The 60,948-nt window shown below is 33.7% G+C and overlaps 3 protein-coding genes and 1 pseudogene across 3 annotated transcripts; 2 read left to right on the plus strand and 2 right to left on the minus strand.

Moving 5' to 3' along the window:
- The window catches only part of LOC148212407 (uncharacterized), a 3,737-nt pseudogene extending 421 nt beyond the window's left edge, over window positions 1–3,316 (minus strand).
- A 17,184-nt stretch (window positions 3,317–20,500) lies between these two features.
- Window positions 20,501–24,192, plus strand: LOC148212408 (uncharacterized). Its single transcript, XM_088122218.1, has 7 exons — window positions 20,501–21,306; window positions 21,523–21,901; window positions 22,430–22,605; window positions 22,741–22,820; window positions 23,124–23,747; window positions 23,873–24,060; window positions 24,154–24,192. The coding sequence occupies exons 1-7, from the start codon at window positions 20,501–20,503 to the stop codon at window positions 24,190–24,192; spliced, it is 2,292 nt and encodes a 763-aa protein (XP_087978344.1).
- Window positions 24,193–38,115: 13,923 nt separating this feature from the next.
- On the plus strand, window positions 38,116–41,887 carry LOC111023539 (putative serine/threonine-protein kinase PBL5). The gene is made up of 5 exons (XM_022301001.2): window positions 38,116–38,427; window positions 38,925–39,190; window positions 39,475–39,664; window positions 39,751–40,142; window positions 41,283–41,887. Exons 1-5 carry the CDS (start codon window positions 38,322–38,324, stop codon window positions 41,583–41,585), a joined length of 1,257 nt encoding a protein of 418 aa, XP_022156693.1. The 5' UTR covers window positions 38,116–38,321; the 3' UTR covers window positions 41,586–41,887.
- Window positions 41,888–45,474: 3,587 nt separating this feature from the next.
- On the minus strand, window positions 45,475–58,315 carry EMB1579 (ATP/GTP-binding protein family). The gene is made up of 22 exons (XM_022301010.2): window positions 58,163–58,315; window positions 57,887–57,990; window positions 57,225–57,425; window positions 55,951–56,244; window positions 55,715–55,815; window positions 54,767–55,480; window positions 54,625–54,670; window positions 53,417–53,509; window positions 53,266–53,321; window positions 52,481–52,598; window positions 51,415–51,626; window positions 51,271–51,334; window positions 50,974–51,147; window positions 48,996–49,029; window positions 47,704–48,899; window positions 47,524–47,598; window positions 47,266–47,340; window positions 46,850–47,182; window positions 46,198–46,458; window positions 46,066–46,107; window positions 45,852–45,914; window positions 45,475–45,762 (listed from the first exon to the last, which is right to left on the minus strand). The coding sequence occupies exons 2-22, from the start codon at window positions 57,956–57,958 to the stop codon at window positions 45,673–45,675; spliced, it is 4,314 nt and encodes a 1,437-aa protein (XP_022156702.2). The 5' UTR covers window positions 57,959–57,990; window positions 58,163–58,315; the 3' UTR covers window positions 45,475–45,672.
- Window positions 58,316–60,948: the final 2,633 nt, after the last annotated feature.

The raw sequence follows: 60,948 nt of genomic DNA on the forward strand, positions 1-60,948 counted from the left end.
TCAATAGGGCGCACAAATAAGGAAGAGTCAGCATGTGAAGCCTCAAAACCAAGGGTTAACAAATGAGAGGTGAAACACTCGAACCAAGCACGAGGTGCTTGCTTAAGACCATAAAGAGACTTTAAGAGCTTGCAAACATGGGTTGGACGAGAAGAATCAACAAAACCTTGAGGTTGTTACATATAGACTTCTTCTTGTAGCTCACCGTGTAAAAAGGCGTTTTTAATGTCAAGTTGACGAAAAGGCCAATTATATTGAGCAGCCAAAGAGAAAAAAATACGAACAGTAGGCTTTTTAACAACCGGACTAAACGTTTCCTCATAATCAATACCAGATGCTTGATGATAACCTTTTGCCACTAAATGTGCCTTGTGACGGGCAATACTACCATCAGGATTATGCTTAATTCGGTACACCCATTTACAGCCAATAGCACTTTTACCAAAAGGTAAGGGAGTAAGAACCTACGTATTCTGTTTAACCAAAGCCTGATACTCATCAGCCATAGCAGATTTCCAAATTGGAAGTTTAGAGGTAGCAGTAGAAGAGGTGGGTTCAACTCAAGAATCAAAAGAATTTGTGGCCATAAAAACTTTCTTCTTAAAAATACCAAATTTGCTACGGGTTTACATAGGATTATCATTTTGTGGAATAACAGACGAAGGGGCAGAAGATACACATCCGATATTATCATTTGCAGTAGAAACAACAAGAGCAACAACAAGAACTGAGGACTGATCAGGTCGTGAGCTAGTGGTGGTAGTAGGTAAAGTATTTGTGTTGACACTGGGTAAAGTATTTGAAGGATATGCGAGGATGGTGGAACAAAGGAAGAGAACTGTGAGGGCATAGGAGAAGGAGGAAGAAAGGAAGATAGGAGAATGGGAAGAGGATTCTAATATGGAAAAGAAGAACCATGAAGAAGAGAAGTGGAAGAAACAGAGGGGATTGAAATAGGAAACAATGATTCATAAAAAATAACACGATGAAAAGTGTATAAACGACCATTGATCATGTTGTAACACAAGTACCCTTTATAGTCAGACGGATATCCTAGAAAAACACACTGTGAGGTCTTAGGTTGTAACATGTGAGACATATAGGGTTTTAAGAGAGGATAATAAGCACAACCGAAGACCTTGAGAGAAGAATAATCAGGAATTTTCTTGAAGAGAAGTTCAAATGGAGACTTCTTTGGAAGAGAAGGAGAAGGAAGCCAATTAATAAGATATGTAGCGGTTGTAAAGGCAAAAGACCAAAAGTTGAGAGGGAGAGAAGATTTAGACATAAGGGTAAGAGCCATCTCAAAAATATGTCGCTATTTTCGTTCAGCTACTCCATTTTGTTCAGGAGTATAAGCATAAGATTTCTGATGGAAAATGTCATGAGTACTAAGAAAATTACCAAGACTGTGATTAACAAATTCCCGACCCCCATCACTTCGAAGAATTTTAATACGAGCAGAGAAGATATTTTCAACAAGGGGTTTAAAACGCTGAAAAACAGTAGAAACATCAGATTTTCGAGTAATGGGAAAAAGGCATGTATATTTGGACATATCATCTATGAAAGAAACATAGTAGTTAAATCCATTTATGGAAGGTTGAGGAGTTGGCCCCCATACATTAGTGTGTATCAACTCAAGAGGAAACAATGAGATAGAAACAGAATTACGAAATTGAAGTTTATGCATTTTCCCATACAGACAATGTTTGCATACACAAGAAGAATTGCATACAGGGAAATTTATGGAATGTAAAACAAAACGAAGTGTAGAATCACAAGGGTGTCCTAACCTATCATGCCAAACCGAAGAAGACACTCGTGCACCAACATGAGCAACAGGGACAGAATAAAGCTTGGAGGAAGTAGACAGGGCAGAAGCATTAATCGGATAAAGTCCATTAATGTTGGGTCCTTGGAACAATATCTTGCCCGAAGACTTGTCCTGGATAGAGAATTTATCAAAATCAAAAGAAACAATACAATTATTATTAAGGCATAACTGATGGACCGAAAGCAGTTTCGAAGATATGTGTGGAACATAAAGCAGATTAGTAAGAGATAAAGAAGGAGTAGTGAGAACACCACAACTTGAGTGAGTAATTGGGAGAGCTTGCCCACTGCCCACAGTAACCTGATCATCACCAGTATACTCTGTCGCACTTGTAAAATTTTCCAAATCAGAAGTAACATGGATGTTGCAACCTGAATCTGTAAGCCAAGATGATGAAGGGGCAGAAAAATTTTCCAATGCTGCATTATTGTGAGCATCAACCATGGCGGCTAACTGAGCAGGCGGATGACGCCCTTGAAAATTATAATTCATGCGATTGTAGCAATCAATCGCAGTGTGACCAGTCTGAAAACAAATTTGGCATATAACTCGCTGTGATTGAGAAGCAGAACTAGAAGAATTAAACTGAATTCCAAAAGGTAAAGAAGACCGACGTGTGCCTTTGGATCCAATAGATTGACCACTGAATTGATTTTGAGAAGAGCTTCCTCGATTATTATTCAAAAATCGATTTCTGCCACAAGATCCTTTACTGCGAGGAACATTAGGGTTCTAATTTTGATTTTGATTCTTGGCCGAAGAATTTGAAGCGACAAGAACCATAGGTTGTGAAAAAATTTCATCATGTGTAGCCTGTTTGTCGATAGCACTCTCTTCAGAAACAAGAAACACATGAAGTTCCGCAAACGAGAGTGACTGAGATCTCGTACGCATTGAGGTACGGAACGTATTGAACTCAGGCGGAAGATCGTTCAAGGCATAGATTACGAGATCCTTATCATCAATAAAGACCGAAACATTGGCCAATTTGTCTTTGAGTTCTTTAATTCGTTGAATGTACAAATCAATTGACTCACCATTCTTCTTGACGATGGATTGTAAATCGGACTTTAGATACACAACATTCGTACGATTGGTAGAGGAATAGTGGCGAACCAAAGTGTTTCAGATCTGTTGTGAAGAATTGCAACCTACAACATATGCAAGTGCTGCTGGAGATAACGTCGCGTTAATCAGTGTCATTAGGGCATGGTCCTTGGCGATCTAGTCATCAAAAGCAGGATTCGATGTCAATGAGGCCGCTGAAGAAGTAGAAGCAGATTCCAAAAATTCAGCCGATTTTGGTAGAGATCAATCGATGAAGCCATAAAGTTTGTGTGCCTTGAGTATAGATGTTAATTGAAACTTCCATAACACGAAATTGGAAGAATCAAGCCGGATAGAAATCAGATTACAAATGTTTGATAGTAGAAAGATCGGGGATGAGAAATCTTTTGGAACTAAGGAAGATTCAGCCATGGCAGAAGGCAAGAATACTGGAGTCCAGTGAAAGCGGAAGAAAATGATCGAGACGCTAAGTCACCAAAAAGTCTGATACCATGTAATAATCTTTCACACACGTGAAAGAGCTCTTCTGATTGAATACAAAATGATGAGACTTACACAGTATTTATACACTTAAGAAATTATAATCACTTCTTTAAACAGTTATAACAAATAAATTTAATAAAACAGAATGAGTAAATATTACACTAATAGTTATAACAAATAAACTGACTAAAACAGAATGAGTAAAATATTCCACTAATAATCTCAAGATGTCCATACAGAAGGTATCCCGGTCAATTTGGATTCCCTTTTAAAATATGGTTTTCCATGATTCCCACATCGAGGACATCCTATATTGATATTTTTGCCCCTTCATTGTTTTTTCATATATTTTCTTTTATTAAATATCTTTAATTTTATTTGTAATTTTATAATTTAAATAAATTAATTTACTATTGACTAATAAGTAATTAAGTATATTTATGTATTACATGTTCATATTAAACAAACTTCAATTATAATATATTCGTTTACTTTTAATATTTTGAATGAATTGTATTACATGTTCATATAAAACAAACTTCGATTAAATTATATAATATGTTCATTTTTTAATATTTGGAATGAATTATTATGAATAATATATATTATCTTAAATACATAGTTTTAAAGTGAACATGGTTTTAACAATCGGCTCGCGTTTGATATTTTTTTTCTTAAAATATATAATTTGATAATATAATAAATGAGTTTCACCTTATATAACATTAATTATATAATTGTATTTTTTATAAAAATATTAAAATTGAAAATGAAATTTATATTCAATATTAACTACTTTTAAAGGAGTCTTATATTAATGTGAATTCTACCTAATAACGTACAAAGATTAATAGATATATGCAATTAATATAAAAAAAACCTAAAATATTAAATTAATTTAAAGAAAATCTATTATATAAATGCAAATTATATTATATTAATGTATAAATTTTTTGAATATTCGAAGGGCATTTTTGGAACATTATATAAATTTAGAACATTCCTATGAATAAATACGTGGCTATCCAGATATTCCCGAACATCCTTATATATTTTCCTACGAAACAAACATGGTCATCCGAAGGTATCGGACATCTAAAATTCTAAACATCTGAAATTCCAGACATTTAAATATGTCGGGCATCTACATTCCCAAAAAAACAAACGGCCCCTTATTACCCTATCAAATACCATTGTTTAATTTTTGATTCTCGTAATAAACTAAAAAAAACTACAAATTTTTTTTTAAAAAAAAGCAGTACAATAACCTTCTAGAGAAAGTATAATACATTATATTTTGTGTTACATAATGAATTTGAGACTCTAAACTTACATAATACATTGTCATACATAAACAAAAATTAAACAAAAATTAACTATTAATTCAATAATAATGATTTTAAAGTATAGTCTGTGTCGAAGGCTATCAACTACACACTTAAGATTGATTGTAGCAAGGAGAACAAGGTCGTGTTCAAAGAAACTGTTATTAACACTTCAAAGTGCACTCAAGAATACCAAAATACCAAACCACATCAATAGTTATGATTTTTGACAAAAGTAACGATTAACAAAAACAACAAGTAAAAATAACTAGAAATAAAGTGATGAAAACAAAAGATCCTAGGACAAACGATGCAGTCACAAGGGAAAGTAGAAATGAAAGGGGAACGAGGAAGGTTGGTTGTTCTTTTGCTCTCTGTTAACACCCACTGCTCTAGCATTGAGTCCTGTTGTAGCCCAAACCGATCGATGTGGTTTTCTTCCGAAACATCTAGATTATAATTTCCACAACTTCCTTTGCTTAATCAGTCAGTAAGAACAATTTCTAATAAATATTAGGTGTATTTTATTCCTAACCATTCACACGCTAACTAAAAATGTAGATCTAACATCAAATAGAGCCAAACACACATTTCATATATTCTTCCAAACACACAAGAGCGAGATGACCAACATTCCAAAAAAATAAAAAGGACAATACAACTCTATTTGACGGCAAGAATGTCAACATTGCAGCATCAAATGTTTACCGCAAAAGAGTACAGCCTCCCCCAAAATGTGTTTAGGTCACGATGGATGAGAAAGATAAAATAACAAACAAAGAGTTACAACTCATTTCAATGAAAGTTCTAAGCACAATGAAATATCCTTGAGCTTTCTTCCAAAAACTAAAGGGTCTCCCTTTATCTTCGTGCGTCACCTTCAGAAAAATTTGGTACTCTTCTCCCCTTTGGTTGAATTCGTGGTCTTTTTCTCCATGGGATCGATTCCTCTTAGGGATTGATGATGTGGGCTCCTTCATCCTATCGCTTTTATACCATCCCTCAATTTTAGGGTAGCAAACGGTAGGTGTACGGACGTTGCGTAAAAATCCGCCTGAAAATTTGTTATCGTGCTGACCTTTTCTATACTTGATGCTCCAGATCACGTGTCTTAGCTTTAGCTACACAGTTATACTACTCCGCTCTTGATGGTCCAACATTTCTTACACAAGAGATTAAAAACAGCGAGAACTAAGTTAATTCTTATAATTTTGTACACATAATAGAACTAATTACTTACTTTCATACCATTTAATTCCAAATTAAATCAACATTACCCCAAGGACCCTCGAATTATAACAATAAAATCTTAAAATAAGACTAGAATAACTCTCTTATGAAACTTTATCACTGTGTCACTCTTATTGTCGCACCACATAAAAATCATCATTGATTAGTCTAATTAAAATGTTTATTGAACATTTAAATAAGAATATTAACCTCGAAACTCGTTAAAATTTCAAAATTTTAGGGCCCGTCTGATAACAATTTCTACTTTTACTTTTTGGTTTTTGGTTTTCTTGTTTTTGGTTTATATGTTTAATAACCATTTTTTATTTTCTGTTTTTAAAAGTTAGAAAATTGGAAAACTATATATTAGAGAGAAAATTCTAGCTATAGTAGAGATGACAATAATGTGGGGTGGGATTGAAGATGCGCTCCCCCATTCTCATGCTCGGGAAAATTAAATTTTTAGTCCACCCTCTCCTCTCACTCTTCCGTTCGGGAATCCAGAACCATGTTAAAGAACCGTTATTTTGGGACGAGGATATTCACAGGAAAAATTATCGGTTTTGTGATTAATTTTAATTATTTTTAGAATTTTTTAAAATTGTAATAAATATATATTAATATTTTTAGAATTATTATTTACTGTTATAAATAATTAGTTTTAAAAAATATTTAATATTTTAGTCACAATTGAGTAAATATGTTAATAAAAAAATATATTAATTTTTGAAAACAATAGAATCAAGGACAGGTTTGCAACATACATTTCATATTCTTGGACCACGAGCCCAACTCTAGAGAATATTTGTCATCCTTATCCCTGAGACACGAAATACAAGTTTAGGCGAATGGAAATAAAATTTTTAAAGCGAAATTTTGGAGAAAAAAAGAAAATTAGTGAAAGAAAATTTATAGACCAAAAGAGACCAATTTTAAAGAAAAAAAATTAAAGTTGAGAGGAAAAGATAGGTTAAAGAAAAACAAATTAGAAAGAAAAAAGAAAACTATAGTGAGAAAAAATTTAAAGATAAAAACAAGATTCGAAATATATTTATAGAAAAAATAAATAAATAAAAAGATAAATAAAAGTTATAATGAAAGATAATTGAATGAGAAAATAATATATAATCTTGATACGAAAAATAGATTAAGAAGAAAAAAAGATTTTAAAAAACAAAATTGTAGAGAGAGAAAAACTTGAAAAAAAATATTAATTTTTTAGAGGGAGAAATGAGGGATTGTTAGAAAAATAAAGATACATAAAGATTAAAATTTTGGACAAACAGAAATAAAAATGATTATTTAAAATATAATAATTTTAATAAAAGAAAAATAAATTTTTTAAAGAGAAATTTAGGATGAAAAAAAAGAGGGTGAGAGAGAATTTTGTTATAAATAAATATGAGAAAGAAAAAAAAAAGTTGAGTATTAAGAAAAAAAAAGATTTTGAGAAACAGAAATCAATTTTTAAAACTACTTTTTATGTTTTGGAAATTCACATTGGTTTCAAAATGGTTTCTAAAAAATCAATAACAGAAAATTAAATTTACCAAACAAAATTTTAGACACTATCATCATTAAATGAACTAAATTTTTTATTTAACATTTTTTTATAAATGCTTATTTAAAAATTTATTAAAATTAAAGGATGCAAAATTAGAAACCAATAATTAAATCTCACAAGTCACCATGCTTCACTTGACGAAGACAAGGGAAAAAAAAGTGCTAATGATGAAAGTGTGGAAAGTGAAGTCAGCAATCCTCGACTTAAATATAACTTAAATATAGTTCCATTAACGAAGATTTGACACGACCTCTTCGTCGGAGATAATAGGTCGTGTCAAATCTTCACCCTACACCCCTACATATTGTTGCAACAAAAAAATATATATATATATAATTAATCGGGGTTAAAAGAATCTATAGATCTATTCTATATGGTCGGGCTAAAAAAATCCATTGGTTTTTTTCTTTTCCAACTTCACTAGTATATTTTTTAGTGGTTGTGCAACAAAAATTTTCCTCCAAAAGTAAAAAAAATCATATTTAAACTAGAATAATATTTAAGTAGCGACCAAATCAGTATCTATTTTAACACTAATCATTACTAAAAATTTGAGAGCCCGTGAATATCTTTCTCTCCTTCCATTATAAAAAATTAGTGGTAGTACTTAAAATATAAATGTGAATGGGTCAATATCTAACTTCCAAGTATTGTTGTTTAAAGGAATGGGAATATAAAGAAGCTTCATAAATGGAAGGTGCAACTTTTTTTGAGGTCATTTTCAAAGCTTTATAAAGGCATGCTTGTCAATTGAATTGGGTCCCTTTTAATTTCATCTTAATGCGCAGGCAGCTGGCTTATTGGAAATGTTCTTGGAATTGTGTGCATATGTCATTACCCCACCACTCCTAATCTTTTCATAATTGACTTCTTTCTCGTCTTTCTCGTCGGTTAAATTTTGGTGGAATGGTAGTCACTTGTTTGTGCGTTCAAATCATGGTTTTTAAATATCCAAAGACACGTCGACATTTCCATCGACATATCCATGTTTCCGTGATTCGACATCAACATGAGGGGTAAATCGACATTTCCATTATAGCACAAACAAATCAACAAAATATAAAAAGTATCGACAATATGTCACTAATATATACATAATATTAATGCTAATTATTTCTAATTAATAGAAAAATATTTATTTGTTAATTTAAATATTTTTTACGATTTTTTAATTTCTCTTACTTTTAGATAAATATCCATCGACATCAACATTTTATCGATATTTCCATAAAATTGAGATCTCGACATTTTCCATCGACATCGAAATTTAAAATCTTGGTTCAAATAAAACTAGAAATTTCTGGTAAAATAAAAAAATTTTAAAAGACGAAAATTACCTACAAGATTAAAGGTTAAATTTCCATGTTTAGCCTTTGGTTTTTGAACTTTTTAAATATTATGTTTTAATCTATAAATTTTACATAGAAGATTTTTTCATTCCTTGCAGTTAATTTTTTAAGTAAACTATTAAACATAAATTTGAGGTAGGCATGCAAGAATTGTTTTCTCCTCTCTTGGTTCATTTATCTTTGAAACACATGTAGTAGATTGAGTGATAGTTTTTTAAACAAATTTAGACTTTTGTCAAATGATTAAATGAAAATTTAACGACAACGACTAAATTAGTTTTTTTTTTTATAAAGTTGAGCAATTAAAGAGGATATTTAAAATTTAATAGACTAAAATAAATCATTTAAAGTTTACCAATAAAAAATGAAATAAGTATGAAAGTGCTGGGACGGAAATATGATTTAGACCTTTAATATATTAAATCACTATATTGTTTAATTTTTCTCAAAAATAAATTCCTTCAAGTTTAATTAATCCTTCTTAAAAAATCAAACAAAATAATGAATGTCCTCTGAACCAATTAATACAACACAAAAGTCAACCAATAAAATAACAAAAATAAGGTAACAGAAATTTCCAAGCGAACCATAAATACCCTAACTTAGACACAAAATCAAGTAGGTAAAAAAGTGACCATAAGTATGCATTAAGAGAAATTTGGGTTAGTGGCATATTTCCAATTTCACGTTAAAAAGTGGCAAAAAAGTATTTCAATTTGCATAAATGGCCAATCCTAATTTACATAAATTACCAGGATCAGAATTTCGAGTCTAGATTTGACAAGTAGATTAATAGCGATGATCAATATGAACCAGATTAAAAAAATCTTTTCAAAATACATGGACCAAAACGAATCGAAACTGAAAGTATACAGATCAAAAAGAGAATTTTAATATATATATATATATTTATTATATTTATACTCAACTACCTCAACGTTAGAGTATTTTCTATTCAATGTCAATGAGTCTAGCAAAGCAACTACTTTTCATAGTTGTTTTTCTATGGCTCAACTCTCGAAAAGTTGGGTGCCCTTGTTAGGGTTGAAATTATCGCATCAAATTCTCATGAATTGAAATTAAGAAAACGACGTGGATATAACTAACTGAATTAAATTATTTGGGTTGGACCATCCAACCAAATCACACCTGACTTGATCAAACTCGATTGAGCTGATTTAACTGAGTCAACTCGTTGAAACTCCCTCTATAAATAAGAGGAGAGACCTAGGCACGATGTATGCTCTCATAACACAACGTTTGCTTCTCTAAAAAAAATCCTTTATTAACTTAGGCATCGGAGTGTGTTGGGCTTTGAACCACACTGATGTACAGATTTCTTTGTGTGTAGGTGTTAGCCAAACGAAACTGAAAGCAATTTCCTGTATCAACATCATACATCTAATTTTTCTATTTATTACCATATTCATGTATATTATTTTATACATAAAGTATCTATTAGTTCTTTCATCCATTGTCATTGTATACGTCCACAATATATGCAACTTGTTTTATATCAACTGCCAAAGTTTCCTTACCAGTTTACCAACTTTCTTTGTATGTATATTTTTCTTTGACAACGAGGAGCATTTTCTGAGGGTCGGATCTCGGAATTAAAATCAAAGTTTGGACAAGAAAAATTTATAACACAAAAATATATATATGTTTTAACCAGTTGAGCTAAGCTCAGGTTGACATTTACTTATTGATTTTTACCCTATGTTTTAATTAGTTTGAAGAAGTAGATGACTCACTCAATTAAATGGAAACATACCAACTTCACATGATTTAACTCCTAATAACTCCACTCAGCCCAAAAATGGCGTCTTGTTATCAAAGAAAATTGGACTAACCATTGAGAATGTTGTTAAACTAACAACTAAGAACCTCATGATTTTGTTTCAAAAGACAAAACCATCAAGTCACATGTGGTTTTTGTTCTTCTCATGAGCAATATAAGCAAATTAATTGTGATATTGGGTCGCAGAAGGATAAAGGAATTGAGGCAAATCAGGAGAGTGCATCTAGGAAGAATGTTGAAGCGTAGTAGAAGAAAGCTCGTGGGGGGTGCAATATGTTTTATTCAAGGAGTTGAAAAAGAAGTCTTAAGGCACTTGATAATTATGTCTCTTTGAAAAATTTTCTTAGGAAAATTTACTCACTAATAATATTTTTCTCTTCCACAGTTCGTCAGTGAAAACTAAGTCACACACAATAATAAGAAAAATATGGAAAGCATAGAAACGACATAGAGAATTTTATACTGGTTCACCCCAACTATGGACTACGTCTAGTCTTCCGCGACAACGGGTTCTACTATGATATTGTGATAATTACAATGGACCTCACAAACGCTCTACAAAGCTCTCCCAAGATGCCACAACAATGGACATCTAGCTTCTAAGCACTACAACAATAGTTACTTAGGAATACAGAATGAAAAACGTCACTAACCTCAAGAGAAAGGGTTGCTGACGTTGCACTACAAGCCAAGTTCTCTTCCTCTCGTCTGCCAAAATAACTTCCCTGCCGCCACTGTGATATTGTGCAACTACACAACACCACCCAAAAAAAATGCACAGCTAACCACAAAGTTTTGGTTTATAAAACAAAACCTAAAGATAATTAATATAATTGGGCTTTAATGTTATTTAGGCCCAATTAACACTTATTTTATTTTGGAGTTTTGACTCCACAAATTTATCCCAACCATCTCCCACTTGGAAACAAAATGACAATCTCGCCTCCCGCTGCAACTACAGCGTTCCATCATCTTGGCAACCTCGCCAAGGCTCAGTTCTAACTGCACCAACAGCTTCTAACTGATCAATAAGTAAATGTACCGACAGTTTCCAACATCTTCTTGGCACCAACCAAGGCTCCATCTGTGATTGCTCTGAGACCAAGCAATCCTACGTGGTCTTGTTTTCCACACGTTAGAGACACAGCCACATGCTCCCACTTGAACTAAGTGGTCCATGACGCTTCCTTCTTCACTCGCACCCAACGACTCTTGAAGAAAGATTTCCCATCTGATGACTTGACACTCTCACCCAAGTCTGTTGCCACTCTAGAGACATCACCCTCGACCTTAGCACCAACTGTAGTCTTTCTCAATGTACTCTTTCGCCTATGCAACTTCATTAGCTCGCTAATCCGTCTGACAACTGGGGCTCGAAACTAACAGTTTTTGAACACCTCACAGAGTTGTTCCCCTTTCTCTTTCCTTTACTTTCCAGCTGTTGTACTTGAACTGATGGCAGATTTTCCTAATCTGTCATGACTGTCAATGTTGCTAGTTCTTTCAAGTCTCCCCCTGAACTATCTACAACCTTGTGTATAAACCGTCTCTCTGATTCTCTGGCAACATTAAACCTCAACACATACACTGAAGCTTTTATATGGCCAACAACCACTATCTCGGATCCCCTCATGAGTTTCCATCTATTCTCTGCAAACTCACTTATGTAGCCTTCGTCATCCAGCTTCCCCCCTTATATCAAATCAATCCTGAAACTAGGTATATACCTGACACCATGCAAAACTAACTCGGTCCCACTGTCAATCCTCAGACGAACATCCCAAAGTCCTTTGATCTTGGAGTGTCTCTCATTTCCCATCCTTACCACACCATGATTTCCTGCAGGAAAGGACGTGAACCAACTCCTATCTAAAGCTACATGCACCGAAGCTGCACTGTCCACTACCCACTCTGATGACCGATCTACAGGTGTTGTGTTACCTTCAATACAAGATAACACCTTCGCTGACATGTAATTTAGAGTGTCCTCATTTTCCTGATCCTCCTTAAGCTTCCTGCAGTGTTTCTTGAAGTGGCCCTTCTTATGGCAGTAAAAACATTCAACATCTCCACTAGAACTCCCACCACCCCTGTTATTCCTATGTTCTTGCTTCCCGTTGTACTTCATCTTGCCCTTGCCCTTAAACTGAGCTACCAAAGCTGATTCAACGCCATTTTCTGCCTCTGAAGTAGATGCAGACATTTTTCCTAATTTTCTCCGGGCTTCCTCAGATAAGGCGGCATCAGATATAGCTAAAAATTTCAAGCTATTTTCTCCTAGCGAATTCGACACCGCGGTCTTCATCGTCTCCCAACTGTCAGGCAAAGATGTCAACAGTCTCATAGCTTTCACCTTCTCTTCAATCTTGACACTCATCCCTTCTAACTTGTTCAAGATATCGGTGAGCTCATTAATGTGGGAATTCACCAAGGTCTCCTCCTCCATGTGGATATTAAAATACTTCATCCATAGAAATATTTTTGTATTGACAGAAGGTTTTTCATACCTGTCTTGCAAGACTTTCAACAACTCTTCTGCAGTCGTCTTTTTCGCCACGAGACTACATACCCCCATTGATAGTGCCATTCTGATATTTGCAACGGCCTGTTCATCTATCTCATTCCAAGCTTTGTCTGTCATATCCGCTGGTCTCTCCCCCAATGTCTTGTGTATCTTCTTGCATGTAAGAAGATCTTTTACTTGCATCTTCCAAAAACTGAAATTCTCTCCACTTAACTTCAGAACCCCTTCATAGTAATGGTGTGCTTGATATTTGTTTCCCATGACTTTGAAACCTATGCTCTGATACCACTTGTTGGGAAAATTTACTCACCAATAATATTTTCCCCTTCCACAGTTCGTCAGTGAAAACTAAGTCACACACAACAATAAGAAAAATAGGGAAAGCACAGAAACGACACATAGAATTTTATACTGGTTCACCCAACTATGGGCTACGTCCAGTCTTCCGTGACAACGGGTTCTACTATGATATTGGGATAATTAAAATGGACCTCACAAACACTCTACAAAGCTCTCCCAAGATGCCACAACAATGGCCACCTAGCTTCTAAGCACTACAACAATAACTACTTAGGAATACAGAATGAAAAACCTCACAATGGGCTGCTAACGTTGCACTACAAGCCAAGTTCTCTTCCTCTCGTCTGCCAAAATAACTTCACTGCGCCACTGTGATATTGTGCAACTATACAACACCACCCAAAAAAATGCACGGATAGCCACAAAGTTTTGGTTTATAAAACAAAACCTAAAGACAATTAATATAATCGGGCTTTAATGTTATTTAGGCCCAATTAACACTTATTTAATTTTGGAGTTTTTACTCCACAAATTTATCTCAACAATATTAAAACTAAACTTGTCTTTTGATGACGAAGCAATGGCTTCAAAAGATGTGTCGACAGAGGTTGTGACACGATGGAAAAAACGAAACAAATATGTTGGAATGTTTGTGGGTTGGGGAATCCATAGACGTTCGAAGTTCGACGTGACACTATTCGTCACAAGAATCCCCAAATTTTATTTCTTTGCGAAACCAAGTGTCTTTCTACATATATGGAAAGGATGAATAATAGCCTGAATTTTTATGGATGTTTCATGTGAGCAGTATGGAAAACAAAGGTGGCTTATGCTTGTTATGGTCAGAAAATGTGGAAGTTGTGATCCTTTTGTATTCTACTACCCAGGTGGACGTTTTACAGGTCTTTATGGCCATCTAGAAAAACAGCATCGTCATTATATGTGGGAACTTCTTAGGAGACTATATAACCACGATGGTTCCGCTTAGGTTATTGGAGGAGACCTAAATGAAAGTTTAAACGATAGTGAGAAATGGGGAGACAATTTACAGAACCAGTGGTTGATAAATAATTTTAGAGAGGCGTTGATGATTGTAACTTGAAGGATTTGGAATACCTTGATGAGACCTTAAATCTAGTGCAACAAATGGAACACTGGACGACAGATTCATGTCTGGCTAGATCAGTTCTTGGGAACCAAGGTGCTTGTGACATTTTCATGGACCATACAGTTCACCATTTGGATTAGGCAAAATTTGACCATTACTCAATCACTTTAAACTTGCTCAAGGAATCATGTTCAAGGCATAAGTCAAGATATAGCTTCAAATTTGATGAAAGTTGGATCTAACATCAGGGAGATCATTGCTATCAGGGGTCTATATTGGAATCAAAGATGGATTAGTAAGATCTCTTTGTAAGTACATTTAAGTAGATGCTCTAAAGGTCTGCAAATTTTAAGGTAACAAATACAAAAGCAAATGGATATCATTGCAACAGCCTATAATCAATCATGGCCTCAAATTTTTCTGTAATCCATACATAGAAATAGATTCTAGATAGACTATTGGAGGAAGAGTAAATCTACTAGAAGTGACGCTCGAGAGAAAATTGGTTAAAGTTGGGGGACACAGGAACACTCATTGGTTTCATGCCAAAGCTTGAATGTGGAAAAAGAGAAACATGATCAATGACATTATGAATAAATCTAGAATTAGTAGAGTATTCTAAACTATTTGCTCAACAGATTGGTATCAGAGCCAAGTTGAAAAGAAGAATTCTTGTTATTACGTTTGATTCTCATCAAGGTACTCTTTGTTGATTTTTCCCCAGTTGCTACGCTCAAAGTTTTATTGTCTACTACTTCTTGGATTGTGTCTTCGATCAATCTTTTTGGCTTTACTCTATTTTTCTTCTTTGCAACCCAAAATAATTCTTATTTGAAATGTCTGCCGAATTTGAATTAGGAAAGTGTAATAGTACGGGAGATTTTGGTTTATGGAGAAAGAAAATGACAGCCCTTCTTGCGCAATCGAAAGCAGAAAAAGCCCTAGAAGGTCCTTGAAGATTACCAGAATCTATGAGCAAAGAAGAAAAGGATGAAAAGTGTGAGCTGGCTTACAGCACTATTATGCTTCACCTATCTGATAATGTTCTTAGAAGGGTTAGTGAAATTGAAAATGTTGCTCAACTTTGGAGCAAATTAGAATCTATGTATATGTCAAAATCTTTGACTAATAAGATCAATCTAAAAGAAAAGCTATTTAATTACAAGATGGATTTATCAAAAGGGCTTGAAGAAAACTTAGATGAGTTCAATACGATTTGCTTGGAGCTTGCAAATATAGGAAAAAAGATGACTGGTGAGAATCAAGCAGTAATTCGTCTTTAACTCTTTACCTGATTCATATAAGGAGGTAAAATCGACTATTAATTATGGAAGGGATAATTTGACCTTGGATCTTGTGTTAGATGCTTTGTGATCTAAGGATTTGGAAATTAAGACAGAAAAGAAAGATTCTTAAGCTTTATTTGCAAGAAATAAACAGCAGAAGGATTATCAGTATCAAAAATATTAGATTAAAGGCTTTAAACAATCTAGAAAATCGTTCTTAAAAGTAGGGGTGTTCACGGGTTGGGTTGGGTCAGATTAAGAGGAGTTCTGGGACCAACCCGAATTTTCGGGTTGGCCATATATAGGAACCGTCGAGCTTGAATTGGATGGTCAACCCAACCCAGCCCAACCCAATATTTTCGGGTTGGGTCGGGTTGGGTTGTCGGTTTGTGTTTCTTTTTATTTTTTATTTTTTATTTTTAATTATCACGGCGGCGACGGGGAGTTAAAATTAAAACTTAGTGGACGGTTGAGATTAAGATAAAAAAAGGAAGAATAAAATATGAAAACCTTAAATGAATGACGAGGATTAACACTAAATGGACAGTAACATTGAAGATAAATATATTATTATATATATAATTAAGAAAAATACACATATATGCATAAATTCGGGTTGGGTTTGGTTGACCCGATTTTTTAAAGGTTGAACCCGAGACCCAATCCAACCTGATCGGGTTGGAAAAATCACAACTCAACCCAACCCAAGACTTCATCTAACCCAACCCAATCCTTACAGTTTAGGGGTTCGTCAAGTTCATCGGGTTGTCAGGTTTTTTGAACACCCCTACTTAAAAGGCAAAAGTAATGAAAAGGGGAAGATTACTTGCAATTATTGTCACAAGGAAGGTCGCACTAAGTATGAATGTCCTCAATTGAATAAAAAGAGAAAATTACCTGAAAAGAAAGAAAACAAAGTTGCTGCAAATCTGCTTGAAGGGTATGAATCGGCAGAAGTTTTTATGGTTTTCAAAGTAGATAATTCAGTTGAATGGATTATGGACTTAGGGTGTACTTTTCACATGGCTCCAAATCGATACTACTTTCTAAATTAAGATGAAATGAAAGGTGGAAAAGTAGTTATGGAAAATAACCATGAATGTGAAATAAATGGCATTGGTGATGTTAAGCTAAAATTAATTAGATGATGGCTCTACAAAAATTTTGTCCTCTATTCGTTTTGTTCCTAGTCTTAAGAGAAATTTAATTTCTCTTGGCACTCTAGATAAAGCGAGCTGTTGCTACTATTCTGAAAAGGGAACTCTGGTGATCAGAAAAGGTTCCTCAGTTAAATTGAAAGAAATTTTAAAGAATGGGTTGTATTTTAAAGAATGGTTTGTATACTCTTCTTGGAAGCATTGTGGAAGGATAATTAAATGCTGCATCTGCTGGGGATCTTAAAGACTTTGAATTGTGGCACAAACGGTCGGGACACATTAGCAATAAAGGCCTGATTTGTTTGCAAAAACAAGGATTACTTGGATACCAAAGGTTCGTCATACTTCAATTCATTTGCTTTTCATCATAGTTACACAATTTAACTTGGAGCTTGAACAAATGGACGTTACTACGACTTTCCTATATGGTTACTTGGATGAGTCCGTTTATATGAAGCAGCCGTCTGAATTTGTAGAAGGTGGAAGGGAGGATATGGTTTGCCATCTTCAAAAATCTATATATGGATTAAAACAATCTCCAAGGCAGTGTAATAAGAGGTTTGATTCTTTCCTTCTTTCACAAGGTTTTGTTAAAAGTTCCTTTGATAGTTTTGTGTATAGAAAGAATGTCACTGCTGAGATTTTTGTATTACTTCTTGTATACGTGGATGATGTCCTAATTGCATCTCAAAGTAAAAGAGAAATCAAAAGTCTAAAAGTTCAGTTGGGGTTAGAGTTTGAAATGAAAGACTTGGGTGCAACTAAGAAGATTCTTGGAATGTAAATATGTTGATATCGCACTAGAAATTTACTCTATGTTTCACAGGTGGAGTATTTTTCACAAAATATTGAAGATGTTCCACTTAGAAAATGTTCAACTAGTAAAAACACATTTTACCCAACATTTTAAGCTTTCAAACCTACAGTCACCTTCCACACCAGAAGAACAAAAGGATATGCAGTCTATACCTTATTCTAGTTTAGTTGGAAGCATCATGTATGGAATGATTTGTAGTAGACCGGATCTGGCCTATTTTATGAGTATGGTGAGTAGATTTATGAGTAATCCGAGAAGATCTCATTGGGAAGCATCTAAATGTATCTTTAGATATCTAAAAGGATCAATCCAAAAAGGCTTGGTTTATGAGAAAATTGCAGAAAATACAGAATACCTTGTAAGTTATGTTGATTCATATTATGCCTCTGTTTTGGATAAGAGACATTCGCTAACAGGGTATGTTTTTAAGTTGTTTGGGAATGTTGTCAGCTGGAGATCAAATTTGCAATCTGTAGTGGCATTATCGTCAACTGAAGCATAATATATTGCTCTTTCAGATTCTGTCAAAGATGTCATGTGGTTAAAGGGAATTATGTATCTGAGATACTTGATAAACAAACTGAGGTTAAAGTTTATTGTGACAGTCAAAGTGTTTTATCACTTTCAAAGAATCCAACTTATCACGACATGAAAAAACATATCGACGTACGGTTTCATTATGTTAGAGAAATGGTGAATAATGGCAATCTGGCTCTAACAAAGATTCACACTACTCATAATCCAGCAGATATGTTAACAAAAGCTTTACAAGGAGACAAATTGACTATCTCTATGGACTATTAAAAGTTGGAATTGACTTATATAAACATGCTTCAATATAAGCTAGAGAGTACCATCACTTTTCTGTTTATCTTCTGTATGTTGGTAATATAGACTGATATGAACCAAGGAGCTTCCTTTGTTATGCCTCATAGACCGATTACAAGATCGAAAGCTAGGAAACTTCAACAAGCTTTGCTACTTCCTGTCCAAGCATTCTTTAACTCGACAAGAGAAATAAAGGAAGATGTGCAAGAAGTTGGAACTATACACTTCAATTTGGTACAAGTTATGCATTTTTAAGTATTTTTAAGGCAAGTCAAACTCAACTTGGTCAAGGTCAAAGTCAGCTTCATCAAAACAAGTCAAAATCAACTCATTCAATTCAAAAATCAAGTCAAACACTCACATCCTTCATTATGGACGGGAATGCAATTTATTTTGTTAAACTCTCCATGTTCTTAACCTTTTCATTTGCTTGTCTTTCCATTTATTGAAGTTATATCTTTTCATTTGCAAGCCTTTTCATTTCTTGTAAGTTATGTCTTTTCATTTACAAATTTTTTCATTTCTTGTAAGTTACAAGTCTTTTCATTTGCTTAAGACTTTTCATACGGCTTGCTAGGATGGCTATATAGCCTTGAGATGTCTTGTTGTAAACACAATTTGAAGTTTAATGAAAAGTGAGTTTTCTCATTAGCTTGGTTGAAAGCTTTATCTCTCATTTCTTATACAATTTCTTGTGTCTCTAGAATTTGCATGTTAGGATCATTCAAGCGATGTTAATCATACCTCTTGTGGAGTGATTCGAATCACGAGGTTAGAAACGAGTTTTCTCTACTCTTGATATTGACCATCAAGGTAATTTGTTCTTAAACTTTTCCTTCGGTTGATTTCATACTTGTTTTTTGGGGTTTTTGGGATTTAGTTCTATGGGTCTTATTCGTTAGCAAGGTTCTTAGATCCAACTCTCAAGGGTTTCTTAACATTTTGGTATCAGAGCATTAGGCTATTTGATCGGATATATGTTTCCTTGCATTTATCTCTTTGAATTCTTTGTTCATTTGCTTATGTTTGATTATATCTAAGCATATTCGCATTCTGTCTAAAATTACAAAAAAAAAAAGTATCAATTTTGTTGATCTCCAATTTCCGTCTTCTGTATTCTTATAGATCTGAGTCTTATCTACAAATTTGTCTTCTTTGAAGTCTTCTAATTCGACTTGCTTAAGGGTGAAATTCATGCAATTTGCTGATTTATTAAAACAAATGAACGTGAAAGCATTTATTGTTAACATTATTGTGCTTTTGCTGATCCATATCTGAAAAAGAAAAAAAAAAGAAGAAGAAAAAGCATAGAAGACCTCATTTGTCATTAGTTCTTTGTGTAGCCTTCATTGAATTCTCATGCTACTTCCTTGTTGTTTAATCCCCAACCATCTTTATCTTTAACTCTACTTTCATTTCTTTCTAGCTTCCATTCTAATTCTGTCCATTTTTTTTTCTTAACTTATTTCTTTGTTGTTATTCGGGTTACTCCTAAAATCACACTCTTGTTTGAGTTCTTATGTGTTGTCTAAACCACTTGAAATGCACATAGCTCTTTAACTTTGCTAGACTCACTTACCGATTTGTTTGAAGTGCATAAGAGTGTACTAAGTTGTGAGGGAGAGATTGTAAGGGAGCGATACATTATTTTGAGTGTTGAGTGTTAAACACGAGTGAACTTTACTAACGAGTGGAATAGTGAGGGAGTGCTTGTGAGGTCCATTTTTTGTCACTATTTTGTTTTACAGCATGGCTAATCTTGGAGATGAAGGCAATATTTCTAATGCCCGGAGGAGAGAGGCACTAGAAGGAATGTTGAACGAATGATTCGTAGCATAGAGGCATTAACTGAACGAATAGGAAGGTTGGAGACTCAAAACCAAGCTTATGAGAGAGTTCCACCACCACGTGTTATGGATGAGGATGAGTATGAAGGTGATGGATCCGATCATTGGGAGGACGATCAAGCTACAGTTTTAGCGGCTCCAAGAGCGGGTGATAGACATGTTGGTCATGGCTTAGATCAAGGGAGAGGCTGGGGAATAGGCTATCATAATTTCCAAAAGGGAGCCCCACGAGCGAACGCTCAAGTTGATCGAAACTTGGGAAACATCAAATTAAAACTTCCAAAGTTCTATGGTAAGACTGATCCGGAAGCATACATTCAATGGGAGAAAGAAGTGGAGTTCGTGTTTGATTGCCATAATTTCAGCAAAGAAAAAAAGGTACGACTATGTCTTGCTCAATTCAAAGATTATGCAATAACATGGTGGGGCAAATTAATGTCAATTAGGAGACGAAACCTTGAGGCGCCAATTGATTCCTGGTATGAGTTCAAGGAGTTGTCAAGGAGGCGATTTGTTCCTAGACATTTCCACAAGGACACAGCGCAAAAGCTCCAAGTGTTGAGACAAGGTAGTAAGTCTGTGGAGGACTATTACAAGGAGATGGATACGTTGATGAATCGGCTGGATCTTGAAGAGAACATGGAGAATCTCATGGCACAGTTTCTTAATGGTTTAAACAAGGAGATTGCGGATAAGGTCGATCTACAACCTTACTTTAACATCGAAGAGATGTTCCATCTTGCCATCAAAATTGAGAAGCAACTCCATAGGCGATCTCAAAGGTATTTTACTAAGCATTTTTCTCATTCATCTTCTACATGGAAAAAGGATAGTAAGAGTTATGATTCTAAACATAGAAATCGAGAGGCATATGAGAAACCAAAAGAAAAATTTGAGAAAGGAGAGAGTTCCAAGAAGGGGAAAGAGAAAGTTGATGAACCTAATGTGAGAAATCGAGATATTAAATGCTGGAAATGTCAAGGAGTAGGACATTACAGTAGAGACTGCCCTAATAGAAGAACTATGATCATTAGAGAAGGAGAGTTTGTAACAGAAGATGAGAAGGAAGATGAGGTAGAAGAGGACGACAATGGTGAATGTGAGAGTAAGGAGTATAGTAAAGAGGACCCTACACATATGTCCTTAGTCACTAGGAGAGCTTTAAGTACTCAAATTAAGAAGGATGGCTTAGACCAACGAGAGCACTTATTTCACACTAGATGTCTTGTCCAAACTCTGCCTTGTAGTGTGATTATTGATAGTGGTAGTTGTACCAACGTTGTAAGATCTATTCTGGTCAAGAGGCTTAACTTAGAGACAAAACCACATCCTAGACCATTTAAGTTTCAATGGTTGAGTGATTGTGGGGAGGTAAAGGTGAGTAAACAAGCTCTTGTTTCTTTTGCTATTGGAAAGTACGTTGATGATGTTTTGTGTGATGTTGTACCTATGCATACCGAGGATATATTGTTGGGTCGACCTTGGCAATTTAACCGTTGGGTAATATATGATGGGTATGCCAATCACTATTCGTTTACTCATAATGGTAGAAAAACTACTCTTGTACTTTTGTCACCAAAAGATGTGCATGTTGATCAATGCAAATTTGAAAAAAAAAAAAAAAAAAGGTAAGAGGCTGATGCAAAAGCAAAAAGTGAAAAAGAAACAAAAGAAAATGAGTTGAGAAAAAAAAAGAGTTTGAGTGAAAAGCAAGAAAGTAACAATCAGCCTAGTGGGAAAAATGAGAGAAAAGGCAAAACGGTGAGCTTGTATGCTAGTTCAAGTGAGGTTAGGAATGTTTTAATGGCAAAACGGATTGTTCTTGTACTTTTGTACAAAGGGTCTTGTTTTCTTACTAACGATCTTAACACCTCCTTGCCTAGTATTTTTGTTTCTCTTTTACAGGAATTTGAGGACTTGTTTCCCGAGGAGATGCCCAAGGCATTGCCACCACTTTGTGGCATCGAGCATAAGATTGACTTCATTCCAGGTGCTACCATACCTAACCGACCAGCTTATAGGACTAATCCTATTGAAGCCAAAGAAATTCAAAGGCAAGTGGATGAATTGTTAGCTCATGGGTATGTATGCGAAAGCCTTAGTCCTTGTAGTGTGCCTGTTATTTTAATGCCTAAAAAATATGGAACTTGGAGAATGTGTGTAGACTGTAGGGTCATTAATAAGATCACTGTTAAATATCGTCATCCTATTCCTAGGTTAGATGATATGTTAGATGAATTGCATGGCTGTAGTCTCTTTGCTAAGATTGATTTGAAATCTGGGTATCATCAAATACGTATGAATGTTTGAGATGAATGGAAAACTGCTTTTAAGACCAAATATGGATTATATGAGTGGCTTGTTATGCCTTTTGGTTTAACTAATGCTCCTAGTACTTTCATGAGGTTGATGAACCATGTATTGTGTGAATATTTGGGAAAATTTGTGGTTGTTTATTTTTATGAGTATTCTAAGTCTTTGGAAGATCATATAACGCATGTGCGTGCTGTTTTGACTACACTTAGAACTGAGAAATTGTATGCTAACCTAAAGAAATGTAATTTTTGCATGGAAAGGGTTAATTTTCTTGGTTTCATAGTGTCTAGTCGAGGAGTTGAGGTGGATAGTGAGAAAGTTAAGGCTATTAGCGAATGGCCAACTCCTAAGAATGTTGGGGAGGCTCGAAGTTTTCATGGGCTAGCTAGTTTTTATAGGCGTTTTATTAAGGACTTTAGCACCCTAGCTTCACCTCTAAATGAATTGGTAAAGAAAAATGTTCCTTTTGTTTGGGGTACATCCCAAGAGCATGCTTTTAATGTTTTGAAGGATAAGTTGTGCAATGCTCCTCTACTTGCTTTACCGAACTTTGATTTGACTTTTGAAATTGAATGTGATGCAAGTGGGATTGGAATAGGGGTTGTACTAATGCAAAACCATAAGCCACTAATGTTCCTTAGTGAAAAGTTGAGTGGCGCTTCTTTGCGGTATCCAACTTATGACAAAGAACTTTATGCTTTGGTACGAGCTTTGCAAACTTGGCAGCATTATCTTTGGCCAAAGGAGTTCGTCATTCATACAGATCATGAGAGCCTAAAGCACTTGAGAGAGCAAAGCAAACTAAATCGCAGACATGCCAAGTGGTTGGAGTTTATAAAGACATTTCCATATGTGATTAAGTATAAACAAGGCAGGAGAACATTGTTGCAGATGCTTTATCACGGAGGTATGCTCTCTTTAATACTTTGAATGCTAAGATTTTAGGATTTGAACGTCTTAAGTCCTTGTATCCAGATGATGTGTTCTTTACTCCTTTTGTTGAATCATGTGAAAAATGACTTGTTGTGGAAGATTACATGTTGTTTGAAGGATTTTTGTTTCGCAAAGGAAAACTTTGCATTCCATCTTGTTCAATTCGTGAACTGCTTGTAAAGGAAGCTCATGGGGGTGGTTTAATGGCTCATTTTGGTGTTTCTAAAACTTATGATATGCTTGCTGAACATTTTTATTGGCCTAAGATGAAGCATGATGTGCATAAAGTGTGTAAGCATTGTATTGCATGTAAACAATCTAAGTCTAGGTTACAACCATATGGTTTATATTCACCTTTGTTTGTTCCTACTACTCCTTAGGTTGATATTTCTATGGATTTTGTCCTTGGTTTACCATGAACTCGGAAGGGTAGGGATAGTATATTTGTAGTGGTTGATAGGTTTAGCAAAATGGTGCATTTCATACCATGCCATAAAACTGATGATGCTAAATTGATTGTTGATTTGTTCTTTAGGGAAGTTGTTCATTTGCATGGCATTCCTAGAACTATTGTTAGTGATCGAGATGTAAAAATTTTAAGTCATTTTTGGCGTGTGTTATGGCGAAAGTTGGGAACCAAACTTGTTTATTCTACTACTTGTCATCCCCTAACCGATGGACAAACTGAGGTAGTAAATAGGACAATGGTTACCATGCTTCGAGCAATCATAGATAAAAATCTTTAAAAACTTGGGAGAATTGTTTGCCATTAATTGAATTTGCATATAATAGGGTTGTCCATAGTACTACCAAATGCATACCGTTGAAATTGTATATGGTTTCAATCCTATCACTCCTCTTGATTTGTTGTCTACGCCTCCTAATGAATTTGTAAGTTATGATGCTAGCACAAAGGTTGATCTTGTCCATAAGCTACATAAAGAAGTTAAGGAAAGGATTGAGAAGCAAAACACTAAGGTTGCTTCCCGCATCAATAAAGGACGCAAGCTCATCGTTTTCCAACCAGGAGATTGGGTTTGGGTACATTTTCGAAAGGAACGGTTTCCAACTCAACGAAGGTCTAAGTTGTTACCACAAGGTGATGGTACTTTTCAAGTCCTTGAACGGATCAATGATAATGCTTATAAGATTGATTTGCCATGTAAGTATGGGGTGAGTGCTACCTTTAATGAATCTGATTTGTCTCCTTTTGATGTAGGTGATGACTTCGATTCGAGGACGAATCCTTCTGAAGATGGGGAGGATGATATGAACCAAGGAGCTTCCTTTGTTATGCCTCATGGACCGATTACAAGATCGAGAGCTAGAAAACTTCAACAAGCTTTACTACTTCGTGTCCAAGCGTTCTTGAACTCGACAAGAGAAATAAAGGAAGATGTGCAAGAAGTTGGAACTATGCACTTCAATTTGGTGCAAGTTATGTATTTTTAAGTGTTTTTAAGGCAAGTCAAAGTCAACTTGGTCAAGGTCAAAGTTAGCTCCATCAAAACAAGTCAAAGTCAACTCATTCAATTCAAAAATCAAGTCAAACACCCACATCCTTCATTATGGACGGGATTGCAATTTATTTTGTTAAACTCTCTATGTTCTTAACTTTTTCATTTGCTTGTCTTTCCATTTATTGAAGTTATGTCTTTTCATTTGCAAGTCTTTTTTATTTCTGGTAAGTTATGTCTTTTCATTTACAAGTCTTTTCATTTCTCGTAAGTTACATGTCTTTTCATTTGCTTAAAACTTTTCATATGACTTGCTAGGATGGCTATATATAGCCTTGAGATGTCTTGTTGTAAACACAATTTGAAGTTTAATGAAAAGTGAGTTTTCTCATTAGCTTGGTTGAGAGCTTTATTTCTCATTTCTTGTGCAATTTCTTGCGTCTTTAGAATTTCCATGTTAGGATCATTCAAACGGTGTTGATCATACCTCTTGTGGAGTGATTCGAATCACGAGGTTAGAAACGAGTTTTCTCTACTCTTGATATTGACCATCAAGGTAATACATTCTTAAACTTTTCCTTGAGTTGATTCCATACTTGTTTTTTGGGGTTTTTGGGATTGAGTTCTATGGGTATTGTTCGTTAGCAAGGTTCTTAGATCCAACTCTCAAGGATTTCTTAACATAGACTCAAGAGGATGGTTTGTTAAACTGTAACTCATATATTACTGTGGTTATTTCCTCTAAATCATAGTTACTTCAATTTCCTATTTTGTAATAAGTCCTAAAAAAGGACTTTAGTGGGTTAGGTAGATTTTGTTAAGTTTTACTACCCACTTTCTTCATCTCTCCCTCTTGACCAACGAGACCCAGTGAGCAAGAATTGGATGATGGTTCTTGTTTTTGTAATAGCTTCTTAAATAGTGAATAATAATCTATGGCTTCTAAAGTGGATGTAGACATCTTATCGAACCACTATAAATCAATTGTGTTCATTTTTTCTCTTCCTCCTACTCTTCTTGTTTGCTTTTTGGTGATTACTGTATCAGTAGAGTATTATGGACTATTTGCTCAACAGGAATGTTATTCGAGGAAGCTGAGTCAGCTCGACTGGCGAAAGGCATCAGTTCGATACTAAAAGAGAACAACGAATTAGTGAAACTTAAGCCTTATCAATCAAAACCACGTGTACCTTTTGTTCTCCATTCAAGATATGCCACGTGTGAGTTGAACAAAATTGAATTTTTTTTCCCGAAAGGAAAAGGATAGTTTAACTAACTAAGGATGAAATGCCACCTTTGAGGGGAGATTAATCCCAACAAGGCTTTTAAGCAAAGGAGAGAAATTAATAAGCCAACAAGAAAAAGCTTGAGATTGAAACTCAAATTTAGCCCAATGATCTACAGGCTAGTTGCGATAGCCACTAACATGGCGGAAGGAAATTGAATAAAAAAAGTGGGTAAGATGCTATATGTCATGAAGCCAAGATCGTTCATCATCCAAAGTTGCAGATTCACCATTGATTAGAGAAATTGGACCAAGGGAATTTGATAAATATTTTGTTTTTTGAATTGAAAATAGTTCTTTTTTTCTTTCAATGTCATTGTCAACCTATAAAAAAAACTTTTTCTTTCGAAATTAATGGGCATGTAATTTAGCTAGTAGCTCATAATTTAAAGAAAACGAAAATTAATTTTTGTCATAAATGTCAATTTCCTCGTTTTTTCTTTTAAACTTCCTAACAATGAAGTATCTGACAAAAATTAATTAATTTAGGTCTGGTTTGATAACCGATCAGCGTGTTCTTTTTTTTCAAATTTTTTAAGATAAAAATAATATATGTTCAGTAATAATATTTCATTTATATTTTTATAAATAGAAAATCAAATATATTTAATAGTGGTTTTGGATTTATTAAAGGTTAGATAGTAAAAGAAATTAGTTAGGGAGATAGAAACACACGTTAAAAAGAGAAAAATATATTGAAGAGTGAATAAAAAGTTAAAAAGACACGTAAGAGGGAGAAAAGTTAGAGCGAGAAAGAAATTTGAGGGAAAAAAATTTAGAAAAGAAAAATTAAGAGTGGTAGATATGTTAGAGAGAGAGTTTAGAGAATGGCATGCAGATATATTAGAGAAGAAAAGATTAGTTAGAGAGAGAAACAAAAGTTAAAGATAAATGTTAGAGAGAGGAGTTAGAAAGAGAGAGTAAAAGATGTGTAAATTTAAGTTAGAGACATCCCATGATAGAAAAGAAATTTAGTGAGAGATATATGTTAGAGAGAGATGAAGGGAGAAAAGTTAAGAGAGAGTGAAATTCTAGGGATGGAGAAATTAGGGAGAAAGATAAAATTTCAGAGAAAGAAAAGTAAGAGTGATATGTTACCAAGACGAGACCGGGAGAGAAAATTGATAAAGATGAGGAAATTTTAGAAAAATAAAATTTTGAGAGAGTTTTATAGTAATAAAAGTTAGAGAGAAAAAGAGACAAATTAAAGAAATAGATAAGTTAGAAATGGTAACCTGAACACAACTCAATGAGTTAAGATATTTAAATCAAGTTAGAATATCGTGAGTTCGAATCTCTACTCTCAAAACAATAAAAGATATAATAAATAATTTGAGATAAAAATTTTAAATAGAGGAAAAAATAGTCATGGAGACTATATTAAACCAGGACAATATATTATTAGAGAAAGATAATATGTTAAAAAGATAAATTGAATAAATCAATCTCGAATAAAAAGAGATGAAATAGTTATCAAACTAACAAAAAAAAAACTTGTATCGAAGTTCAAATCTCATTTTCGTCTCGAACCGTCTCTATTATGGAAAAAGAAAAAAAAAACTTTTCTCCTCCCTTATACAAATTAATCATAGAGGTCATCAATCACTCTAATGACAACATATGCAAATAATATAGTAGTAGTAACTATTTGTCCAAGTGTCACCCTTCAAAACCACACTTGAATTACGATTTGATCACGCAAAAAAAATTTATCAAAAAGTCAATGCATAACATAAATTTTCTTCTACTAAATAATAATAATAATAATAAAATTGCTTTTAAAGATAAGTTCTAGAGAAATTAATTACCAGCCTTAAAAAAACGTTTTTCAAAATTTGGAAGCTAAAAATTAAATTAATTATCAAATAACTCTGCAAATTTGAACATAACTTAACGGATTAAGATATTTATGTTCAACTAGAAAGTTGTGAGTTCAAATCATCACCTTCACATGTTGTACTAAAAAATTTATCAAATAACTCTATTTTAAAATAAAAAATATATATTAGTAATGATGAAACCATTGAGACAGACCGTCTCTTCACCATAAAGATAGGAGTTTTCTACTCAGTCTACTTTTTCTCGAGCCATCCATCCAAATAGTAAGTTTGTTCCTTGTCTTGAGACCAATAGCTATGTTTCAAGATCTCCTTCAACTCTAAAAGTGTTCTAGTTAAACTAGAACTTGATGGCTGTTCTATTCAACAAACCAAAAACTTGTATCCTTCCGTATTCGATTTCATTCCTAATCAATTACCAGAAGATATAATTTTTTATTATGAATTTATTTAGGTGAAGTCCAAACATATAAATATTAATCGATGTCTTATATTCTCGGTTCATCCTGATCTACTATTCTGTCATATTCAATTATTGTTTCAAATTTACAATCTTTCTAAAGCCACGATCTAAAAAAAGACTACTTCATCTCCAATAACACAAGTTAATCAATCATAGAGATCGGATCATCCATCGGTCATTGTAAAAATATGCTAATAATATACGTATAAACAATTGAAATGTGATAGATATGCAAATGAAGGTAGTAGTAACTATTTGTCCAAGTGTCTCACTCGAAACCACAACTGAATTTAAAGATTTGATCACCCAAAAACCAATGAATAGAAAGTCAAATAACGCATAAATGGGAAGAAAGGGGTCTGGCAATTGTGATAAATTTTGGAGAGACGTGAAGGTTTGGCTTTGGAAGGACCAATTACTATTCAAATTCCATTCCATGTGTCAGATATGCCCTTTTCTTTCGCCTACTTCCCTTGACCGTATGACTAATGCAACTCTCTTACAACTCTCCACGTCACACTGTCACGGACAGTACTCGTCTTTCTTCTTATTACCCTTAAATATTTTTTACAAATAGATGAAAAAATATTTACTAAACTGTCCATTTTTTTATTGACGATTAGTACCAATATAAATGAATACTTACTGGTAAGCATTTGAATATTGTTCTTTTAATGTGTCACGAACTAGAACAATACTTAGCGTTGATCCATCTTTTACTAATAACATTTGGATGTGTTTGGGAGTGATGGTAAAATGAGTGATTTTGAAAAAAAAAAAAGATTTAAGTAAAATTGATTTTTCAAAATCATCATCCAAGTACGATACCTTAAAAATCAATTTCTTAATTTGCTACATGATCCATTGTAGACTTTTAAAGACGTGACAAGTAAGATTGAGAAATGTAGAAAGATAGATATTTGTTCTATTTTTCAAAATAAAATGAAAGGTGTCAATTTTTATAGTGGTACATGGTGAGTAGAAAGATAGGTACTAACTAGTTAGCACGTAAGTATTCTTCCATGAACTATGGATGAGTTCAAAATGACTTTTGAAACACTGAAAAATGAATTTCAAACAATCGGAGAAAGACTAATATATTCAACGGTCTCTAATGTAATAGAAAATTCTCAATTTGATATTTAATCCTTTACCATTTTGACTCTTTTAAAAATTTTCAATTAGGCGTGTTTTGTATATTAATAAAAAAAAGTTGATGTATTATCAAATTCTTACTTTGCTAACATATTTAAAAACATGAACATGTCGTTTGAATGCTATTTGATAATAATGCATAAAATCTAACTCGTCCATCATTAAAAAATTTGATCTGCCTATTACAGGACGAGAAGTAATTATTATGTGTCAGAGAATGCTTATGAAATAAGTTTTTACTAAAAGAACTATTTATGAATACTTTAGTAAAAAAATGCTTAATGGCGACGTATTTTGATGCTTTTTTTTTGAGACAGACATCTTGATTTTATACAATATATAATTAAATATATACATGTCTAATATATATATATATATTAATTGACAATAAGACAAATTATGTCACTCTTTTTGGGCGATTTACATAAATAGCCACATTTTTAGTGATTTTTTAAAATTTAGCCAAAAGCTCATTAGTAGTCATTCTCATTGATTTTCCCAATGAAACCTTTTGTGTATATATATTAAAAATTAATTAACGAGATGTCGCTCATGTTGTTAAAACTTGAAACATATATATTCCATCATAAGATTAGAGATTCGCATCAAAGTAAATAATTAATGAAAAATATTTTAGTTTAATTTGGGATCCTCAACATGTCCCTCAAGATCGATTTTTGGATCGGATGCTTGTTTGAACGTTTTGTGCTCTGATACCATATTAATATTTATGAGTTATATCTCAAAACCAAATGAGCTAGAAACCTTTGTTAGGTTTCTTATCTCATTAATATGGGATCCTTAACCAAATTTATTTGACAATAATTAGTCTTGACTGCTGAGTGAAATTTGGACCCAAGAAAAGCAACAAAATGTGAGAGAAGGAATAACAGATGTTAAAAAATAAAATTTGGAAATAATAATTTTGGTGTATAAATTACATTTGGAAAGATCTGAAATTTGATATTAAGAAAAATGGCCAACATAACATAAATCAACCGTAATTGACATTTAATCTTTCTTTTGGATTGGAAGTTCAAACTTTCATTCTCTTTAACGTATTGTACCGAGAAAAGAGATTTTAAGAAAATTCTCATTAGTTTCTTTTTTTATTATAAAAATATTCAAACCTAATCTAACTTTTAAATCAGGTTTTAACTAATAAATAATTATACAAATATTGGATTCTTGTTTTTCTTTTTTTCTTTAGGAAACGAACATTGGAAATCAAGGAAAAAAGGAAGATGCATTCTACAATAGGTTAGGAGTGAAATTAACATACTGAATTCCTCTAAAGTAAGTCTACAGAAGAGCTAACCCGACAAAGGTCGAGTGGCCAATCCAACCTGACCTGATGAAGCTGTGTCAAGGTGGTAGACCGCTCGTGAGCTAGCCCAACATATGATACTTCTTCAATTTACTCAATGTTCAACCTAAAAAATAAAGGGGACTCCCTATAAAAGGAAAGAGAGACTTGTGAAGTTTTTCAGACTCCCCTGTAAAAAGAAGGGAAATTGGAGTTTCTAACCCCATTATATAATTCATTTGGATTTTTGATCCTTTTTTTAAAAGACCCTTCTTCTAATTTGTGAATCCTTTCCACTTTTTGTCTTTGTAAAATTACCAAAATATCCTTGTTTATTTTAAATAAAATTATCCATCAATCTCTTCTCTCAACCCTTACCATTTTTTTTATATTTTGAATCTAATATAGATTAATTTATTACTAATTTGTAGATTAAATTCTGGATGGTTCAATCCCGGACCGGGATCCTCAAATTCCAGTTTTTTTTTTGCATTCTCTCTCCTCCTAGTCGTATAAATCCATTAAATCTCGAGCATTTAATGTAATATTGTCCCGAGATTTTTGTAATTTTGACTTTTTTGTAATTAAATTCACACAAATTATGTAATTACGTACGTTTTTTATTTTTGCCATATTAAACTTTTAATTTACTATTTGAGTTAGATATTTTTCTTAAAAAGTTAGATTTTTTAGGGTTGCAATCAATTATTGTGAGAGATTAATTTACTATTTGAGTTAGATATTTTCCTCCAAATTAGATTTTTTAGGGTTGTAATTAATTATTGTGAGAGATTTGTGGATGGAATAAAGATTTGTAAACAGATTTGTGGGGGAGAGATGTTTGATTTTGAAACATGAGGGTACTACGGTAATCTCATTCTGTAGAGAGGAACAATCTCATTTCTCTTCTACAACTTCATCAATCTCATCCTCATTTCTCATTTCGTGGGATCCACACATTTATTATAATTATTTTATTACTTTTACCCTTTGTCACCTATTAATGGGACCCATAACTTTTTTAAGTAATTGTTTTATACTTTTATAATTTCATTTTCATTTATGTTACTAATAATTTTTCTTATACCACTTTTACCAATGGATGTGATTTTATTATAAATTTATATTTTTTACTTTGATATTATTAATTGATATTAATAATTTTTTTAAAATATAAATAACTATTATTGAATACTAGAATAATAATTGAATAATATTTTATATTTAATGATGGTTGTTATAATAAAAACATATTTTAGTTGATGGAATTTTATTTTAATTATGCATCATTTATTAATATTAAATGTTATAATAAAAAAAACATTTACTATCAATAATATAGTAATAAAATAAATTAAAATTTATTACTATTTTAATTAAAAGAAAGATTTAACACAATAATGCATCTGTAATTAGTTAGAAAGGAGAAAGAGGTATACTAAGTAATTATTATATATCTGATTTTGATTTCGATTCCAGAAATTTTTTGGTAAATAGTAACATTCAATTCCAATTGATTAGATTTCGATTGATTTTCATTTTGATTCATCCTTAAGCATCTGTACGTGGGAGCTAGAGCCCGAATCCAAGTCTCTTATCAACACAACATATAACTAAAATATTCTAAATAGATGTTTGGTATTTGAAGAAATATATGATGGCATTTCAGAAAGAATCTATAAATGGCTAGAAAATAAAGGATGATTAAATTCTTAAAAACAAAAACTGAAAAATAGAAAAAAAAATAACCAAGAAGGAAAAAAAAACATAACATATGTCTAAAATAAAATGGAAAATATAATGAAAATAGAGGAGGAAAGATAAACCAAATGAAACAAATTAGTAATAAATCAAATAGATTTTTTTAATATAATACGTGGAACTGAGAATTCGAAGTAATTGAAAAATCAAATAGATTCCCACGATAAATGAGATTGTGTTTTTTATACCTAAATAGATAAGGAAAGAATCTAAAATAATTCAAAATTAAATCTTCCCTTCATATATATAAACCAAAATGAGAGAGGCAATTAAGGAAGGAAATATTAAAAAAGAATAAAATAATGGTACATATAAAGTTGTAAATATTTATAATTAAAGACATATTTGTAAATATTTTCCTAGAATGGTAATTTCACCAAAAAAGAGAAAAAAAAAGTCAATGAAAAAAATGACAATTAACTTCATAACTTATTTACGTTTTCTTGATTCTAAAGAGAAGATCGAAGAAAAGGTAATTGGGTACGTGAACAAATTTTTTTTTTTTTTATAACTTGAAATCGATGTCGTGTGGTTTCGCTAGTTGGATCTCTATAACTTTGATGTCAACGGTCATTCAATAATGTAATCGACGTTGCGGGACTTATCCTCAAATGAGGACCTCGAACTAGGGAGAGGTATCCTCGTTCGGCCACAAGCATACCAATTATAAAGGAAGATTGCCAATCAATAAATTTTTCTTTCTATCCTAACCTGCAATTGATTAATATAACCCGACCAAAAAATTCGTAGGTCGAATTCTCATCCCATATATTTTATTTAAAAAGATAAAAAAAATTCTTTCTTTTCATGGTCCAAATTCTTTAGAGGAATATATGACCTATTCTTTAGTTCTCCAGAGAAAATGACCCATGACTAACTTCTAAAATAGATCCATGTGATCTAATACATACAACGATGTCATGCGTAACTTCTTTCAAACTTTTCTTCTCCTGAATAGTTACTTTCACGTTTAAATTCAATTGAGTAATATTTTTAAAAGAAGGTAAAAAACTATTTCTGTTTTTTTTGTTTTTGTTTTCTCATTTTTTAAGAAAGAAAAATATAATTATAATTACTTTGAAATAATAAACAAGAATGTAACGAAACGAGTTTTAAAATTATCCGAAATGAAGAAAGCACCGACAAGGGAATGCCAATTTGAATAAAATATATAAACTTTAAAAAGAAGAACAAATATTTTATTTAGAAAGAAAAAATGATAATGTACTAAATGTTTTGAAACTTAATAGACTCTTGGTTAATAGTGTAATTTTCTTTTTCTTTTTGTATTCAACAGTAAAGATTATGATATATTTTAAACAGTTAGTATATTAAATTTTTATGGAAATAATTTAATAAAAAGTCGAATATTAAAATTGTGGTAGGTAAATAATTGTAGTGCGTGAGTCACCGTTTTTCCAAACTTGGATTTGCCCTACCCGTAATGAATAGCTTTAAATATTATTTTAGAACTTTCCTTTTTAAGACCTTATGAATTATGATTTCATTTTTTATTTTATATTCTTCCTCACAATTTTTTTTTAAAGTACAAATAAATTTTACCGTAAAAAGAAATAATTAAATGAAAACCTTATAAGAAACGTAGACTAGAAAAGGAAAAAAAAAAGAAAAAAGAAAAAAAATATATGATTAAGGTTGTAAGCAATTTTTAATATATGTATAACTTTTTTTTACAACCTTAACCATTTGAATTATGTGTTCACATTATTATTTTCATTCTTGTTATTATTATTATCTTTTATATATATATATATATATAAATAATTGTAGGATAGAGATTCAGACATTTTGATTGAGTAGGTGAGTCTTTTTTTTCAAATATTTTATTTTATTATTTAAGTTTCTAAATATTTTGTTCAAATGAGTCCTAACTTACTTTCATGCCGTAGTAATAATAATAATAATAATTTTTTGAAACAAAGAAACACGTCATTCAGAAATAGGATCACTCAAGTTATATAAGAAGAATGGTGACCATCCATCATCACAATCCACGAAAAAAACAACGGTCCCAAATGACATAGAAACCATTAGAAATGATACATTACGAAACAAGTTGTTTGTTCAAAGAATTAAGAATATGAAGGGGAATAGACCTCTCAATTAATGGAGGTATCTTATCAATTATGGTATCTTTATTCACAATTAGAAGGAAAATAATTGTCTCAAAAGTTGGCTTATTCTTCACCATGACAAGTAAGGAATGATTACACAAATTTCTTAAATCACGCGGGTCACGAATCTCAATACAATTAAGACTGATAGTCTCCTCAGATTCCAAAATGATGTTCGAGCCGATCGCTACCGCACCTCCATCGTCGCCCACCTTTTGCTCCGTTTTCCTTACCTTTAAACCATAGAAATGATGTTCGAACCGATCGCTAACGCACCTCCATCGTCGCCCACCTTTTGCTCCGTCTTCCTTACCCTTGAACCATAGAAATTCTTTGAACTAAGATGCAATGGAAATGAGGAGTCATCTCAAGAGATGCAAGTGCCCTCTCCAATTCTGTACCTAATAACTCTTTAAAACACCTAGATGACGAAGCCACGGATCATGCATGACAATGTTGCCTTTGATTTTTTAGTCGCAACAACACTATCAACATCCAATAACGAGATCCCCAACACCCGCTCACCGTCCGTCATCATAGAAACCAGAGAGGAAGAACGATCCTCCCTGAAAATTACCTCCACAACAGTAAGAGATGTCCCTATTATATTTCGATCTATGCCACTTATTGAAAAAAAAAAAAACTACAGAAGAAACGAAACAAAGCAAAGGATAACACTTTCTAAAAAAACTCAATCGAAGGATTAAGACTTGATAGAAAAATGCATCCCCTCCGAAAGAGGATCGAAAGAGAGGAGGGGAGTATGCGACTGGCCAACCCCGACTCTAAATAATTTTAATCCTTACTGTTAAATTTTTGTTAATAATTTTAATAGAGATCTCCAAAAATCAAACCATTAATCAATTATATATTGCTTAAAATACTTTATCAATGTAATTGAAAAAAAAAAGAATATTTTTTATCAGGGTTTTGTTAAATAACCGTAGAGTTCTAATGAAAATGACAAAAAAACTTTACAAAAATTCAACACTACAAGATAATATTTATCATCAAAATATAATATACACACAAATTGAAAAATCATTATAATATTTATTTAGATTTGAATCTCATTTTCACAGACATTCAAAATATGTATTTTAATATCCAACCATTAAATAAAATAATTATTTGAGTCTTTGACATCATTTTACGTTTTAATTTCCATTTCATTATCCCTAATACATCCAAATCAACTATGATAGATGTGATTTCAATACATATCCATCTATATTAGTACGTTAATATGCTCATGTTGGTATATACATTGATATACCTATTTTACAATAATTAATATACATTTTTTTTACTATAATTAATATACTTTTTTTATGAAATTAATACACATTTAATACTATGTCAACTATTTATTATATGGTACTAAAAAAACTATTTATTATATGGATGATAAATAATTATTAGACCAAATTTATTACTTTTCAAAATTTTAGAGTTTAAATCAAACCGAGTATAACTCAAATGGTTAAGTTACCTATCTCTGACCAAAAGGTCATGAGTTCGAATCCCCACCCCACGTGTGGTACTAAAAGAAAATTTAGAGTTTAGAAAAGAATAAACTTATGAGTTCGAATCCCCACCCCACGTGTGGTACTAAAAGAAAATTTAGAGTTTAGAAAAGAATAAACTTAATAGGATAGAGATTAAGGTTTAACCTACTTTTAAACTTATTCTATTTGAGTTCAACTGCTTTTTAATATTAAAATTTAATCTCTAAACTTTTCATAAATCTTTAACCTATTCACAATTTCTTGAATTGAGATTATTATTATTTATGCCATGTTAAATGGAAATTAACCTCAAATTAACCATGGAGACCATTTTTTTTTCAAAGTTTGGATGGATGAGCGAACTAGCCGACGAGCTCATGAGTGAGTGAGAGACCTGTAAAACAGAGTAAATGCTCCGACATTCAAGTCAATGTTTGTCTAATCTATGCTAGGGAGAGTATAGTTTTGCGTACTTAAAAATGAGATAGAGATCTCTATTTATAGGAGTGAGCTTCCAACAGGTCCTCCGACAGTGCCCAACGACTCTCCAATAGTTCCGAAAATCATGGCGTGTTGTCTGAGATTCTATAAAGGTGTATAGAACATCCAACAAAAATAATTAAAATTTTATAAAACTATACTCGAATTGACTCATTTTTAAGATCGACTAAATTTGAACATTTAAAAAAACAAAAACTAAAATAGAATACACGAGTAAAAATGAACAAAAATGCTATTTTAAATTTAACCTAATATTTAAATCAAGCTTAAAAAAATTAAGACTTTACAAATTAAGGTGGAGATAGGAAAAAAGAAAAAAAAATCCAGGCATTTATACAAAAATAAAACGAGTCGGCAAGCGGGTCCCACCAAAAACTGGACGCTTTCGTATGCTGGGCCCCACTTAGCTTTGACTTTCTCACTTTTTCTCCTTTTTTTTTCTTACCAAAGTTATTATTATTTTTGTTTTTCTTCTCGGGATTGTGAAATCCAACGGCGATTAAATCGTCTCCCGTGTTGCGTACGGGAAACCGAGCAACAATCGACCATTAAATTCCTCCACGCGGGGGAGGAGAGAAAGATCCCCTGCGGATGAGCTCATCTACAAACGGTTCCCTCCACCCAATCACAACCAAGAAACCCCTTCACCTTCACCAACACCTAAAAGACAAAAAAAACCAAATTAAAAAAAAAACTCCAGGTGGGCCCCGGCCCCAAGGATGACGTGGCGTGTTCCCGAAAACTGCATTTATTGCAACTAACTCCCGCAGGTAATTCATTCTCCTGCAACCCAATTTACGAAACAGCCCTCCCGCAGTACACGTGGCGCGTTATTACAGGACGGAGCCGTGGAAAAAAAAATTAAATCTTTTTTATAGTATTAAACACCGTAAGTTATAATATATATATATAAAAAAAACTAATAATATTAATATTGCTCGAAAATCAGAATTTCCACAATACTTCTTTCTCTCTCTCTCTCTCTCTCTCAGTTTACAGCTTTCTCTCTCTATTTTCTCTCTCGCTATTTTCTCCCGTTGTCTCCGCGTTTCCGCTGGTGGGATTTTGTTGTCGGCTCTGTTTTTTCTGCGTTGCAGAGCTCAGAAACAGAGGGAGTGGTGGAGGAGCTGTAAATTGTAATGGGTTGCTTTCGCTGCACCGGTTCTTCCAGCAAGAAATCGGAGAAAATCGACCAGAAAAACCACAATAGAAAGATCGCTAAGCCTGAGGATCTAGCGGCTTCAGGTGATTTTTGCCTGATTTCTGCCCTTTTGCTAATTTTTCGAATGGGGGGAATGAATCGGGTTTTGTTTGACCCTGTTGATTTTGGGGGTTTTCTTTTGGAAATTTTGTGTGGGGATTTTTCTGCGTTCAGTGGATGTTTGTTTTTCGGAAGAGAAATTAGAAATTGAGATTGGTTTTGGTGTGGGATTTAATGCGGTATTTAATTTCTGCAGTCTGCTGTCGTCGTCTTGACGGACTCCCTCCCAATCTATTTGTGTTTTCTGGAAATTAGTAGCGAGGTTAAATAAGCTATTTGAGAGCCAAAATCTCAGGTTGACAACAGTTTAATGTAATCTTTAACGTTCTTTGTTCTTTCTTTCTTTCTTTTGGATTTCATGTAGTGGTTTGATGGCGGTTTTTGCATTGCGAGGGGATTTAGAAGATTAAGGTTGAGTAAATTTAGTACAGGGTTTTTTGTTTTGTTTCTTATTTATTCTTTTTCTTGTGGGTGTTTGCAGATAAAGCGAAAGTAGTTTCAAGTTTAGCAGTGAAGAAAGATTCTGATGTAAAGGTGGTCGTATCTAAAGATGACCAATTGGCTTTAGATGTAAAGAAATTGAATTTGAAAGATGAGGTTTCTGAGGATGGAGAAACCAAGGGCCGCGCCAAGACTTTTACGTTCGAGGAACTTGCAGCGGCGACGGGCAACTTCCGCTCGGATTGCTTCCTGGGTGAAGGAGGATTTGGCAAAGTTTACAAGGGGTACTTGGAGAAAGTTAACGAGGTCAGTGCAGTGAGTTTAATTTTATGTAGTGTTTATATGGTAGCCATCTTGCAGTTTTGGAGCTCTCTTTTGTCTATATGTAACACAACTTAATTTTTATAGTGTCTATCAAGTTTAATTCAATCACTCAACTGAAAAGTTGTCTCATATGCTAAAATTATTAAGCAAGCTTGAGATAGTATGGTATTCTTTCTCTCTAGCTCTTTAAGAAATGTTGTACTTCTGTTTGATTTATAGAGTTGACAATGCTTTGAAATCTGACCTGTTTTTCTGTCTTTGTCTAGGTTGTAGCAATCAAACAACTTGACCGCAATGGAGTTCAAGGAATTCGGGAGTTCGTTGTGGAAGTCTTGACTTTAAGTCTAGCTGATCACCCTAATCTTGTAAAACTCATTGGCTTTTGTGCTGAAGGGGATCAGAGGCTGTTGGTGTATGAATACATGCCATTGGGATCGTTGGAAAACCATTTACATGGTACCTTATTGATTGACCCATGACTTAATCTTTGTACTTTTTTTTATCCCTTCCTATTTTTTGACCTGTAAATCCTCTGCTTGTAGATCTTCGACCTGGTGCAAAAGTAATTGATTGGAATACAAGAATGAAAATAGCAGCTGGTGCAGCAAGGGGTTTGGAGTATTTGCACGAAAAGATGAAGCCCCCAGTTATATATCGTGATCTGAAATGCTCAAACATTTTGCTCGGTGAAGGATATCATTCAAAACTATCTGATTTCGGATTAGCTAAAGTAGGTCCCAGTGGGGATAAAACACATGTTTCAACCCGCGTTATGGGCACATATGGGTATTGTGCACCAGATTATGCAATGACAGGCCAGCTGACATTTAAATCAGATATTTACAGCTTTGGCGTTGTTTTATTGGAACTCATAACTGGCAGGAAAGCGATTGATCATTTAAAACCACATTCAGAGCAAAATCTCGTGGCTTGGGTAAGACAGCTCTTCTATTTCCTCGTGTATTCTAGTGCAACTTATATTACCATGTTTTTCTTTTCTTGAAATTCATGCTTTGAAAATATGAATGGGCACACATCATCCATTGGAGAAGTTGTGAGCTTCTGATTTTAGGGCACTATGATTGTGATAGCATCTCCTGACTTTGGATTCACCTGAAGATTGTTTTAGTTTACAGAGCGTAACAAAATAACATTTGATCAAGATACAATATAGGTTCTTTTAAACCTTAATTACTTATAACACGAGTGTTATGAAGCATGAGATTGATTAGCATATTACTTTAATGATATGCATGCATCTGAGAGAGATTTCTTTCTACATATAAGTTCAAACATCTACAAACTGTTCTGGTGGTAACTGGTGGAGTTAAATGATATAAATCATCTGAATTGCATAATTAAGCTGGATCAAAGACGCTCTTTTCGTCAAGGCTCCAAAACTTCAAATGTTGTTTAGAGAATGAACATCTGCAAACAAAATTATGGCATGATAAAGAGATGATCGGTACACTTATTTTTCCCATTTGACATCCTTAACCCGTTTGAACTCCTGGTGAAATTGTTATTCAGGTTAATTATCTTTGGACTGTCTACTATAGATCCAAAATGTTTGCTGTATTTTAACAGATTCTCAAACTTATAAATTTAAGGCTAAATTTCAAGTTTAGTCTCTCATTTTTTAGGGAGGTGTCTAATAGATCCTTAAAATTTTTAAAAGTAAGTAATAGGTCCGTATACTTTTAATTGTTTTAAAAATGTCCCTGATACTTAAAAGTGTTTAATAGGTCTTAAAGTTAAAGGTTTTATTAAACACAACCTTCAAGGGATTAAGCTTCTAATTTAACCTAAATTTAAAATTAAGTTTTTTTAATAACAATTAAATAAGTTTCTATTTGATGAGTAATATGGTTTCTTATCCAAAAATTAAAATATAAGTTGCAACTGTTGTTTCTAATCCAATAGTGAGAAAAAGGTCACGAGTTGTAACTCTCTTGCATTTACTATCATCATTTATTTGCATATGTTGAATTCTATGAAGCTCATAAACATTGGTTCTGGATGACCATTGGAGGCTAAATCAATCTTATGATGCTATGCTATCTGGTGTTTGCAGGCGCGACCGCTGTTCAGAGACCGGAAGAAATTCTCACAAATGGTAGACCCGATGCTCCAAGGACAATATCCCGTGAGGGGACTATACCAATCTCTTGCCATAGCCGCAATGTGCGTTCAGGAGCAGCCAAACATGCGGCCAGTTATATCCGATGTCGTTACCGCTTTAAACTACCTAGCATCCCAGAAATATGACCCCCAAACCCAGCCAAACCAAAGCTCCCAAAGGAGACCATCCTCTCCTAAACCGAAACGGGACGACGATAAGAGGGAAACTTCAGACGACGGGTCTGAGAGAGAGTAAGGTGAGGAGGATACATTATAGAATGACAAATGGTGAATACTGTTCTGAAGCATTCTTATGAAGTGCCTAGTTATCAATTTTTGGGTCATAGATGATAACAGGTACCTGGTAAGATCTTTGATCTTCCAGTAAATTTGGGTCACAAGCTGAGAATTTGTGCCCTTTTTTCTTCTTTTTTTGGGTCCTCCATTGTAAATGTGAGCTGAGGTTCTTTTGTATGTAAGATGCCTCTGTAGGAACCATGCTCCAATTTATAGTTATAGCCATAAATTCCTTTGCCAATAATGACTTGGAATTTTTTTTTTCTTTTTCTTTTTTTCCTTTTTGCTTGCAATATATATATATACACACACACACACTCTATAACTGGTGTCTCTGGAAACCCTCAGAAGATTCCATCAAAACTTCCAACTCTTTCATTTCTATACTAAAACTTTGATTTCAAATGCTTTTGGGTAAAATTTTCATTTTGCAATGTTCTCATTGAGGACGTGGAGCTTGTTTATGTGAACTTTACCATGAGTTTCAATTGGTATTTGTTTGCTTGTAAGACAAAAAGGTCAAGTGTTTGGTTCACAAGTTTAATTGAAAAGTTACGATTCAATTATGTTGGTCTATTTATTCTCATTATTGGTGATATACAGACTTTTATAAATTATTAACAAAATTAAACACATGCTATATATAAACTTGTAATTTTAAAACTCATTCGACAACAAAATATTATAGATTTAAATACTATTTTGATATCTGTACTTTTGATACTTTGACATGTTAACTTTTATTCAATTTTGTTGAAATAAATGAGATAAAAGAAATGTACTTTTGACATGTTAACTTTTATTCAATTTTGTTGAAATAAATGAGATAAAAGAAATGAAGTGTGAAAATAATAAAAAAGTAAACAGACAAAAAATGAACATTTCAAACAGATTAAAATGAACAAAAGTATACGGATCAAATGGATGTTTTGTGAGTACACATACAAAAATGAATTAAAGTCGTGCGAAGATAATATTTAAACCTAAATTATTATATTAAAGCCATTATCTATAGATAATATCTCCCCTTTAAAAATTCGTTTATAATTTTTATTATTAAAATAATAATTTCATTTTATTATATAAATAGAGGGACTATTTTTTTGATAGCAAAATTTTAAGAGTTTTTTTTTTTTTAATTTAGCACAAAGTTCTAGAAATCTCAGGAATAGCCGATGACTAATGGGATCCAACAAACTAGTTTTTGTAAATTGCAATAAACTCCAAAGCTATTTTTTTTTCTTTTAATTTTAAGAGTAATGCGTGACTTCCAAAAAGGAAAATCTAATCAAATCTAAAAAGTATCAAATGATATTGATTTTAAAATCAAATCAGATTTTTGAATAAATAAATTTAAAATAAAATAACAATCAAAGAAGAGACAAATGAAAGAAAAAACCAGACTTTCAACTTGAAGAATAAAATTCAACATATATATATATCTATATATATCTATATATCTGTATATATATATATGTTACAAGCATAAACAATATACTTATAAATATATGAACAAAAATAAATATTTATATATATAGGTAACGATATGTACTTATAAATAATTTACATATATAATATATAAATGTAAATGAAAGAAACAATTATAAACATGCATGTATATAACTATCCAAGCGAGATTTTTAGAGAAATTTAATTCATGGACTAAATATAATTTTTATTTAATTATTAATTCATGGACTAAATATAATTTTTATTTAATTATTGATTTCGTATAATGTCTAATATTTTCATACAATCTCTAATATTTATCTTCTAATTCTCTCTTAATTATGTAGACTTGATTCGAGAGTTGAACATGAGCTTATTCTCGAATTTAAAGTCATTTGAATCGACCTCTAGTTTGTTGATCTTGCTAAATCGGCCTCTAATGATGACTGGTGTGTTGATCTTCGTGGATCAACCTCTAGTCTATTGATCTTGTTGAATGGTTAGTCTCATGGTATGTTGATCTTCTTAGAGGGTCGATAACACAACCACCTCAAAGAACCATACCCGCTTATGATGTGACGTGCCGACAATACATAGACCGAAGTATTGAAAAAGGTTTTCAAAAGTAGGGCAGATTTCATTTTAATCCAATTTCCCAAGAAATTTGACGGAAAATGTACTGCAATATATTTTAAAATAAGGGGATCCTTTCAATTTTGGAGAAGATTGCGTATGCCGTGGAAGTTTATGTGATTTTGGTTCTTACAAATTTATACACAGAATATATAGAACTAAACAGTAGGGTATGGAAGTTGATTTTGGAAAGTAAAGCAAAATTCCTTTTCCATCTTTTAAAAAAGAATATTTTATTTTCAAAATCTATTAAAGAAGGTTTGTCAATTATTAGGGGTTTTATTGTAACTTTATGTACCCATCAGATTAGGGGTGCGAAAGAACTCCGAAAAATTGATCTGGTTGATCAAAATCGACCAAACCGATGTTGGTAGATCGGTTGATTTGACAAAAATATTGGTCGGAGTTGCTTTTATAACTCGTTGTCGGTTGGTTTGATCGATTTTTTTCTTCATTCATTATTCAATTTTATACTCTCTCCCCTCTTAGGTACTTTCTTTCTTTCTAACTTTTACAGCCAACCGGTATCTTCTTCTTCCAATCTCACTTTTGCATCTATATATTTTCCTCTCAAATCTCGAGTCTCTCGACTTCTTTCCCCTCACTCACACAGCTAGATGCCATAGTAAAGTCTCCTTTGTAATCTTCCATTCATTTTTGATTCTTTCTTTAATGCTCTTCAACATTTTTCTTCATTTTTTTAAGGAACAAAAAACGATTTAAACCGACCAAACGAACTGCAGCCGATTGGTTAGCGTAACAAAAGAAAGAGAAAAACCGACTCGATCACCCCAACACAATTTCTAATAGAAAATTTTTAAAATAAAAGTTAATAATAGACATTTATGTAATTATTTGGGTTCATTCTTGTGTATCCATTTCCAACCCTCGTAACTCCCTACAAACTCCAACGTGTGTGAAATAGAGCTTCCGTTTCTTCCCTTTTTGCTTTCTAACCGTACCTCTAGCACTGAATTTCACGACAAAAATCTTCACACAATGGCTATCCTTGGTATTTTCTACTTACAGAATTGCTACTATTACTATATAGCAAACCCTCTGAACCCAACCTGAATATATTGGATTGGGTTTGCAATTCAATTCAAACCTGACGGTTCCTATATATGGCCAACCGTTGGTCCTAAAACCCTTCCTAACCCAACTCATGAACACCCCTATGATGAGTATTAATCCGTAAAAAGAGCAAAATACCACCCTACCCCTCCCTTGCTCTAGATTGGTCACTTGAAGCAGGCCACCATAAAAGAAAGCCATTACGCACCGGCCTCTTATTTGTATACAGTTTCAAACTTATACAATCCAACCTTTTTTATGGGCGTGAGATGCCTCACAGGCTAAAGAGCTTATTTGACCGCTATAGTCATATCCAAGGCATACATTTTCGTATTGGCATCAAAAATAAAAGTGGCTGAATTTCTTTTATATACATTTCATGCTTTTGAGTTGCAACTAGCTGTCTTGACTCCTTAAAGTTGAGAAACTTCTTCGTAACACCATTAAATATTTGACATTAAAAAAATAATAATAATAATGAGAGAGAGTTCCTTAACTTGAGTCAAATTTTTTCCTTAAAATTACAAATCAATCAAAACCACCTCTAAAGAAGCTACTAATACCTCAACCAAATTGCACTTGCACCCAGTCAACTAATGATACATAAAATCGATCTAGAATCTACAACCTATCATTGCATGCCACGCAATTTCTTGAGAAGAAAGATTGTTAATCAAGGTGAGGCAACAAAAGGAGGTGAAAATATTCTCAAGATTTAATAAACTGCAATCATATTTATCTTGTGAACGCCTTAACAATTCAATCTAATAATACCTAACATATAAAAATGCAAAACTGCCAAATTCTTCAAATTTCCAGCAAAAAATACCTTTTTTGTTGCTTGGTTTGCCAAACTAAAAAAATCTTGACCACAGATCCATACTACAATCTCAAATGTCAGACATTCGTACAAGTTTACCGTAGAGGATCCGATCATCTCTTCCTGTATTGCTCTCCAACAATGCACTGTGAACAAGTTCCTGAAATGGGGGAATAAGCATTATCAAAATAAAGCTGGATGGCATTTAGTTGTTATTACTTACTATCCAATTGCTATTTTTCTACCCACCTTTACATCCCTGTGAGAAAGGAACTTCCCCATATTGTGGATTACCGTTCTCATATCTTCAACCTGATAGAGCAAAATGCTGCAAGTAAGTTTTCGATTCCATTGCTGGATAACAGCTTGATATGAGAATGTTCGATTCCTTTTTCCTTGCCATTTTTGTTTTTTTGGTACATGATACAACCACAGAAAACTTCCAAGGAAGAACTAGACTCACCCGAATATAACCGACTAAGTTTCGATCAAAGAACCTAAAAGCCTGTTCCAGAGAATCAAAATTAGCAAGAATGTAAATCAGCTCCTGGAGCCTAAATTATATTTTTATGAATTTGTAAGGTTTGTAAAGCACCTGGAGTAGCTCCTTGTCTACCACAGCCTCCTTTGGAGATGAAACTTCTTTCTTCTTCGTCTCCTCCTCTGCCAGTCTTTTATCAGACTCCGTCATTTTCTTGCTAAGACTTTCCTGGATCGATCCTTTGACTTCATCAGGTTGATTTGCTGCATCTTTTTCAGGTTCTACATTTGCCGCTGTCTTCCCCTCTTCATTTGGTTCAGTCTTAGCATCTTCTTCGTTGGTGTCAATTGTAGCACCCTCTTCATCTGCTTCAATCTATTACCAGAAGGAAAACATTACACCAATTTCAAAATATTATTTCCTGGCATAGAATGTTATAAAAATTTAATAAAACACACGCCAAATGTTTCTTAAAGTGGAAAGCACACCGAGGCAGTAGATCACTGGAGCTTATGCATGGGACCAAAAAAAAAAAAACTTTTAGTGAGGTGAGGCACACAATATATTAGACATCCAAAAGATTCAAATAAAGTAGAAGGGCACAAGCACACTTCGGCACTAGACCTGCACCCTTTCTGAGATTATCCCGTCTCAAATCTTAAACTTAAATCTTTAAGCAATAAATTTAATTTCACAAGCACACTTTTCCAAAAAAATTTTGTGATGAGGGGTGGGGTTGAGAAGAGAGAAGAGAGAAGAGAGATGCCTCTGAGTTATGATGAGAACTTGCGTCATCCAGTTCCTCGTACTCTTCGGGATCTTCTTCTGGGTCTTCTTCAAGCTCTTCACCACCGTTATCTGTTTCAGTTTCCATCTTTGTCTCATCAACATGATCAGCTGAGTTATTCCCCTCCACTGCTGATGCTCCAGCATCCACTTGAGACAGACTTAATGTTTCTGGCTCAGTAGATTTATCTTCACTAGGAATGTCAATAGTCTTTGGCCGCTTCGGTGATGATTTTTTACTGTCTTCCTTGAGCATTTCCTCCCGTTGCCGCTTCCGCTGATTTCTCTTTGACACGAACTTGACACGCAATTTCTATGACAGAATAATAGATAGAATAAATATATATGAGCTTAATTTCATCAGAACAACTTAACTGGCTTAAAAGCTGATACAACCTGAAGAAAAGTTAAAATACGACATCCCATCTGATACTGAAGCATTTCATACAGTGATTCAGCAAATAGTGAAAGCTGCAAAGAAGAAAGAACCATGTAAGCAGGCAATAAACCAGCAATATTGCTTTGGATGATTGGATCACAATAGTATGTAAGCTGTAGGACAACAAACTATTTATAGAGATCCATAACAGAGGAGTAGAGGACTATAGGAAGAGACGAAAATGAAAATCTAACTGGCTGGGAAAGAAGGGGTACCTCAAATGTTGATTCTTCAATGTCTTTGTCCGTATACTCCAAGAGCGAGTCCAGGGAGAGTGACAATGATCGAAACTGTAGGCAGCAGATTGCATAATTAGAGGTATAATTAAGATAATGTCGTTATAGAATGCACTATCAGACTATTCATGTAAATGAATGAGGTTAAAATCAGCCTACTTTGGAATCCTTGCTCCATTTTGTTTGTAGAATCAACCCAGGATGCCGTGGAGGTTCTTCAGACTTTCTCTTTTCTTTTATTTCTTTGTTTGACTTGCTTCTAGACTCGTCTTTACCCATTTTCTCTTTCTCATCTTCCCCCTCGGATTTTCTCTTTTCTTTTATTTCTTTGTTTGACTTGCTTCTAGACTCGTCTTTACCCATTTTCTCTTTCTCATCTTTTGATTGTTCACCATCTCTAGATTTTTCTCTCTTTTCATTATTGCTATCCTTCTCACCTTGTTTTTCAATCAAATTGGTCACAGTATTGATGTCATTGCCAGTTTCATTTTCATTCTTCAAATGCTCTTTCACAGCCTTATTCACAGAAGCACGCCGTTTCATAGTAGGTGATGTTGACTTCAATTTAGGAATCTTCTCTTCCTTTTTATCAGCATCTGTAGTGGACTTCTCCACATTATGTGTTTCATCATCTCCTGTAACCTTCTTCTCATCCCCATCACCATCTTCACCTTTCTTAGAAACTTCCTCACTAGATGCCACACCAGTAACCTTTCTTTTAGGGACCCTCTTGATTACTTTCTTTTTCACCGTTGTTTTCACAACATTATCCTGAACAACTGTTGCACTCATATCTGAATTATCCTTTTTAGGCTTATCCTCAGAGCAGTCCATTTCTTTCTGTCCTTCTGCAAGTATTTCTTTCTTTTCATTTTGAGCACTTTTGCCCACCCGTTTAATTACCTTTTTCCTTGTAAATGTCTTGACACCAGCAGTATCATTTGAAGGTTGATCCGAAGGTCCAGAAATGTCAGCATTCTTCTCTGCATCAACCTTCTCGTCCTGTTTGTCATTTTTCTTGCTGGCTGCATCACCAATCGTTTTGGCCTTTTGTTTGACAATCTTCTTGACAACCCTCTTTTTTCCAGACTTCACAGTGCCACTTTCTTTAGTGCCACTACCACCAGCAGCCTCCGCTTGATCAGATTTCTCAACATTCTGAGCTTCTTCACCTCTTTCATCCACATCTTTGCTTTCAAGTGTTGTGCTACTTACATTACCCCTTCCCTCAGATGTACTTCCTTTGTCGCTCTTCCCCTTTTTATCTATGTCCACTTGCCTGGTTGGCACAGAAGGCTGCTCTTTTTCTGAGTTATCAACACTTTTAGAATCCTTTGTGGATGTCATTTCTTTGACTAAGAATATAGATAGAAAAGAGATGTTAACATTTTGGTAGTAAAAATAGTAAAATCATTAGTATCTTTCAAGTAGCTAGTGCAACAAAAAGGTACCTTCCACGCCTTCCTTCTTCGTCTCCTTTGATACCTGAGATAATAAGCATTGTTATATTAGTGCAGAAATAAAAGAGAAATCTTGAGTCTTAAAATTTAAGATGAGAAAAAAATACTACAGGGTCGGCAAAGGCTTGGAAGGCAAATGCATAGTTTTAAAGGACAAAATAAAAAACGTGGCTCCACAGAAAACTTAAATTGAAAGGAAAAGAACCAGTCGCCCCCATGACCAAGGTTTTTTTAAATGCAATGCAGCATGGACTTAAACACAAGATGGAAAAAGTAAATAAATAAATAGCTTTTATTTGGAAAGGCGCACAATACCAAAAAACAAATTATATATCAAAAGGAAAATGTGCAGAATTGTTGGGCTGAGGGAAGTTATTGACATATCACTTTGGTTAAACTTCTCTATGACAATTATATCGAAGGTTTTTTTAGGCTACATCATCTTTACAGTCAGTGTATTCCTAATCTAGGTGAGGATAGAATATTTGCAATACTGCCAGACCTACAAATTGTAATTCCTACACAACTGTTATTGAATAGGAACTCCATCCTTGATCAATATGTTCAAGAAGTTATTAGAAAGCAGTAGAGTCTCAAAGAAGTGGAATTCTCCCTCTCATGCTTCTCTATGAAAAATTCTGTTGTTTGTTTTCAATCAAATGCTCCAATAATTGACCTAAGAGTTTTGACCCACAAAATCTTTGCTTTCCATTTTTTTCGATGAAAAACCATACTTTCATGGAGAAAAAGGAAAGATATACAAAAGGCATACAAAAACCTGCCAAGATCAAAGGGAGCCAATACAGAAAACCTAACTAAAATAAAGCGATTCAACATCAAGAATAATAAACAGAAACTACAGAACTCTTTCATCATGGACACCCAATAACTACAAAATCTTCGCTTTCCATTTAAAAGAATGACTGCATAATAACTGCACCGAACTTTAAGCCTGTTTAGGTTGATTTCCTATCTCCACCTTGATCAATGAAACTATGAAATTCGTGCTCCTAATCGACACATTGATAAGAATAAGACTAGGGTCGTATTTAGGAGATTATTTAGAAGTATCAGCATCGAGGAAAGTTCTTACTGAGTGCCTTGACCCATAAAAGGGTACCTAGCGCCTAAAAACCTTTTAAATCTATGCCCATAAATTAACATATTCTGATTCCTATCCCAAATAAATAAATCAACATATTCAAAAGTTATTACGTTAGAACACTTCAAGAACCATGATTACATATGATCAATCACAGCTCACAGACCATTTTTTTTAAGATAAGAAAAATTCTTCATTTCATAAAAACAAAAGGTAACAGCCTAAGTGCTGGGGTAGAGAGAACCCCACCCATGAAACTAGACAATCTCTTTCCAATTGTTAATGACCATGGAAAGGTCGTAGTTACAAAAGAATTTCCTATAATTGATGCACCACCACAGCTCACAGACCATACTAACAGGAAATTATAGTTATCTGTTGGAATAGCCACCCAGCTTTATATTCAGTAAATTATGTACATAGGAAATTTATTATTCAATGACACAATGATACAACCTATAGTACAACCAATAGAATATATCCTATTCAAGTAAGGTCATAACATTAATGCGTGTATGGCAATCTCTTGGACCTATCATAAGTTCATCTCAATTACGCCAGAACGGCTGGAATATCTTCCTTTATCTTTTTGAATTTTGTTCAGTACACTGCATCCAGTATATTATAGACATATGTAGGAATGCATAACATATACACTCAGTGTATGACTCATCCACTAACTATCATAAGTTGACCTCAGTCATTCTACACATCAAAATATGATCCAATCCAAGTTGCATGGCACAAAGCAGAGCATTCAAAAAGGATTTTTCATTGACAGGTAACAGACATGAGTTCTTCAAATAAAAGGAAGAAAAGTAATAGTATGCCTCAATATTGACGACTCAAAACAATAAAATGACAAACCTCCTTTTTCAGTGCCATGTGGCGCTCTCTCTCGGAGACGGTCTTTTTATGTGCAAGCCATTGTTCCTTCCATGCATTTAGTGAAGGGAGACAATCAGATAAATCTGGAACAAATAGTACAGAGACTTCTTTATGGCTGAATACCCCATCCTTGCCATATCTATCATAATGTATCTGATAGAGACAAATATCTCCGAGTGTTAGCTCTTTAAATACAAAAAATAAAGGAGCTAGATATGCAGTGCAGTATAAGGATAACAGACACAATCAGGTTTAACAGTATTTGTACATATCTACCTCTAAGAAACGATTCCAGTGTTGGCAGTTTTGCAAGTTGAGATGTGTAACATCCTTTGCATATCTAGATATAAATACAAGGCATGAGTAAGACAAAACAATCCTCTTCCTTGCATATAAATACAAGTAGCACATGGCACAAACCTAAGGGCTGTTTGAACTAAAGCAGCATCATCAACTGAAGGATCACCACCATCAGACGATTGCCATGAACCACCAATTGCCATGAAACTACGATCTTTCTTAAGAATTGCAAACCTAAGGATGTTGCAGAAGTGGGGTATGCGGTCATCCGAGCTTTTCTCAGATGATAATTCCTCGAGAGAATTTTTACTGATACCACTCATCAAAATAATCTGAATCATGAGACAAAATTAAATACATGAGCAACAGGCACTGAACTGTGTTTTTTTACCTTTAAATTCAAAACAAAAGGGAGAAAAGAAATTAAAATAAATAAAAAGATGCATCACTATGATAAAACCATGCACCTATGTATCGATTGACAGAGACAGACAATGGTTTTTTTTTTTTATATGAAGAAAAATGAATAAAAACTACAAAAAGATGGCATACAAACAAACAGCCCAGCAACAGGAAACCCATAAAGAAACGGGCTCCAATCCAAAAGAATAACTCCTAACTGATAATTACAAAAAGCCTTAGTGACTGATCCCCATAGAGAAGTGTCAAATCTAATAAGATCCCACACATAATCCACAGATAATGGTTTATTTTCCTCCGACTATAAAGTAGTAAATGTACAATGACCGGTCATATTTTGACAACTAATGCATGTATCTATTATAATTTAGGTGATTAACTAGACAGTGGTCAAATCTTCAATGGTAAGCAGAGTTTTCAAAATCCACTCCACAAAACGGCATTCCTCCTCCATTCAGAAAACAAAGAACAGCAAGCATATATCCAAGGAAAACATTTCCATATACTTCCTTGGGCTATCTTCAATGTAATTTTTTCAGGGAAATAAATTTGTATTCACATAACTAGTCATTGTCAAAACCCAAAATTTTATGGGAGACGTTACAAAAAGGAAAAGATCATTAAAGAAGGTATAAACTGACCAGTGGATTATACTTCCCTGATTAACACTCAGAAAATTAGAGTACAAGAAAGTTTTCAAAAGGCACATTTCATGAGAAACAGAGTGATTGCAGTAAACATCAGAAGCATGTTACAAGCAATCTACCTTCGCATTCCATACTATATTCACATGATCTGATTTCATAGATTCTCTAGCCTTATGCTCGTCGGAAAGCTCTTTTGAGCCAGCTACACTCCCTTCGTCAATAAAATCATGCTCAAAACTGTAGCAACAAAAAGGCATTAGATTGCCATTACACCTTTAAGAAACAATAAATCACTCAAAAACTCCAGATCATAAATCTAAACTACAAGTAATATGTATGCAAAGAAAAATAGATGCTCAAGGTACATATTGTTTCTTATCAAAAGAAATTTCAAATAGAAATTTGCCAACATGAGCATATAGCTAAGTGGTAATTGGCATATACTCCTTCCCTCGAGGTTGGAAGTTCGATCTCCCATATCTCCAAATTTTTGTACTCATAAAGAAAAAAAAAAGTTTCAAATAGAAATTTAGGTTCTCAAATAGTATCTTAAAAACAGTAGAATAGGTTGAACTTTTTGTTTTCATCATGCGACCTCTTCTTTAATACGTTTGCTTATGGTTTTTTCATAAAACCCAGAAACTCCATCAAAGTGGCAGAACCCGCATTAAGAGAAAAATAAAGTGTAGCTTGTGATTGATGCAAAACAAGCATGGACATGTACATGCACGAAATGGGCAGAAATAAAATGCTCAACCCAAATGGGTATATTTACAATCCCCAACCCTCAACACTGACAGAAGGAGGGAAAACAAAATGTGCATAACCTCATTTACAATGCACTTCCCAGGAACCTACAAGAAAATTTTCAAAATTACATGAATGACAAGTGAAAGATAAATACCTGACAGGAGTATGAATGGAAAGATTGAGTTTCTCCTTTGGCCAATTCACAATAACCTAGATAAATTGAAAATATCAGGATTCAGGTCCAAAGATCTACTATCAATCTATAAATGAAATTTCCTAGAACACATACAACGCAATGTATGCACCTTTGAAAATTCTGGGGAAACAAAGAGCCGAGGATATCGGTTTTCCAACGACAAATAATCCCGTTGTACGTCAACTAAACTGTGTGGGTACACCTGCAAGTGATAAAAGTTGATACCCACAATTGGAGGGAGGAGGGGGGAATTACATAAATTAATCATTGGTTGCAACACAAAAAATAATCATACAGAAGCAAGTAAACAGCTACAGAGAACAGATAAACAAGGATTCCTATGGGGTATAAAAAAAATCGATTCCATGAGTTTATCACAATCCTTATATGTTCTTAACACAACTATTATACATACAAGAAAAATTAACCATCATCCAAGTCAAATTAAAACCAAAAAGAGATTTTACTCCAAATTTTAGATGAAGATTGAAAATACAAAATAGATCAGAAAAAAAAATCCCAAATATATTCTAGGAGCTCAGAAGATATGCCACGCTGCTCCCAGAAACAATGTTATAATATCACAATTGCAAAAAGAACTATATATTTTAAGCGCTTGCTCCAGAAGAACGGAAAGTCAAGGAAGGCAATGAACAAATGGGATCCAAATGGAACAAATGAAGATAATGAAAACACTTCATGGTAGTTATCACAATTGCAAAAAAAATATGTATCAAGGAACGTGTTCCAGAAGAGTGGGAAAGTCAAGGCAATGATCAAATAGAATCCAGGTGGAGCAAATGCAGGACCGAACAAGAAAACTAATGCAGGACAAAAAGAAACTTATGGAACTGAAGAAACCCAGAGTCAAGTGTAAGGATATAGAGTAAGTTGTGAGGATATAGAGTAAAGTGTAAGCATGTAGGGGAGGGAGGAGAAGAAATTGGGCTTATGGCAACCCTTGTTTGAGCCAAGGAAGATAAGGAACAAGTGGAATCCAGGTGGAACCAATGAAAAATAGGGGAAAAACAGCCATCAAGAACTAGCTCAACAGTTAAGGTATATACTCCTACCCTTGAGGTCAAGGGTTCAAAACCCCACCCCCACATTTGATGTAATCAAATTTCAGGAAAAGTTGAGATTCAACACTAAAAGAGCCAAGAAGCAATGGAGGGAATGAAAGAAAAAAAATATGGAGCAAGCAAATTAAATCCTATAAAGTCGAACCCCTAAATTGCACACTCGAATAGGTAGGAACCAGATATTTAATCGGATATATCTCGTCAAAATCATTGAATGACCGAGCTATCTTTTTACCTTGCAGACATATTCTCTCCTTTTTTCTTTAACGGGTGAATGATGCCTTCAGTATTAAAGAACACCGAGTTAGTTATAATGGACCAATAAAGATTCTACATGGGGAACTAGAGGAGGGTCAAAAATAAACATCAAGATCCACCTATGCAAAGCTTCAAAATGTGGAGAATCTCGGCGAAATGATCTTCCCTCCTTTGTAAGAGAGGAACCACGTCGGTCCTTAGAAACTCTTGGTGGAGTTCGCTCACGCCTAATTTCAAGCCCACGTTTGAATTCTCTATCTCGTTCTTTCTGCCTTTCCAAGAGGCGCTCCCTTTCCCGTTCTCTTTCTCGTTCTCTTTCTCGTTCTCTTTCGCGTTCAAGTTCTCGTCGTTCTCGTTCACGTTCACGTTCCCGTTCGCGTTCCCGTTCACGTGCCTTCTCCCTTTCTCTTTCTTTCTCTCTCATGCGAAAACGCTCCCTCCGACGCTCCTCCTCTCGAAGTTCAAATTCCCGAAGATAACCAGCTCTATCATCTTTATGTTCATCAATCCTTGGATGGCTACTATGTGTCAACATACTACCTGAATAATCTGACTCAAGAGAAGTGCCATGAAGCCCTTTCCCTGCAGCGTAGTCTCTGCCTGGTGGCAAGCTCACTCCATAACCTGGATTTGATGAACTCTGGGAGTAGATAAGTTCATCCACATTTCTCCGTGGAGCGGCCCCTAAAATTGATGTAGAATGTTGCCCACTATATGAAGAATTAAGCACCGACACATTGCGAGGATCAGCATCTACTCTTACTCCATAAGAGAGAAGCTCTTGGGTGGAATGACGACTAGCAGCAGCTTTTGTTGCAAGGTAATCATTTTGTCTGCCAGAAATGTCTCGCTCCTTAGCGTCATAAGAAACAAACAATCATCTTATTCGTTCTATATACTAACAACAATAAAAGCAAAAAGAAAATCTAGAAAATTTAGTTGTTATATTGTTTTGACTATTGGAAGAGTCGTATGATCACAAACAAACTTCCAATTTCCATTAAAAAAAATTACAACCCAACTTTCACTTAGTTCAACATAAAATTGTGCTAACCAAAATATTGTACCTTGAGCTCCCATCGAGGGCATCTGATTGCAGAGATTGAGCTTTTAGCAACTGCTCTTGCCGAAGCAAGGACATCTGATCAACACGGTCATACGAGTCGGGCTATTGGAGCACAATGGCGAGAATACCATCAAGGGCACATGCATAAACAAAGCAGTCAAATCTCATTATTTTCGGGAAAGAAATACTTGAGAAAGAAACAGATATGCCCAAGGAAAATTCTAATAGAAACCATACATGACGTTGATGCCCAAAACCAACTGACTCCGAAAATCGTCCAGCTGCATCAGTTTTCAAATCCCTCCCCAAATAGGCACTCTGACGCTCACTATATTGCCGCCTTTCAAGAGTAGGATATTCAGTAACCTTTTCAGTGAACAACTGATCAGTTCTATGACCATAGCCATGATTTGAAGATGACATATAGTCACTTGACAGATACTTGGGGGAATCGGGGATGGCTGAGGCATAGCCTCCCCGACCTTCCAAAGCTGATGGAACACCACTCCCTTTGGCAGTCAGTTGAGGACCCTATATTTAGCAAAATAGGTCAATAATTTAATATCAATGTTGGATAAAAATGAGATCTCAATTATTTATCTACCATAATTTACCACTTATAATACCAAAGGATGGCCCACAAGGCTGCATCCCAACAAATTTTTGATCAGGTAAGAAACTGATGATACTAATTGAAATGATAATATACTTAGGATGCAAGAATCTTCTGATGCAAAATGTATTATGAAATTCCAATTTTCAAACAATGTTGTAAAGCTAAAGAAAACACTAATTCATAACTCATAGATACAACAAATTACCTATATCAAAAGAAAATTTGATGTCCTCAAAACTCATTTGAAATGTCCTTTGATTATGATACAACCAAACCACCAAAAAAAGGTGAAGCACAAACCAATATTCATGCTTCTAGTTAGAGGTTCTCCACCCAAATAGGCAAATTCATAAGCCTTCAGTTATACAAATCAAATCAAGCTCATCAAGAAGTAACCACAAACATGATTTGGATCGGCAGATTTGGCATTTGTGTTAAACATGATTGCACAATAGCCAATAATGATTCCATCTTCCAAAAAGATATGTTCTAATTCTCCTAACTATCTCCCTCCTGTAGGTAAAGAAGGAAATAAAGATCCGCAAAGCTTCCTCTTAAACCAAAACAACTAGAATACAAATTTGGATTTAAATTGTCAATTTATCATATTCAAGTGGTGACTAAAGAGCTAGAGAAAATACCAGAATAATAAAAATTGATCAAAAACCTACTTTGAGGAAGTATATTCCTAACATCCTACTTTGTATGCATCTTTCAGTTTTTCTCTCGGGTTGTGAACAATAAGGGCATAACTTTCTACTTTCCACGAATAAATGTTGAGTTTCAGAAAAAGTAAATCAGCCGATATGTGGGGGGAACTCACTACCCTAAAAGACGTGTGCAAAATAACATAAGAGTCCCAAGGAAAGTCTGCATAGATGGACGAGAACCTGACCTGTGGTTTGCTACTTAAAGAAGCTGAGGTGTACACAGAACTATATTGCCCTCCATAATGAGTGGTGCTTGATGGATGAGACCTATATGCAGTAGTATCAGCTTCTTGTGAAGCTCCCAGCATTGAAGAGTGCCTAGATGCCATGGGGTGTTGTTGAGAGTCGGGTCCGCCAACCGAATTTCCAGGGTAGACACTTCCCAACTATAAAAGCACCAGAAATTATCATAATATGACAACAATAATGAAAGTGGTGAAAGAACTCTACAAACCCAACAAAATAACCAAACAGTCATCTCCTATGCTCATACTTCCTTATCCCTAAACATCCTTTCAAGCAGCCACAAAACTAATGATTGCTGAAATTAAACCAAAGAAATAAAATTCCTTATTTAAAAAAACTCGTATCGAGTACAGAAAAATAGAAAAGGGATAAAGATTATTGAGGCAAAAGCATTTGCTAAAACCCAGATCAAAACAGGTTTTCAAGCGCAAGAGGCTTTTTTAAAAAATTCTAACCACGACGATTGGATGCCAAATCAAACGATAAAATGGAGAGCGTACCAAAACGTCAAAAATCAACGATTGGGTGGGAAATAAAATGTCAAAATAACGATTAAGGTTCCAGAGACACGCAGAAATAGAATATGAAGTGGAAAGAGTACATTTTGGCCATATCCAGTCTGCGCAGCGTATGACTGCTGTCCGTAGTTACCACTGCCTCTAGACGAATACATATTCTTTCACATTCAACAAGAACAGAAGAACCCTGCGGCGAAACCCATGAAACTATGAATTAGAAATTTCTCAGAAGGATCAAGCCATCAACATACCGTAATTGACAGCTCCATACACATGAAAAAACAGAGAGATAAAATTGAAAAAGTGGCATCAAGATTACGAAACGGAGAAACAAAAATTGAAGACGAATTGGTTCTTACCAGTTACAGGAGAGATTGGGCACTGGAATCCAAGAAAATGAAGCCCGTCGATAGGGTTGCGAGAGAGAGTTTAATAAGAAACCCTAGTGTAGAAATTGACTGAGAAGTTCCAAGTTTAGAAATTTTGCATTTGCCAGTAAAATAGACCAGGTTATGTAGCGGTTCCACGTGGAATCTATAATTTTCTTCTTCTTTTTTTTTTTAACAAAAGTTTTGGGCTATTTCTTTTTTTCTTTCGTTCTCAACATTTATAACGGTCTAGTGTATTTTATTTTTCGACTCTATACTTTATTTTCTTTCTTTCTTTTTTTAATACCAAAATTACTTTTGGTCTTTAGAATTTACCAAAATTTGTATCAATCTTCAATAATAAAAGAAAGTCGATATGAAGAATAGTTCAACGGTAATTGACATATCTCCAACCAAGAAGTTGTTGTTGGGTAACTATACGTTGTACATATAAAATGTGTAATACTAACAAACAGATTACAACGTAATTGACTACAAACAATACAATTTCTGACAACTTGATAAATATAGTCGAGGCACGCTTCAATATCACTGACCTGAAGATAATTATTCCCTCTACACAAGTTGCTAACATACCACAGCGGTGTCTCAGTAGGATACAACAACTAACTCCGATAGAAAAACTTCGAACTACTCTGAACTAGCAGAATTCTTAGATATTTGCTCTCAACAGAGACAATAACAAACTCAAAATAAGATAAATTCTTATGAGAGGAGGAGAACTCAAATGATAAATACTTTGATATCTCAAATGAAGAAAACCAACCACTATATATAATTGCCCAAATATGTAACCACTCACACAAAAATTAAACACATATATAACATTAATACGTACATGTAAAAAACTTCACATTTAAGAAATAACTTAAGATTAACATAGATGTAACTTCAACGCATAAAGTTACAATGTGTAACTTTAACACAAAATTATACAAAACCAATCAAGAATAATATTTTCAACGTAGATGTGAATAATCTATCTATAATCTATAATATATAATCTATAATTCTATAATCTATATAAAAGCCACTATTAAGAGAAACTTTGTGTTCCATTTTTACCCTCTCATTTTAACTCTCTTCACTGTTTTTTGATTGTAATTGCGTAATTTAAATACAAATTTTCTCTCTCTCCATTTCTCTCTTCTCTCCCTAACGATCACACCCCTCTAAATTCCCATCTCCCTTCATTTATGTCATAATACATTTTAGTGTTTCATCTTCCTATTTCAATTTTGCCATATACTATGAATCAAGACTATAATTAGATCATAAATGCTCCATTATCTTTATTCCATTTAACTTCTAAAAACTCTTTCATCTTCTTCATCTTTTCGAGAGATATATATATACATAGTGGGTGAGATAAATACCAAATGCAAAGGGGAGAGCACTAAAAAACTTGCGAGAAAGTGAGATTTTCATTCTCACCATACTTAACCAAAGGGCATAGTAGAAGTCGTTATAGGGAAGACAGAGGGCATAACAGTTGTAGTCGAGGTGGCAAAATGTTATTTCTAAATTAGAGAGGGAACTGTAGTGGCGAGCCAGAAGGAGAAAGCTGTTGAGACAGTAGCAGCACTGGATAGAAGAAGACGACATATAGTGAAAGGCGATACACGCGTGAAGGGAGAGGAGAGAAAAATAGGTTTCTATAATTTGTGCATTTATGTTTAGAAATACAAAATCCTTGTAGTCGGGCTTTGTTATTAGCTGAAGTTTATGATTGAGCTACATATGATAATATTGGGTCGGTATAGGTAAAAATAGGTGAGAACTATAGTAGGTAATTATTAAGTAATTTTTCCACTTCTAATTTAGAAATAAAGTCCAATAAATAATGTATTGTATTATATAAAACAATTATTAATTTCATTAACATATTTAAATTCAGTTTCAATTTTGTTGAATGATTAATTATCCTTTATTTTTAAATTATAATTACAAAAAAAAATCGTAAGTAAATAATATATTGTGATATTTTTTTATGATAAATGAAGAATTGTAATTAATCCTGATAAAATATTTTTATAAAAATCATGATAAAATATAATACGTAGTTCAGCATTCATGCAACATGATATGTGTTGATTTAAATTCCAATAAAAAAATATTCATATGAAAAAAAGAATTATCTAAAATATTCACATAAATAAATAATTAGGAATCGTAAAAAGTACCATAAATAAATGAACAGAAAATTGTTTAAATCAATATTTTGTATTAATTAAAATTAATATAATATAATACGAATACCCAAAATAGTCATATAATAATAATAAAATGCTGAAACCAACATTTTCAATTTTATAAAATTAGGTTACGTTATAATTTATCACTTTTTTTAATTAATTTTTTTGTACTTAAAAATAAAACTTTCGAGTTCCACGTGCATCGCACGTGTTTCTTACTAGTTTTCTTAAATTCCATTTTTTCTCGCACCTTAAAATCCTACGGTTGGGAGTTCGATCCCCCACCCCCACATGTTAGTACTAAAAGGGATTCAACGTCCCTGCAAGTCCTAATCGGTCGAATTGGTTGTCTGTCCTCTGTTGGTCGAGCCTTTGCATTTTAGCTAAGCTTCTGAGTCTAGACTTTTCCATCATTTAATTATACTAGTTAATATCGCGTGCATTTCACGCGGTTATAAACATTTTAATATAATATTTCTAACAATTTAACATGTAGAATAACAAAAACTTTTAAATGCACTAATATTTTGTTTCAAATAAAATATATTTAATATAATATTT

This window comes from Momordica charantia (genome assembly GCF_013281855.1).
Source record: "Momordica charantia cultivar OHB3-1 chromosome 3 unlocalized genomic scaffold, Mcharantia_2.0 BLBB01000003.1, whole genome shotgun sequence".
In the NCBI taxonomy this organism is placed as follows: Eukaryota; Viridiplantae; Streptophyta; class Magnoliopsida; order Cucurbitales; family Cucurbitaceae; genus Momordica; species Momordica charantia.

What these genes read in the sequence shown, in the direction of transcription:
- EMB1579 (XM_022301010.2), bottom strand. Translation starts at nt 57,958, where the DNA reads ATGTATTCGTCTAGAGGCAGTGGTAACTACGGACAGCAGTCATACGCT. An exon ending in ACATGGCACTGAAAAAGGAG is followed by an intron (nt 49,030 to 50,973) that starts GTTTGTCATTTT and finishes TTATTATCTCAG; the next exon opens with GTATCAAAGGAGACGAAGAA. An exon ending in TTTCTCACAGGGATGTAAAG is followed by an intron (nt 45,763 to 45,851) that starts GTGGGTAGAAAA and finishes CCCCCATTTCAG; the next exon opens with GAACTTGTTCACAGTGCATT.
- LOC148212408 (XM_088122218.1), top strand. Translation starts at nt 20,501, where the DNA reads ATGATTCGTAGCATAGAGGCATTAACTGAACGAATAGGAAGGTTGGAG. An exon ending in GTGATTGTGGGGAGGTAAAG is followed by an intron (nt 21,902 to 22,429) that starts GTGAGTAAACAA and finishes TCTCTTTTACAG; the next exon opens with GAATTTGAGGACTTGTTTCC. An exon ending in GATGAATTGTTAGCTCATGG is followed by an intron (nt 22,606 to 22,740) that starts GTATGTATGCGA and finishes TCCTATTCCTAG; the next exon opens with GTTAGATGATATGTTAGATG.
- LOC111023539 (XM_022301001.2), top strand. Translation starts at nt 38,322, where the DNA reads ATGGGTTGCTTTCGCTGCACCGGTTCTTCCAGCAAGAAATCGGAGAAA. An exon ending in ACTTGGAGAAAGTTAACGAG is followed by an intron (nt 39,191 to 39,474) that starts GTCAGTGCAGTG and finishes GTCTTTGTCTAG; the next exon opens with GTTGTAGCAATCAAACAACT. An exon ending in GTTGGAAAACCATTTACATG is followed by an intron (nt 39,665 to 39,750) that starts GTACCTTATTGA and finishes CTCTGCTTGTAG; the next exon opens with ATCTTCGACCTGGTGCAAAA.